Consider the following 71940-nt stretch of genomic DNA (forward strand, 5'->3'; position numbering starts at 1 on the left):
ATTGATGCAGGGTAAGCACAGGGATATGTAAGAAAAAAAAAAAAGTAGAACTGTCCGGTTTATGAGTTTTCTGGAATCTCTGTCTGGGCTAGATCCTTTGAAAAATAGAGTATATTATGCAGATGCGGGAATACAGAGTAGTTTGGGGCAAGTGGAGAAAGAGTAGGAGAGGATACTGCAAATGGAGGAAACAGTAAGTTTGCTTTCTTAGAAGAACAAATGATTTAGTGTGATTAGAGAAGAGAAGTGGAAAAGATGAGGCTGGAGTAGAAGGCAGGGCTCAAGCAAGCAGAACTTTTAAAAATATAATATATGCAAAGGGAGTTGGGTCTCTTCCTGGGTACAAGTATGGTGCTGCTTCCAATGGGTCATGCTCCACTCTAAAGAGCAAATGGGATTTTGAAGTGAGATCTTAAAGGGATCTTTGTACATTTATACAACACTTACTATCTTCTACTTTATATTCTAGTGATAATGAAATTACAGTGACTCCCATATCAAGGATTTTTTTTTTTTCTTATTTGTCTCCCAGAAGTAAAGGCCCAGCAGAGAATTTGTGCTTGGTGATGATTTGCCAAAGTGAATTTTCCAAAGACTGAAAGGGCAGAACCACACCCAGAAGAGAACTCAGTGTTCTAGGTCTGCTGAAACTTTAGAGTTTTTTATTAAGTTGAAATAGGCTGTGAAAAGATGGAAAGAATATTAGACTAGACATCAGAAGACTTAGATTCTAGTACCAACCTTGATATTATTTTCTTCCCTGTGTTCTTTTGAAAAATACTTTCTCAAGTCAGAGTATTAGTTTCTGCATTTGAAATATAGGGATAATAATACTTCCTTCATTCCACCACAAGAGGGATAAGATAATAAAATGAGGAAAAGAAATAACAAGGTTCTTGAAATCCAAAATAAAGTACATTTCTTTAAGCAAATATAGTTCCTAAAATTTCATTTCTTCCCTTATTTTTTATAGTTTGTGATGAAATTCAAAGAAAATATCCCCATGACCATAGGTCAAAGTTTGGGGGACTACTCTTAGAGGAAATCAAGGTGGATATAAGAAGAGGACAATTGAGAAGTTAAATGGCACATTTTGGAAAATGTCTTCCTCCTAAAGTCTAAAACTCTGAGGACTGTATGTAAGACTCTTAGGTTGATTTCTCCCAGATGCAAATTTTGAGACAAGACTTAGTTACAAGTAGTTTATTCGAGAGGTTTTTCCAGGAAGTATTGTTAAAATAGAGAGAGAGAGAGAAGTAAGAAAACCAGTAAGGGTGAGTGATTGAACGTGTCACCCGTGTGAATAAATGGGGTGAAAACTCAAGGAGTAATTTGGAAACACAGTGTAGAATATGCTTCAGAATTATCACCACTGTGGAGCCGGGAAGGTGAGATATTTACCCTCCAGTTTGTCATTGTCTGAGAGCTGCTCCCTAGCACTTCATGTCTGCCCCTGTGTGATGGAAAGAAACCCTCCAAATAGGGACTCACCATTGGGATGGATGGAGGAGGAGGAGGAGGATGCTGTCGGGATAGAAAAGTGAGTGCTGAGGGTTATGGGAGGGGTACTCGGTGTGTACCACACTCTTCACTTGGCATCACTCTGATCACAGGTTTACACTAAGTTAACTGCATCCATCACTCATCCTTCATGGTGGTGGCAACTTCAGAAAGAGAAAGAAAGGAAAAAGATTTATAACTAAATGTATAGAGGAACAATCTAGAGGTCCCACTACTCTGACTGGTCCCAAGGTAAAATTAATATTCATAATTTCCCTCCTTTACCACCCATTCTAGATTCCACCCTTTCATGGTCAGGCTTCTGCAGGTTCAGGCTACTTACCCAACAGCAAGCAAAACAGACCTTTTCCTTAAGGAAGGTGCCACCTTTATAAGCAATTTATTTGTGTTGGTCTCTAATGTTAACAAGTCAGACATTCAGCAGTGGCAGTAACTAGATTTGCCTTGGGGAAAGGGAGTTTATTTCATTGGACTGTTGCTTACCTCCATCTCTGTCACCCTGGTCACTCAGTACAAGGGCCCATCATGCAGGCACTGGGGTGAGGAGGGACAGAAGCTTGTTGGGCGCTGGATGTGTCATCCTGTCATCCTGTTTACCCGGTTGTTCAGCGCTTCCTTTAGGATGGAGACTCTCTGGTGAGCATTAATGTGAGACATAGATTTTCACATTTTAGTTACATTCTCATATAGCCATTCACATATCTTCCCCAGACTTTTTTGTTTTCAATCTTCCAATATTTCTTCTTCCAGGCCTCCTCACTATTCTTCAGGACCACCTCTGAATAAAACTGTAGTGAGGCAGCTCTATTTGTTTTACTTCTACCTATGTATTAAGCCACTCCAACCGTGAATCAGGCCCAGCTTACTTCCTCCTCCATCCGTTAGACATGGGGAAATCCCCATGAGACTGTAGGTACAGCTGAGGAAGAGGCATTGATGCAAAAGAGACAGGTGACAGGAAGTCTAGGCCACCTGTTTATGTAACTCACTTGTGCCTGCTAAACTTGTACCAGTATAATTCATAGTACTGTCTATACTCACCCTTATGACATGGGTAGGCCTGACAATAGCCATATAAAATAGGCAATTTTAGTCACATAGTCACTTGATGTCCCATGATCAAGTGTTTAATTCCTATTAGGGTCCAGTAACATTCCTATACCTGTCTTTTGAACAGAGAGCACTCTGCTGGAGACAGCACGGCCTTTCTCCAGAATCCTAGGAGTCCGTGCTGCACCTCTCCTATTAGGGCTTTATGGAGACTTCACACATATTTATCTACCACAGATATAACAGGCATCATGGTTTTACCAAGTTATATGGCCCAAGTGACATAGATTCTTGCATCACAGACTAAACCTGCTGCAAAGCCCTCTCTTGTTCTAGGCCCTCTCAAAACTGACAGCCTGCTACACACCTGTTGAATTATTCCTAAGTGTATATGTGCTCTCTCTAAAATCCAAGGAAGACTAACAGGTACTGTGCTTCTTTGCTGACAGCAGGAAGGACAAGGTGCAATAACATGTCCTTTACCTTGGAGAAGGTATGCTGACAGGACACAGAACACTAAACCTATAAGAACTTTACTGATGTGTCAGGCGGCCTAATATTTGAGGACTTTATCTCCTACTCTGTGATGTGTATATGTCTTACCAGGGTATTCAGAGTACTTACCACTTCCTGGTTTCCAAAACCTTGGTTTAGTTATCTCAGTATCCATGTCCAAACATCATGTTCCTTCAGTTCTTGAAAGCCCTTTTGGTGAAAAGCATCTTTCCTTCTGTGACATAGGCACTGCTTCTTTTCTCATGACCTACTGCGTGTTCCATCTACTTATTAGTCACAAGTAGTCTCACCCCCATGTTGGCTAACTCCGCCTCTCTCCAGCAAATAGAAAGATACTCTTTTTAAAAATGAGGTGAACAGTATAGATGGGTCACTGAAGCATGTCCGTGAACCTTTTGGAAGCATGTCTTAAGAGGACTGGGCTAGATAACTAAAGAGTCTCTATATTCCAGAGAGTTCTGATGGCTCATGTCTCTAATCTCCCTGGGTTTTCCTTTCTCCTGAGAGTTCCCTTCAGCCTCCTCCATCTTCCTTACCCTCTCATCACATGTTCCCATCCCAGGGGTGAAGCTCAGCAGAGAGTAATTTCTCTGTGACACAGAGCCTGATGTCCCTGGAGATGGGCTGCATTTCCCTGCAGCAGCATAAAAGGGGAGTGTCTTGGCTGCAGGGTCTTCCTGGGCTTCTATAGGATATGGTACAACAAAACCGCCTGGGGAAGCAGCCAGGGTGAGTAGCCAGGGCTGAGACTCAGACCCTTTTCTATGCCCAGAGTCCTGGAGGGCACCTCTTTTACCTCCTTCTCTCCTCCCCCCAAATAAGAGTCAAATAGAAATAAGTGACAGAAGGCAGAGGTAGCAGAGAAATATGGAGACATGGGGTATTGAGTATCCTCAGTGGTAGTTTCATATTCTGCATATGGGAGAGATCAAGGAGAAACTCTTGCTGAGGCTTCTGATTAGCTCAGAGAAGGGCTCAGAGTCCCAGACTCTATTTCTAAGAATGATGCCTATATTGATGATCTGAATTGGTAATGGTTAAGGATACAAAATATCTTCTGGGCTGCCATTCTAGAAAAATAGAAATGTACATGCTTGGCAACACACAAGCATAGTCTGCAAATCTCTCTAGTAAAATTTTCATTCATTCATTCATCAAAACAACCAAATTGGGCTTCCCTGGTGGCGCAGTGGTTGAGAGTCCGCCTGCCGATGCAGGGGACACGGGTTCGTGCCCTGGTCCGGGAAGGTCCCGCATGCCGCGGAGCAGCTAAGCCCGTGAGCCATGGCTGCTGGGCCTGCGCGTCCGGAGCCTGTGCTCCGCAACGGGAGAGGCCACGGCAGTGAGAGGCCCGCATACCGCAAAAAAAAAAAAAAACAAACAAATTCCCAAGATATACCATACATTGTACTGAATGGAACCTTATCAATATAAATCAGAATTACTGTTCTTGGGAAGCTCAAGCTAGCTGAGAGGAGAGAGAAATCAGAAAGTACCATGTAAATGACTGAATGATTGAATGGGGTTTCTAAGAGACATGAATGAACAAACAGCAGGGAAGAAAAAAATGGTTGGGCGTGGGGGAAGGTTGTTTAGCAAAAACAAAGGTTAGGAGCAAGAAAACCTTAGGTGAAGGGTATTTAGAGGAGGGAAAAAAAAAAAAACAGAATAAAGTAAAGAGGTGGGAAATTAAAAAATAACTCTATTTCAGGAACACTGGATCTTGCAATCGTAGAATGCCAGAATTAGAAAGACAGATAATCTAGTCCAGTTCCCTTTTACAGATGAGGAAATTGAGCACCATAAGGAGAAACTGACAAATTTTTAGTAAGCCTGGCACCAGGGTGCAATCTGTGACAAACAGATTTGGAAGAACAAGGTATTTTGTGGCAAACAGAACCACTATTAGATCATTCTACGTTCTCTCCTCACTAGACACTTGACCTCTCCAAGCCTCAGTGTCTTCACTGATATACATGGAGAAAGATCTATCTCATGATGTTGTTTCGGAGTTGAGGGAATTCATTGTTCATCAAAACTTGACTAATTTCTAATATGTGTCTTATATAACCAGCCCAACTCAATGATATAGTGGCATAGCTGGGTCCAGAAATCTCTTCTCTAATTCTCTACGTTAAAATAAGTTGAAATGCATCATATCTGTTTAATGCTGTATGATAGTTTTACTCCAGCAATTACAAACCATGGAGAGAAAACCAAGGGTCTCTGCCCTTGCAGTTGCCCCAGAGATGCTAGAGCCTTGAAGGAATGTACATCCAAGTGACAGTACAGAGCTCCAGCTGAGTGTGCTGATGGACTGGCCTAGAGAATGATTAAGAAGTTCAGTGGAGCAGGGATATGCCAGTTTCAATGTGGTGCCTTAGGAAAATTGGGCTGATTAAAGCAGTTCGAGAAATTTGCAAGAGGAGGGAAGTGGTGGAGAGAAATGATACCAGCCAAGCAGCCACCCTAAGAAACCGTAAGAGAAATGATGAGCTTATGAGCAATTGAATTAGAGGCTGAAAAATGGGAAGGAGAGCACAGATGTAAGGCATATTGGACAGATAGAATGAGTTGATGAAAAGACATCCTTTATCTTTAATTCTATGCAGATCATCCAATGGTAAGATTGTAAGTACACATATGTCTGTGAGAGCCCCTATCACACTTCTCAAAGCAGAGTATGGATAGACCCAAATATTTGAGATTCATTGTTGACCTGTTATAAATTCATTTTTTCAGACATTTAACCAAACACTTCATTGAAAATTTCTTCTATACCCGGTCATCCATAAATCAAATATGTTTCTGATTCTATGATACATTGTTGCCTGGGATAAGACCTCAACCACACTCTTCTTCAAAATCAACCACTGATCCTAGTATCTGGAGGATAAGGAAATAGAAATTTTCTTTACTTCCTCTCTTTCATGAGTCTGTAGATTTGATTATTGATTCTGTCATTTATTCAAACAAGCAAATATTTGAGAATCTGCTCTGTTCCAGGCACTGCACTATGCAAGAGCTATGTGTCAGCAAATAAAACCATATGGCTGCTGTATTCATGGCTCATACAGTCTAGCAAGAGAGAACAAAAGATTTCAAGGAAAGAAGCAACCATAAAATTATAAAATGTGTAGAATGGCATAAAGGAAACTAAGAACGTGTGGGGTGAGGATAATGGGCTCTGGGCACCTACTTAGTGAGAGTCATCCCAAATGGTCTCTAAGAAAATGATATTTAAGATCTAAAGACTGAGGAACCAGCCATGAGAAAAACAAAGAGAGGGATATTGGATGAACAGGAAAGCCCCAAAGTGAAGAAGTAACTTGGCTTTTTTAATAAACTGAAATAAGGTCAGTGTGGTTAAAGAATACTGAGCAAGCCTTAGTCCGTTATGCGATAAGGGTGGAGAGTTAGGCAGATAAAAGATGATAGGGGTTGGGGGGGATAAACTGGGAGATTGACACTAACATATACATACTACTGTATATAAAATAGATAACTAATTAGAACACTAATAGCACAGGGAACTCTATACAATACTCTGTAATAGCCTATATGGGAAAGGAATCCAAGAAAAAAAAAGAGTGGATATATGTATATGTATAACTGATTCACTTTGCTGTACACCTGAAACTAACACAACATTGTAAATCAACTATACTCCAATAAATTTTTTTTTTAAATGATGGGTCAATACCATCATATGTCATCATATCACAAGCATTTTATCAGAGTTCACTGGGGAATGATTGAAGGGTTTTAAGCAGGGAAGTAACATAAACCAGTCTCTTCCCTGAACCTCAGTTACATCATCCCTAAAGTAGGGAGAGTAATCCCTTCGGGGTCTACATCACAGGATAATCGTGAAGATTAAAGGAATAATATACAGTGAAAGATTTAGAGAAATACAACATGTTAGACAATAACAACAAAAATCATGCCTGTGGTGCTTTGCACTTAAGACAATTTTTCACATACTTTGTCTCATTTAAAGAAGAGGTCACAGAAAAGAATATTGGATTTGGAATGAGAGAGACTCAGATTCAATATCCAGGACTACAATATATGAGGCATTCATTCAGAAGTCAGCCACTAGAGTTGAGTCTCAGTTTCCTCATCTGTATAACAGGAGGGGGAAGATGGCCTTGTCCAAAGTCTCTGTTGATTCTGAGATGGAGAAATTCAGTCAAAAATGCTTAAGTGCAAATCAATCAATTTATTATACTCAAAAATGTATCATACAAAAGTCAAGAGCAAGAAAAACATGTGACCTTAGGAAGACCTGGTTTCAGGAAGTGCAAAAGCCATCTCCGTGGGGGAAGAAAAGCAGCTTCTCACTCTTTCAGACACTCTCTCTATGGGACTACAGGAACTCTCAGCTTTGCCTCTTTCTGCATATCTGATTCAATTATCCTTATCTCTCTCCAAACAGGTATTCTTCTTTTCTCCCTATGCACATGGAAATAACACATCCTCAATTTGGCCAACAAGTAGACAATGACCAGTTTCTCTGAACTCTAACTCTGAACTCTACAGGAAACAGTGGTTTCCTGCAGAGAAATTTCATTTCATCAGCTCATACCAGAGCTCAATGTTAAGGATGATGAACTTTTGCAGGATAGATAAAATTATGTAATAGTGACATGACTCTTAGGGCCCAATACCACGGATGAGAGGGAACGGCCTTAAAAAGAAATGTATGATTTTTATAATAAAATGAGAAAATCTAGGCAAATGCATTAGCATAGTATATGGAATATAATATAGGGAGTCAGTGAAGATTTAAATTGTTATCATTATTAGGTTTTAAGCATATTGGTGAATAGTACAACCAGTTATGGAATTGATTTTTAGAATTTGGATTCAATACTAGATTTTTCTTTCCTATCATCCTGGATCTTCCAAGTGTATACCCAGATTGAAGAGGTCACATCTTCTGGAGACCTCATCTATCCCACAAGGATGCTCCCTTCCTGGTCCTTTGGCAACATCTCCTTCTTCCAACCACCTGCTTTCCTGATGATTGGCATCCCAGGGCTGGAGGCTGTTCATGGCTGGATCTCCATCCCCTTCTCCTCCATGTACACAGCAGCCCAGCCCTCACTGGAAACTGCCTGATCCTCTTGGCTGTGAGGAGGACACCCAACCCACACCAGCCCATGTACTAATTCCTGTCCATACTGGTGGTCACCGTTGTGGGCCTCAACTTGTCCACAATGCCCACCATGCTGGCTGTGCTCTCGTTTGACCATTAGCTCATTGACTTCAATGCCTGCTTGGTCCACATATTCTTCCTCCACTCTTTCTCCATGGTAGAGTCCTCAGTGCTCCTGGCCATGTCTTTTGACCACTTTGTGGCCATCTCCAACCCCCTGCGCTATGCAGCTGTCCTCACAAACAATGTCATCATGAAGATGGGGCTGGCCATTGTGACCCGTGCTAGCCTGTGCAAAACTTCTGCCCTGGCAATAACGTCCTGTCTCACTCATTCTTTTTCCAGCCTGATGTGATGAGAAGAGCCTGCGATGAGATCACCATCAATATATGCTATGGGTTCTATGTGGTACTGTCCCCTGGGGGCATAGATTCCCTGCTCATTGTCCTGTCCTACACTCTCATCCTGCCCATGGCCCTGGGGCTGGCCTCTCCCAGGGAGCTCATTGGGCCCTCAACACCTGTGTCTCCCATATCCTGGCCATCTTTGTCTTCTTTATTCCAGGTATCACCATGTCCATGATCCACCATTTTGGGAGGCACCTGCCCCCCATTGTACATGCCCTTGTTGCCTATGTGTACCCGCTGGTGCCCCCTGTGCTCAACCCCATCATCTACAGTGTCAAGACCAAGCCCAACAGGGAGGCCATGCTCAGGGTCCTGAGGGGGAAAGACCAAGGCTGATGTAATTATGAAATATCGCAGGGTGTGGGTACCATAAAGGACACTTTCTATAGCCTTATAGGAACCTGCTACCCTCAGCAAACACTGAAAATTTCTAGTCTAGGCTAATACAGTGGGAAGACCATCAGGCTTCTTCACGATACAAATGGATGTTCACCATTTACTTTGTAGTAGAAGCAGTGCTGAGGATTAAAGACAGAGAAATATATTAAATATTGTCATTTCTTTATAGAAACTCACAATCTTGTGCCAGGATAAAGGCATGTAAATACACAATTAGACTGTAGACTTATACGTACCATAATAAAGTTCAGTGCAAGAGATTACTAGGGACTGCAAATCCTTTCTTGCCAGAACTGTCCTGGGAAGATTGGACAAACCTCTATAAAGGGGAGAATGTTTTTATTTCATCTTGAAAAAATATATAGAGTTTTTCTAGGCAAATTATGAATTAAGAAAGAGGAAAATCTAGGGAAAAAACACAAGGAAAAGGCATTGTTAATTTTTTCATAAAGTTTTATTGAACAAGTGAATAAATAAATGTGTTGATCATGTGATATGGTACCACCCACCTCAGCACTAACTCTTTTTGCAATCTCTCTCAGGAAAGTCCTTTTCTCCAAGAGACACTCTTGCTTGACAGATTCCATAATGAAGTCTGACACTGACAATTGCATCCTCTTCTATAACCCCATTTCAGATCTGCTCCAGACTATCCATATCCTCATTCTTCAACTTTGTTAGAGTTAAAAGCCCTACATCCTTGTTGGCTCCCTTAGGAAGGGAAATGGCAAGTTCTGCATCAGCTTCATTCCCTTTGGATCAAATCTAAGATGCAAAGCTGAGTTGCCAGGGGAGTGGACAAGAAGTTTGAAAGTACTTTGTTTAAGAGATGAACAATGAGTATCAACTCTGAAAGGCTAAACCAATGTTATAATATAATCCTTTCCCAAGTTCAGATCTGCCTATGTCAAGAAGGCCAAAAAAAAAAGAAGAAGAAGAAGAAGAAGAAGGCCAGACATAGCAGAAGGCAATGACTCTTCACATGTATGTCTATTGCATCCAAGGGAGTCTTATCTCAATGTAATTAAAGGAGTGATATAAGATACCTGATTATCTTAAATAGATACAACTCAGAGGTCTCACTCAAACCTTTCTGAACTGGAAATGGTCCAGTTCTAAAGGTCTTTCAGGAAGTCTGGGAACATTGAAGAAGGAATACTTCCTTTGGCCTGACAAATCATAAACAGCTTCATTTAATAATGTGTTACTAAGGGCTTCCCTGGTGGCGCAGTGGTTGAGAGTCCGCCTGCCGATGCGGGGGACACGGGTTCGTGCCCCGGTCCGGGAAGATCCCACATGCCACAGAGAGGCTGGACCCGTGAGCCATGGCCGCTGAGCCTGCGCGTCCGGAGCCTGTGCTCCGCAACGGGAGAGGCCACGGCGGTGAGAGGCCCGCGTACCGCAAAAAAAAAAAAAAAAAAAAAAAAAAGTGTTACTAAAAAGAAAAATGGCAAAAATCAAATCAGACAACAGAAATAGAGCGAAACAGAGGCTTTAAAAGTACATAAAATCAATGAGAGACACCAAGTAAAGTAGCTGAATAATATGGTATGTGGAAAAATTAGAGATATTATACTGGAAAATAAGATGCGAACAGGTATAAAAGGGGAAAGGAGGCTACTGTCATTCTGAGAAGTGCGAATTTTTATGGGAAGTAATAAAAGATCTCTGATGATTTTTAAGCAGGGAAGTTAATCAGAGTTGTGCTTGGAAAAACTCCTATCAGCTATGTAGGATTTAGGACTGATGCAAAAGATGTTTAAAGCAAGGAGACCAGTGTGGAGGTTTTGACAATTGTCTAAGCAACAAAGGAGTATTTTTTTTTTTTTTTTGCGGTACGCGGGCCTCTCACTGCTGTGGTCTCTCCCATTGCGGGGCACAGGCTCCGGACGCGCTGGCTCAGCGGCCATGGCTCACCGGCCCAGCCGCTCCGCGGCATGTGGGATCTTCCCGGATCGGGGCACGAACCCGTGTCCCCTGCATCGCAGGCGGATTCTCAACCACTGCACCACCAGGGAAGCCCCAGAGGAGTATCTTGACTAGAAAATAGTTAGTCAGAATTGAGAACACAAGACATGTTTACAAATCATTTCTAGGTAAAATCTTAAAAAAAATGAGTAAGGGACTTACAGACTGAAATTTCATATTATGCAGACTTCTCTAGGGCCCAACAAAGGTCCAAATAGCTGAGATGGTGGGGCCAGAGATGAGAATATCCAAATAAAGGAAATGGGGAAGGTAAAATGATGCTCAGGTAAAATGTATATGATGAAGGTCTTTAAACATACCCTAACTTCCAGCCAAATCTCCTACAAGGGGCAGCCTTTTCCTCTTATGCTAGTTCTTAACTCCAGGCTCTTCTGGATGACCCAGTAAGTATTTATGAAGTAAATGACCAGATATAGCTTTGTCTCTGTATCTGGCATTTAGTACTTATTGAGAAACACAAGAAGGTGGTGGTGGTCGTGATGTGTATGTGTGTGTGTGTATGTGTGTTTGTATTTACATTCACCAAATGGTTAATCCATTTAGGATCAAAACCATGAAACTTTATCCTGAGCATATAAACTATCATAAACTTGGAATTCTTTTTGAAATCTAAGATAGTGGCAACATCCCCAGGAAAAGAAAAATATATGTATCTGTCTGATTTATCTCTTTATTATCCACCTATCTATGTCTCCAATGGGATTTCAGACAATATAATACAGATACACACATTCATCATATGTGCATACAGAAGCATGTACACAAACACTTATTAAAAATCCTGAAGAATAAACACCAAAATGCTAACAATATTTTTTTAAGGTGACAAGTTTATTGGAGTTTTTATTATATTTTTATTTCTTTTATATTTTCAGAGTGTCTAAGATTTTTGTTTACAGTGATCATCTACTGGTTTCCTAATATGAAAAAAATCTGTCTCTTTCTCTCTCTTTTCTCTCTTTCATTCTGTTTCTTTCTTTCGATTTCAATGTCAGGGCACTATCAGGAACTGGGATGACCCTCCAAACAGTTCAAAGTGACCAAAGCCAGCACTGACTCTAGTTTATGCCCCATGCTCTGCTGGCCACCACTCACCTGGGCATAGCAGATTCCATGCTGCTCACAATTCTCATCTTCTGGATTCCAGTCCAAGAAATTAGATATGCTCTTTCCATATCCTCTGTACCAAGTAGTCCTGTGCTACTAGCTATAGCTGGAAAAGTCTGGCCGGCCATGTGCCATGCTCTCTACTATACTACCTGCTTCTCACACTTACGTACCTCTCTTTTGGATGGAGATCTCATTCCTCTCCCATTCATTCCTACTGTATTCCTATAGTGCCCACACCCCTCCTTCCCATTCTGCTTCTTCTGGGAGTGCAGTGCTTGTCTTGTAGGGCTCCTGGGTGAGCCTCTGGAACCATACTCATGCTAAGTACAGCTATCAGGGATGCAGTCTTTATTGGGCTCTCCTATGGTCTTGTTCTCTGAGCTTTGATGCTGTGGGCATTTCCTGAAGGGTAGCTCCGAGCCCTGGGACTACATGGTGTTCACTTATATACTCTATTCACTTTCTGTGGACCTATGTTTGACTTAGCCTTGCCTCCTGGCTAGCCACTCAGGCCACTGGCCCTACTCAGTCTCACAATGCTTCCTGCTCTTGACTCCCTGGCCCATAACCAACCCTGCTCTTTCTGCCATGAGCTTCTAGGTTTTCTCAGCTGCATGTCTCCATGTAGTGTCTCTCCAGATATCCAGTGAATGTCCCTACTGCTAATTATACTATTTCCCAAACTAGCCACTGTTTGGGAATTACCCAAACATATTCCTGTTGCTTCTACAGAAGTACAATGGCAAATAGGCCAGGAACTATTGAGATTAAAGCCATCAGCAACATTAACAGGAAATTCCTAAATACAATACTGGATGAGTGAGAAAGGAACTTAAATACCTCCCCTAGAAAATGCAAGACTCCGGAATGTCTAACTCACTATCCCACTAGTCTAACATTCCCTCCTCACAATATGGGATTGGGCATCAAAAGACAATTTTTTTTTTGAGCCTGCATGATCTCATTGAACATCAGTTCCCCCACTGGTACAATGTGGGTAACTAATCATATTCCTGCCTAAATCAAAAAGTTGACAAGAAAATTGGAAATTAAGGAAAAATTTTCACAGTCTATGAAAATGCTCAGAATACAGTATATCATCTTTCATTAATGTAGATAAATATAATCTATTTGTGAATTTACTTTCAATTTTTTCTTAAGGATTGCTACTCAGAAGAAAATAAATTATTTTTTCTCTGTGGTCATTTTGAAGAGGGAAATCCAGGTAAGTCTCTTTTCCTAAGATCCAAAACGGTAGAGGATTCTGAAGAGGGAATCATGGTTTTAAGACAGATTATCTAACTGTATTATATTCTTGTATTTATTTTATTTTTGCCTTGCTTAAGCCTTTGGTAAATGTCTTTTAGAAATATCACCCTTATCTCAGAATGCTATAAACTATCAGCGCAAGCGCCCATACGAATTTTTTGGACTTGAGAATTGGACTGAATGGTTAAGTGGGAAGTAATAATCCTTCAACCACAACTACCTCAAAGAACTAAAGGGTAAAATAATATTGAAAAATAAGGACTGGGAGTATACAGTTCTGCTGCCCCTACTCACATGGAGATTCTCCAATCAGTTTCATCTTTGAAGGATCAGCTGTGCTTTCATTAAGAATTTTTTTCCTAATACTGTCTTCCAAAATGTTGATATTAAAATCTGAATTGAAGGACTTCTCGTGAAAAAGAAGTTTGATTCCTGACACCTAGGGATCAGAAGTGTGGGTGGTCACATGGAAAAGACGAAGGATACGCTGCCGGATCTCCTTTGTCCTCACTCCGTAGACAATCGGGTTGAGCACGGGAGGAACAAGCAGATAGGTGTTGGCCATGATGACAGGCAGGAGGGAGTCATGCCGCTTGTCAAACCGGTGCACCATAGACAACCCAATGAAAGGTACATAGAATATGAAAACAGCACACACATGAGAGACACAAGTACCAAATGCCTTTGCCTGGGTTTCATGTGTCAAGCCCAACACAGTCTTGAGGATAAGCAGATATGACAAGGAGATGAGAAGTGAGTCCAGGCCAATGGCAGAGATGATGACAATGAGGCCATAGATGATATTGACGCGGATGTCAGCACAGGCCAGCTTCATGACATCTTGGTGTAGGCAGTAGGAATGGGAAAGGATATTGGAGCGGCAGAAGGGCAGATGTTTGATGAAGAAAGGCAGGGGTGCCATAAGTGCAACACCCCGTACCACAGCAGCCATGCCGATCTTGGTAACACGAGGCAATGTTAGCACGGTGGCATGGCGTAGTGGGTGGCAGATTGCCACATAGCGGTCAAAGGCCATGGCCAACAGCACCGTGGACTCCATGCCAGATAAGGAGTGGATGGCAAACATCTGTAGCAGACAAGCATCAAACTGTATGGTAGTGGAATTGAACCAGAAGATGGCCATCATTTTGGGCATGGATGAGGTGGAGATGAGGACATCAAGGCCAGAAAGCATGCAAAGAAAGATATACATGGGTTCGTGTAGGCTATGCTCCGTCCACACAATGTAGATGATTGTCAAGTTACCTAGCACGGCGATAAAGTAGAGGGAGCACAACGGAAAGGCCAACCAGAACTGAGCTTCTTCCAATCCTGGCAGGCCTATTAGAATGAAATATGTGGCACTGGATTCGTTGCCACTGGGATCCACCATAGTGAAGAATCTGAGCTGTGACCACTGCCAGACAGGTAGAGGCTGGAATATAAAGATAAGCCATTGTCAGATCCTCCAGAATTCCACTGCCATTTTTCTTTTCCTCCACCCTGATGTCCTATTCTCTGACCAGAGCTCTAACTTCATTGCCTGTCCAAACTCTGATTCTATTCTAAACTCAACCTAACTATCCTTCATAACTCAAGGCCCAAATGAGCATTCATCCAGTCTTTCTTACTAACCCCACCTCTAAAGTTAATTCTGAAAACAAATGAAATACTAAAGTAAAAATTCTAAGCATTTTAAATCTTTTAGTTCACCAACGATAGGTTATTGACTAAGTACACATCAGACATAGATGATGAAAATTCCCATTGCTTCTATCTTATCCTACCTTATGCTCTCATATGCTTAATACCCACTGTAATTCTAATTATATCATTAGACTATCTTTAAGACTAATCCCAGTCCAATGTAGTAATACTCTAGTAACATAGATTAATGCTGAAATCGAACCTTATCACTAACCCTAATGACCTCGCCAATTCTAGCCTTAACCCTAACTTTAACAATAACCTAAGTTATTAACAACTCAAGTTGTTATTTAAAACTTCATAACACCTATTTTATTATGATAACCCTTAATTTAATTTTTTAAAAAAGACACTAACTTCATCCTGAACTCTAACTCTACATTTCACTCTTGGCCAAATGTCCACCCAAAGTCTTACACTTGTTCAGACTGCCCAGTTTATATCATAAAAGGAACAATGACTGCAATGAATTCCAATGGTGTCCCACTCAGATTCCCTTCACCAAGCCAATGCATCTATCTCCCATTTGCAGTGGGTGTTGAGTACTAAAGGCTCAGAGTTCTCCCTTTCCGCAGAAAATTTTCCTTGATCAAATGAGAAGCACTTCACCCAGGGAGTTATGTTATCCCCACCAGAGCACTTCTAGAAGTCAATGAGTGCCTAACACAAAGATACAAAAGGCCAGCCTCCTTGTCTTCAGGTGGGACCAAAGCTGTGATATAATGTTTGCTTCAGAGCTTCTTGAGGAACCAAAGCTGAAGCTGGTCTCCAACTAAGACCACAGTCTCACATAATTTTCTTTCCCTGCTCTATCCTACTTCCCTCACTCATCTTCTCATGACAATATATCCTTTAAACAAGAATTTCTACCTCAAGCTCTGTTTCTAGAGGACCCACCAGGCTTAAGAGAGTGGGACTGACACAGAGGACTAAACCTGAAAGATGATGGCATTAAAAGCACTGGAGGAACAATCAATCCTATACCAGGGTCCCAATATCCTTGAATCTGGCTATTAAAGTGATGGATATAAGTAGAGATTGCTGAGGTGGAAAATGTCAGACTTGAGTTTCCTCAGATCATATCTCTCTGTTGAAACAATTACAGAGTTAACTAACTTCCTCCCTTTTTTCCTTTCCTCCATTCACAAATATTCACATGCTCCTACTATTTATTAGATTATATAATTGTGTTTATACACACTATATATGTGTATGTATTTTCTCTTTCTCTCTCTCTCTCTCTCTCTCTCTCTCCATATATATATATATATATATATATATATATCTGTCTCCTCTTCCCATTATGAAAATAGTGACACTTATTGCTAGGGTATATTTAAGATAATTTTATCTTGGTAAGAAAAAAAGAAGGGTTAGGTTCTTAAGATCTGGCACTTGACAACTTGGGTAGGGGCTTCTGCACAGGCTACCAGACAACAGCTGAATGCACAGAAGAGCTCATGGGCAGCATCAGGAGAGGCTTACACCATTCACTGGGCTCAGGATGTGTTGATGGTCTTTGTTCCACTGTTGAGCTGTCACCCAGAGGTTCCCTCAGATCAGACACAAAGGAGAAAACACTGGGAGCGTGAGTTTTAGAACAGAGAGTGACAGAGTTTAATTTAAACAACTGGAGGGAGAAGATATAAGGAGCCATGCTTAACCAAGAACTTCAGGCTAAGAGGCCAAATTCTTCAGTGTCACTTAAATCTTCTGTACTGACCTCTCTGTAACATATGACACTGTGATCTGTTCCCTCCTTCTTAGAACTTCTCCTTGTTCCTCTGCTTCTCCTCATCTCTCTCTGATCACTAGTTCTTGGTTCTTTCTGGGTCTTCAGCCTCCTCCACTTGACCCTTAAGCATACTTTTAAATGATAATGCTCTCAGAATTTTATCCTCAAATCTCTTGTCTTTACATATACTCTCCCCGGGGCATCTCATCTCCTTCAGTAAAACCCATTATTTACGTATAAACTATTGATTCCCAAATCTACTTGGGAAGGCCTGAATTATCTTTTGTGATCAGATTCATAGTTCTAGTCACTAAAAGAGTCCACTGAGTTGTCTCTCAAGCACATCAAACTCTCCATGTCTGAAGATCAAAGTCTTCCAGAGGCAGTATTGTAGAGCTTAATGTTAAGAGTATGAGCTCTGAAATTGATCCTGGATTCAAATCCCAGTCAACAACTTTGTTAGCTGTGTGATCTAGGGCAAATCATTTAATCTTTCTAAGCCTCAGTTTCTTTATTGGTAAAATGAGGATAACAGTCACTGCCTAATATAAGTCGTTGTGAGGATTAAATGAGATGAGTGTAATGCTTTTAACGCAATGCCTGGAACAATTTAAATATGCAAAAAATTATATCTGTTGTTGTTAACTGTGTTCCTGTAGTGTTTCTTTTTTTCTATTAAGGTGGCCTAAACAGACACATGAGCTAAATACCCTGATTCTCATGGCCATGACCCTAGTGTTAACTTTGTTATCAGCATAATTCCAATAATCTTCTACCCACATGAAATCAGGTCACCATTTATTGTTTAAAAAATACCTTTGTAAGTTCCAAATTAATTCTGGAATAAAGGCTAAACTACTAGGATGGGACAAAGCTCTGTCTTTCAGCATTCAGCCCTAGTTTCTCTCTCACCACCCCTCACCATTGTCCCTATGCTCCAGGCACACTGGAATACATGCCATTTCATAAATGTAGCATTGATCCCATGCCTCTGTGTCTACTTGTCTTTTTTACTTCTCTTCCCTTTGTCATGGTCCTCCCAGATTTCCCTCTTTAAGTTCCCACTGGGCAAAATCTTATCTTCCACATCCTGGTTTACTCTCTCTTTCCTATGCACTTTCCTAAGCCTCTTTCCCTTGGGCATGATTAAATGTTTCCTGCTCTGTACTCCCAAAGAACTTTGTTTAGGTCTCTTTTTATGCATTTACCATCCTGAACTGGAATTATTGCTATGTTTATTTTCCACTAAATTATTAATTCCTTAATGTCAGGGACCCTACCATATTGATGAATTAGTGTTTAGTTAACGTTTGTTGAAAATTAAAAGGAGTTTTATCAAAAGAAGAATTCCTCAATCAGTGTCTAACAAGGGTAGCACAGCCAAGGGGGTAAGAAAGACTACCATTTGTCTGAACTATAGAGATTTTTGAGAAGAAATGAAGACTGTTTGGAAGGTTAGGGCAGGGTGGTCATAAGTTCAGAACAAGAAACTTTAGAGTCAAACAGAAAAGACCTTTCTTACCCAGGGAGCCAGAGGGCATGAGAATAGGCACATGGAGAACAGGGCAAGTGCAAAGCCTTGGCTCTAAATGAATGTAAAGTGGGCATGCGGCATAGTCTGTGCCCAAGGGAGGGGGTGACCTAGGATCCCTGACTGGAGACATTAGCAAAAAGGCTCTAGTGCTCCAGAGGGTCAGATATCAATACCATCCAGAAATTTTACATAGACAGACAAGGTAAAGCTGGGCAATTCCCAGGATAAAAGTGTGCTGCCTTAGGAAGCATACTGCAGAAGAATCATGTGTTGGCATATTCAACCCTATTACCTGGGAGGGTAAAGTGATGTGCTGAGCAGAACCCTGGGACTAGAAATGAGAGTCTCGGGTCTAAGTAAACGCAGAGGACTTTAATAACCTCATTGTGTTGCTGCAAAAATAATGAGGTCAGGAATGTCAAAAGATGTCATAAAACAGCATCACAGTGTACAAAGCAATTTTTTTCATGTTTCCATAAAAATGGGGAATAAGGTCTCTGAAAATGTCTGAAGTTTCCAAAAACTTTTTATCCCCCTTCCATCTGTCACCTTAACTGTTTGCTTCGCCTCAAGCACACACTTATCCACACGCACATACTAACTAGCAGCCAGTCTCTCACAATGGCAAAGACTAAGCACTGAGATGAAGATACTGAAACACTGAAGCACAAAGCTGAAGCACTGAGATTCAGCTGGCCTGGAAGGGAGGCACCTCCACAGCATGAAGTGGGCAGTTCTCACTGGAGGTCAAATCAGGATGGACCTCAGAAGGCGGCAGCAGGAGAGAAATGAAGGAATAGAGAGGGAAGTCAACTGGAGGACCCAAGCATCACCCTTCAGACTGTCCAGCCCTGAAGCACCCTAGTCTCCCACAGTCCTGCCAGCTGACTGCCAGCCTGAGCAACTGTTAGCAATGAGAACCATAGCGCACACTCAGATAACATTTGGAAGCTCTGAAGGAAACTGGAGCTAGAGCACTCTATTTTGAAAACAAAACATAATCAAGGAAAAATAAACAAAGAAGGGGGTCTTTTTCTTTTTTAGAAAGCCTGCACTGCCTTAACCCCCAGGGAGTAGCCCTGTGCTTGAGATTTTCTCTGAAAAGGCACACTATTTTAGCAAGTCTCGGGAAGTTTCTTGGAGAACTGTGAAGAGCATCTTAGCCCTTTCTTGAGGATGGGGGACCAGGAGCCTCCAGTGATACCGAGTAGAAATCTACATTGAGGCCTTCAATCCTCCCCATTCCTTTCCCCTAGCCTCTAGGACTCTGTCCCCCAGTGCCCGCACAGCCCCCATACCAGCCCAGCCTCACATTCTTTCCCAGAGCTCTCTGAATGCCTTCCATCTCAGACACGTGTGGAAAAGCAGTCAGGGATACAGACCCATAAGAACAATGAGATCACTGCCAGCATTGATTCTATTGTTTTTATGATTATAACAGAAATCACTGAATGCCTACAAAATGCCAGACACTATATAAATATTATCTAATCCAGGAGCAATTCTGTATAATAGGACTTCTATGTATCATTTCTACATTATAGGTGCAAAAACTGAGTCCCCAAGAAGTGAGATAATATTCCCAGGGTTTAGTAGCCGACTGGTAAAAGAGATATTTGACCTAGATTGTTCAATTCCAACACCTGTACATTTTCCCCTTTAACCGGCCTTAATTGTGTTGCACCTTCTGAAAACAAACAAAATCTGCCCAAGAGGCAGGGTAGAAGAAGGGCTTGGTAAGTAGAACATCTGGCCCAGCTAGACTCTTGGAAGGGAAACCAAGAGGGCAGTGAAGAGGACCCTCCTGGACTGGGACTTGGGCGCTCTTCCCTTTTCAGCCCCAACTCCTCTGGCTGTGACTTGGGAAGGGCCCACAGTGGAAAGTAAAAAGGTTTATCCCCTACTGAGTACTTTCTTCTCAAACAATACAGGCCTCTCATCAACCTGTCAGGCAGGTAACATTAATCCCATTTGACAGATGAGGATGTTGAGGGTTAGTTAGAGCTCTCAGCATCAAATCCATGTGCTTTCCAATAGGCCAAGCTACTGCCCTGCCCCTTTCCCAGTTTCCTTTTGAAAAAAGCAATGGTTTTTAAGGATTATTTCAATGTTAATCTCCAAAGAATCCAAAATTTGGTCCAGAAGGCCTCTCTAAGACTCAGGACACCTGACCAGCTCTCCCCACTCAGGTTCAGTGGCTAAACACACAGAATGTTCCATGCCTAGAGCAGTGGGGTAGGGGCCTCTGCTGCCCCTGCCAGCCTCTATGGGAATACCTGGAAGAAAATGTCCTTGGAGGGAAGCCCAGGAATACCTGGGAACCTCTGGCTCTTACTCCCAGGCCCAGAGAGGGAAGGCAGACCTCAGGGGTGATGCTGTGGCTGGCAAGGATGATCAGAGCTCATCACTCAATTTGTGGAGAGGGAGCCCTTCTCTTAACACTCCACGAAGGTGCTGGCCCCAGAATCATATCCACCCCAAATCATCTGCATCTTTTGTCCCTCATACCTTGTTTGGATTTGATAATGCAGATGAACCCTTATAGGGCCTTGGCCATTCTTTTTAGAATGGCCACAAGGAGATTTTTTTTTTTTTTTTTTTGCGTTACGCGGGCCTCTCACTGTCGTGGCCTCTCCCGTTGCGGAGCACAGGCTCCGGACGCGCAGGCTCAGCGGCCATGGCTCACAGGCCCAGCCGCTCCGCGGCATGTGGGATCTTCCCAGACCAGGGCATGAACCCGCGTCCCCTGCATCGGCAGGCGGACTTGCAACCACTGCGCCACCAGGGAAGCCCTGGCCACAAGGAGATTGGAAAGATGAGAGATTGCAATTTCTGACTCACAAAAAGCAGTGTGAGGTTCCCATTCCCACTCTCCTCACTCAAGTCATCCTGGCCCTCCAAAATCACCCCCAGGCAAGCTCCAGGGGTCCAGGGCCCTGCTGATCCATTTCCCAGGTAGAACCAGAGCCAATAAGATTCCCACACACCTTCAAAGTTTGACCTAGTTATCAGGGCCCTTCTGAGCTTCTCTGAGTGTTGCCTACCTGCAGTGGAAAAGCCTGATCTGGGACTTTGATTGATACACTGATTTCTTTTTTTTTTTCCAAAAATTATTGACTGAATGCCTATGCCAGACTCCGTGCTAAGCGCTGGAGATACTGAAATACAGAGTAAACAAGTCATGGTTCAGCCCTCCAGTGGTAGGGAGACATTAAGATAAATATGCAGCTATCGTAACATGTTGTGATAAATGCTAGGACAGGGGTAAGCACAAGAGCCTCGGGAACAAAGCAGACGATAGCTCAACAAGTTATCAGGCTCAGAGGGCTTCCCTGAGGAGGTGACATCTGAGCCAAGACTTACAGGGCCAGTCAGAGTTAAGCAGGCAGGATTGGGGGCATGGGAACAGCAGCATTCAGTGAGATGATAAAACACATTGAGCACCTACTATGTGCCCCAAACTGGACATAAAACAGTGGATAAAACAGAAAAGATCACTGCTCTCATGGAGCTCAAGCACAGAAGGTAAACAAATAAGCAAGAACATTTCAGGTAAAGATAAGTGCACTGAAGATAAGACAGAGTGATGGATAGAAAAGGACAGAGGCGGGGCACCCTTATTTGAGACAGCGGGTCAGTGAAGGCCTCTCTGCAGCAGTGATATATGAGCTGAGAGCTGGGTGATGAGAAAACACCAGCCATTCTAAGATCGAGGCAAAGAGTGTTTCAGGCAGAGGAGGCAAGAGAAAAAGGTCTTCTGCTTTGGGGGTTCCCAGAAGGAAGAAGGTCATGGTGGTCCAAGTATCAAGAGCACAGGAGAGTTGTAAGAGATGAGGTCAGAGAGGAGGGCAGGGGCCAGATCGTGTAGGGGCTTGCAGGACATGGCAAGGAACTTTGATTTAATTCCGAGTGACTTGGGGGAATTTAAGCAATAGACCTGATCTAATTTGTTTTCAAAAGTGCATTCTGGCGAACGCAAAGACCCAGAAAGAGAACACACCCTGTTTGAAAAGCTGCAAGTGGTTCAGCGGGAGGAGGTGGGTGGGAGGTTAAGCGAGTGCAAGGCGGGGGAAGTCGCAGTGTGGACACAGAATCCACTTTTTAAATGGGCTGAAGACTGAACCCTGATCCTAGACACAGACTGGGTCAGGATCAGAGGCCCGGGAAGATTGCTAAGTCTCAATCTCAGCCACAGCCTGACTCCTGATGCAAAGTACAATATGAGCCTGGACCCCATTCAGAGCCCACAACCCAAACAGAGCTATAGTCTGACCCCTGATCACAAAGTGAGCTTTGACCACACTAATGACCTGAGTGGGACTGGCTGTGTTCTCACACTGAACCCCAATCAAACTCTAGCTCAGTCCCAGCCCCATCTGTTCTCTGCCCCCATCACTTTCATTTAGGCCAATTCCTGCCAGGCTCTAGATGGGCATCCCAGTAAACCGATCAATAGAAAGTTTCCTGAAAACTGCAAAGGAAGCATCCAACACCACCCATGCTTCCCTTCACCACACGAACATAGAAATTGCTAAGTCTGTCTGTCCTTTGAGTCAAGGGCCTCCTTTACATCCCCAGTCCTACCCCTGGACTTCTGGTTCTTCCGGGCCTGGTTTCTCATTCACTCAGCAGGTCTAATGAGGGACTCCTAGCTGCAAGAAACCCACACACCCGGACTCACCCCCAGTCTCCTGCACTCACCTCAACTGCGTTGGAGGAATGTGTGCCCTTTTCTCCAGGACTCTTCCAGAAACAGTCTGGCAGCCTGCACTGAAGAGCAGCCCTCTCTGTCTCCGCCCCCTCCTTAGCCTCCCACATCAGGCTTATTGATTCTGTCATACCTCCTCCCTCCTTTGGCTTCTCCCTGCTGGGGGGCAGGGTGCTGCCAGAGGGTCTATCAGCAGGTACCCCTTGCAGCCAACTGTGGGACTGGTGTCCTTCTTGGCTTCTTGTGTTCTGGGAAGGTATGCTTCGAGTATGGGGAAGGAGGGGCAGTGGGTAGAGGGGTCTCTAGGATCCTCCCCAGATAGGCCCTGTACCAGCTGGGATATTTCTGCCAGCTCCCATGTGAAGTTAGACAAGGTGAATGAGTGAGGAAAGGCTAGAAGAGACTCATGTGTGTGGCCATGGCCTTTGTGAGGAGCTTTCTCCAAGTTTCTTACCAGGCTTATCAAACTCAGCCAGAGGAAAAGCAGGATATACTTTCAGGGGGACCCCAAGATTAAGTGCCAACTCATCGCCTTCCTGAAGCTTTCTCTGATCTTCTTTCCATTGGTGGTGCCTACTTGGATCCTTGCTGGGCCTAGATCCCAATAGACCCACCTGCTTTTCCCCAGAGCTCTAGGGCTGCATCTTCTTTGTCCCCCAGGCTCTGGGGACTGTCTCTAGCTAACGCATAACAGGGATCCCTGGGGATCATGCCTCTGTCTTCCACTCCCTGGCCTTGTGTTCCTGAACTTCTTGTTGAGGAAGGAGGATGTGGTTCCCTTAACCCTCCCCTACCTCCAGCCCCAACCATATAAGACTAATGCCATCTGTTTTTCTCTTAAGGGCAAAAATAGTGAGAGGACATTTTAGAGAGTTAGAGAACAGTTTGAATGTGAAACGAAATACCTCACATATTTAAATGTTTTTCAAAAAGTCTATTAATAAAGCAAAGTAAATTTTAGTTGGTCTCTCCTTATGTTTTACTCATCAGCTTCACAACTACAGGTTTAAATGCACAACATAGGGTATGCTGATTTAAACTATGCAAAATTAGAAAATGTCAAATCAGGCCATTCCAACTCAGACCGCATCAAAACTAGTGATTAAAAAACAACTAGTGATCACATGATCTCCAAGTACCTGTCAACCTGCAGCCTGACACTCACTGCCATCACCCTGGAGCCATCTCTGCTGCCTCCTTCAGCCTCCCGTAGACTTAGACAGTGTGAAGACTTAAAAAGTGATACCCTAAGGACTTCTGCTTCTGGCCAAGACAGAAGAACAGGAAGTAACATCCACCTGAAGGAACCTAAAATGGACAATATACATAAAACAATAGTTTGCAAGATACTGGCTATCAGGCAATGAAGGGCAATGAGCCCTGCAGCATGGGAAACAAATAAGGTGAACCTGGGGTTTCCCCAACTTACTGCCTTGAGAGAGGTTCCCTACTGCAGCCGAGGGAAGGAGAACCCAGGCAGAATCCAGAGGACACCTGAAGTTAGGGACGTGGAGCTGAGAGTCCAGGAAGCTCCAGCTAGCTAGAATTTGAAGACCAGGTATTGGAGGTGAGAGATCTACACAGAGAGAGAACTCCAGAGACATGTAGAGGGCCCTCTGCAAGATTCCAGCTGAGTACTGAGCCCACATGCACGTGAACAAGCTATCTAAAGCTGGGACAGAGCCACCTGGAAAGATTAGAGGTAGCACCACCACCCAGTGTTCACATAGGGCCAAGGAGAGTGACTGTTTCCACCAGCCAGACTGGAAAACTTCAAGATTCACAGGGCGTTGAGTAGAGAATACAGAAGGATCCTGCCTCCATAGTGGGGAATAATTAACCAAATATTATCTACAGTATAATGTTGGTTTTAGATCATAATTGATCATTAATGGGTGGGGAAAGAACTTTGTTGATTTTATAAAGTAGCACAGGTCAAACTAAGGACTATAATTTATAGAGACAGGAAAAAGAGATAAGCGTGGATGGGGCGGGGAAGGGGAGGGCTGGGGAGGGATAAGTGAATTTATTTTTCGTAGGTAAACCAGAACTCACTCACCCTCTCCTTCTCTCCAAGGGGTCCCAGCCAAACAGCCATTGAGCACATTATATGTCAGGCCCCAGAGACAAAGAAAACTAACTAGTCCTTGTCCTCAAGGGAGACAAACAACTATGTATATGGATATTTCAGTTCTATGATGGAAGATAAACAGACAGCTATCATAAAACTATTTAAGCTCTATGACAGAGGGATAAACATCCAGTTGGAACACAAAGCTTTAAGTTTTATGACAGAGGGAAACACAGATTCTGTGGGAGCCTAGGGGAAGCCCTTAATTTAGTCTGGCAATTAGCCGACTTTTCCAACAAGCAACAGTTACCCCAGTCACCCCCAGTTATCCAAGTAAAGAGATTCTGGAGGAACAGAGATTTCCCAAGATCTCCTGAGAAAGAAGGCCATGAGTTAATCTAAAGCCAGTGATACTGCAACCTGGATGAGGGACTAGCTCCTGGCCTTGAAACAACAGGTCGTTATGAAAGGTGAAGTCTGCTGTACTTTGAAAATTCCCTGTAATGGAATAAACATATCTCATTTTAACAGTTTTATTATTAAAACCGTTGCCAACAATGTGTATTGATTACTTTCTATTTTCCATGTGTTTTCACACCTATTATGCTATTTAATCCCCACAACCACCCAACAGGAGCTACATTATATCTCCTTTTTACAGCACTTAGAGTTTCCAAAAATTACTGAGGTGCAATAGGCTAAGTAACTTGCCCAAATAGTAAAGCTAGTGACCCTAACGTCTATTGCATCTAATTCCAGCCCCACAATGTCTCTTTTCCTAATACAGTTATCTACCATGTCTAAAGGAATTTCTTGGCAAGGTTGTGCTGTCTTTGAATTTCATTTGTAAATTTGAACATCGTTTGTAAATCAGACACCAGCACAGGAAAATAAATGTCAACTTGTTTGAAACTTTGTGAAAACACTTTATTAGGAGACAAAGAGGGCTTCCCTGGTGGCGTAGTGTGGTTGAGAGTCCGCCTGCCGATGCGGGGGACACGGGTTCGTGCCCCGGTCTGGGAGGATCCCACATGCGGCAGAGCGGCTGGGCCCGTGAGCCATGGCCGCTGAGCCTGCGCGTCTGGAGCCTGTGCTCCGCAACGGGAGACGCCACGACGGTGAGAGGCCCGCGTACCGCAAAAAAAAAAAAAAAAAAAAAAGAGACAAAGAGTTGTTTTAATCAGGACAGCCACATGTGGCAAAACTTGTGGTGCACTGCACAATACGGGAGCACCATTCACGTGGACCATGGTGTGGACAATGTTTCCTAAAGCTTTACAGTGAGACAACCATGAATATGATCATTTCTTGCATATTTACAACACTTTGAAGTTTACAAAGGACGTTCATAGGGTTTAAGCTTTACAACATCACTGCTATTGTAGCTTCTCATTATATAGAAGAGGAAACAAAATCCAGAGAGGTTATACAGTATGTCACTTTATGATATTTCCAGCATTTTAACCTTATAAGTCATACTTCAGTATTCTTTCTTCTGCCTCAAATGAGCGTACATTGTTTTCTACCTATAATTCTTCAATGTGAATGTTTTTGACCTAACAAATTTCAAGAGCTGGAAGTTAAGTGAGTCTACCTGGAGGGAGAGACCCCTGGGGGTGGTGACAGAGTCTTCACAATGTCTCCTATTGCTCTCCTTCACACCCAACCCCCATCCTTGTTCACTGATTCCCCAAAGGGATTAAAAGAAACTCCCTACAATCAAGGACACTTAAAACATGTTTAGTAGATTAGCAAGAAAGCCAAGGGAGAGGGGAAGATATGTGATTTGCTACTGAAGGCCAGCAATTTAGGGAGGTCAGTACCTCCAGAAGGGTGGGAGGAAAGAAGGGAAGAAGTCACAGAAGCACCCGAAATCCTTGTGGTCAGGATGAAGAAGGCATGGTCGGCCTATTGAGAAGATAACCACTGTGCTTTCCTATCAGTCCCAGAGACTGAAACATAATCCCAGGCTGAGCCCAAGCCAAGAAACTGGGCCTCTTTGAGTCATGGCTCCCAAATATGGAAATTACTTCAATTTCCTACCTCCACCCTGATATATACACACATTCTTCAATCAGTGCCCAGGAACACAGAAGTTATACCCACTCTTGTGTCATATAATCCATAGCCAGTGCACAAAGGAAATACTCCCTAAAACACAATAATCACAAACAATGCTTACACACACACACCCCCTTGTACACATATCTTTTTTTTCACATATCCTTCAGACATTATATTCCACCTACATATGACTAAAGACATATATATTACACAAATGGATTTCATATCACAAATACGATGCACAACAGATATACACCCAAAGATAAACACCACACATGCCAAAAGGCACAGCATCCCAACATTACACATTCCACACACTCATGCATATTATATATTCCACATTGTTACAAATATGTAACATTTTACATTGTACATTTACATATTACAGATATGAAGGAAAAAAGAGGCAGCATTGTCATCAGATACACATAAAGATATTGTTCATCATTCTCACATAGATACACGTCACATACCAACTAACAGAGGCCACATAAACATAATAAATGTACAGAGACATTATTTATGAAGTGTATACACACTAGGACACAACTATCACACAGACCAAAACACAACTGGCACATGTTCTATGTACACACTAAAAATACATATAGTCACATAAACACACACACTCACAGCCAGGATAAACATCGCCCTTAAAGAAAAACAGTCTCCAATAGAACCACATAGATGACATTGACATTGGCAGATTCCACATAAATACACTCACATGCATACAGAAAAGTAACATTTCATGTGAGCTGTTTCTTTGCTTGCTACCGTCTCCCTCCCTCCAATTACTATCACCCAAATACCTTCATTAACCCCTAAAAATGGCTGTGTAACCATTTTGGAGTCCAAGAAAGAAGCTTTATAGGTAACACAGATTCACTGACATAGACACATGGAAGCAAAATAATTAAAATCATGTATCAAGACTGGAATGAATCATAAGGTATGTCATTTACAGCCTTCTCATGTCAGTATTGGGTGTATTTTCTAGTTGGGAGAGAGGAATACAGCAAGGCCACCATAGCAGAGAGACTAGGGTGGTCATTCACCAGGATATCCTGTCCAAACTGTCATAAGTCCTTCTGTATTGACACATTCCTGGAGACAGAAATTCAAGGTCTATTTAAGTAACTGGGAGCAGACATCCCAATGGGTTGGATGTTCCACCAATCACCAAGATGTTCAACAGGACCCCAATCCTGCCATCTTTGGTAGAGACTGAGGACACTGAAGAGGTTATCCTGCTCCCCTGCCATCCTGTAAGAATATATGGAGGACCCATGAATGAATCTCCTTGGTTTTGACTCCATAGACTATAGGGTTAATCATGGGTGGTAGTAGTAGATAGATAGATATTAGTCGTAATCACACGGAGAAGGGAAGTGGGGCCACCCAGCCTGTGTACCACCAAGAGCCTGATGAGGGGCACATAGAAGACCAGCACAGCACAGAGATGGGAGATGCAGGTGTTGAAAGCCTTGAGTGCTGCCCCCCGAGAGGACAGCTCCAACACAGCCCTCAGAACGAGGATACAGGAGAAGCCAGGGAAGAGAGAGTCGACGTCCATGACCGCGAGGATGATGGAGAGCCTATACACCACATTGACCATGGTGTCAGTACAGGACAGCTTCATAATATCTTGGGGCAGACAGAAGGAATGTGTGACAGTGTGTATCTGGCAGTACGACACCTGCTTCAGGATGAAGGGCAGGGAGAAGAAGAATACAAATCCTCTGGTCAGAGCAGCTAGTCAGATCTTGGTGACCGTAGGCCCTGTGAGCACAGAAGCATGCCGCAGTGGGTGGCAGATGGTCACAACGTGGTCGAACGCCATGGCCAGCAGGACAGCTGACTCCATGGCTGACAGAGCATGGATAAGGAACAGCTGGGCCACACGGACGTTGAACTCGACCTCCCGGACGCCCTTCAGGAAGAGGCTGGCCATCTTGGGCATAGTAACGGAGGAGAGGACTAGGTCAATGCTAGAAAGCACGGCCAGGAAGAGGTACATGGGCTCATGCAGGCACCTTTCCACACGGATGATGAGGACAATGGCCAGGTTGCCCAGGGTGGCCAAGGCCTACATACAACACAGTGGGAAAACCAGCCAAAAGTGGACATTAGGTCCCAGGCCAGGGAGGCCCACCAGCAGGAAGCATGCTGGGTAGACCAGAGTTCCATTTGGTGTGGCCATGGCAGGAACCAAGAATCAAGGTTTCTGCATCCCAACTCCAGGTTCTATGAAAGGGAAAAGGAGCAACATCACTCAGTCATGGCTCAGAGGAGAAAAAGGACTTATTAGGAAAGGACACTGAAACAGTGAGGGCAGCAAACAAAGACTAAGTACTTCTGGTAATTCTGAACTCCAGCCTGCTTCTGCTCTAGTTCTTCACAGACATACCTCCCTGGGGGCCCCATTAATCTCAGTGCATGAAGCCCACTCAGAACACATGTGCAACAGTTCTTCATTCCCAGAGCTGATGTTTCTGACCACAGACACTGCTCTTGGCCACTTCCACAACAGAACTGCCAGGCTCGCACAGATCCTTCCAGATCCCAGCTTTTCTAGTGCGTGTTAGGGTTAGGGTCTGTCTGAGTTCAGAGTTGGTGATTCAGTCTGTGGTTGCCTTTAAGACTCACTGGAATCTGATTTCAGGATGGGAAGCAGGGGGTCAGTCTGAGCCTAGATTTCAAGAGATAGGTTTGTGTTTCAGCCTGAGTACCATTTCTCAAAATTCTTTGATAGAATCACCTGAAGTGGTTATTGAAAACACTACCTCTCCAGGTCCTACTCCAGGCCCAGAGAATAAGATTTTCCTGGGGAAGGGTCCAGAAATCTGGTTAAAAAACAATAAATCCTTTCTCTCCAGATGATTTTTTTTTAATCAGAAAAATTTGGGAAAAGCTTTCTGGTCTTCTGGGAGGTAGGGAGATAGGAGTGAAGAAAGACTATCATTTCCAGCCCCCAACAAAGAATGGAATATAGTCTTTCATTGGGATCTCTCAAGGCCCACATGAGAGTCAGTCCCAGATTGTGCTTGGCTGGGCTGTGACATGGAAACCAGATACAGCTGAGACATGAAAAGAAAATCAGTCTGTGTTGTCACCAGTGCTCTGTGGTATCCACAAGCACATCCTCCTTCCTCCACTACCCTCCCTGGGGAGCACAGAACACCCCAAGCTCAATTTCCTTTCTCTACACAGATCACTCTGTTCTAAGTCTCTGTCCTGAGATCCAAACCCGTATAACCTGCCGCCTCTTCATAGCTCTACTTGGATAGTCTAAGGGCCTCACACTCATCTTGCCCCAAACAGGACCTCTCTGAATGGTACCAATGGGCACCCGAGTCATCCTGGTCAGGGAAGCTAGCCCCATCTTGATTTCTCTGCTCTTCCTCATCCACTGTGATTTTGTTTTTCCAAGTAATCAATTGTGCCTTTCCTTTTATTTAACACATCCTCCCTCCCTACCAACCTCATTCATTATATCACCCACTCTGCTCTGATTATGAAAAGAACTTCCTAACTCACCTCCCTGCTTCCAAACCCAGACACTTCAATCTACCTTCTACATGGCTGCTATCTAAATGGCAAAACTGGACATGTCAGGCTCCTGTTTAGCAAGTTCCAGGTGACTCCCATAGCCTTCAAGATCGAGGTGGAATTCCACAGTCTACATTCAAAGCCCTTCCCAATGTGGCTCCCACGTAACTTTCCAGCCCAGCTTCTCAGTTTGTTTCTTCATTACCAGTCGCCACCACACACACACACCCAAGTATTTTTCCCCGGCTAAATTAATCCTCCTTGCCTTGTTTTTTCAGTGAAGCGTGGGCAGCTGGAAATGGGGAGTCCTTCCTGGCACAAGGGATAGACAAAGTTTGGAATGAGCCGCACAGTGGTTTGAAGAAACTCCTCTTTGGGAAGGTCACTGAACCAGCTCTGGGATCCAGACGTAATCAGGAAGAGTGCCCGCTGGCAGACGTCTCCAAGCAACAAGGCTGTCTGAGCGAAGGCCAGGCTTCCTCAGGTAATGCACCCTCTCTGCCTGGGTCTCCCCGAACTTCCCAGGGCCCAGGCAAGGCTCCCCTCCCCTTTCCTCCCCACCCTGGGCTAAGCCTGGCACACTCCCCAACAATGCTTCCGCCCCAGGCAGCTGCCCTTATATAGCTTCCCTGGGGGCCCTAGGGAGCGTGAGGGATGATGAACAGTGAACTACGCCAGGCTCCCTGGGAGCACCGCTCCGCTCAGGCGCTCAAGTAAATCTGAACCCAGACTCCTACCCCGGGGGGCTGCACTCTGTTACTAGTCTAAGGCCACCTTAGGAGACTAGAGGTAAGGGTAATGCAGTGGAGGTGAGGGATGACCTGCACTGGAAGAAAGGAGCTACTGGAATGGAGTCGTGGGCGCACAGCTAAAAGCACACAGAGGTGAATACGCCGGCTCACTCTCAGACGCACTATCCAAGGGGATCCAGCGCTGTGCTCAGACACTGCCTGTCGCTTCTTGATGCTGCCCCCTTATGGTAATGTAGGCGAATTGCAGCCTCGTGGCTACTTGGGCACTGACTGAGGATGATGAACCAAGGACCTAACTTACCTTCAATGTGAGCTCCTGCCACTGCACTACGGCTGCTCCTTAGCTCACACTCCTCTCCCTAATAAGCCAACTCTTTATCCCTCCGGCTGCTAATAATAGCTCTCTTGCCCCCTGCCCCCAAATGAGACAGTGTAGAATGGTTGTTTAAATGTGGGGCTCTATCAGGAAACAGACTTATGTCCAAATCTGGGCTCAATCACATACCATCCTTAGCCTCAGTTTGATGTGAAAAATAAAATGAGATACTAGCAATTCTCCAGTAGATGATTGTGTTCATTGTTATTGCTCAAAACAACTGGAAGAGCCAATGAAATAGAAGGAAATCCAGTTGAGATAGTGCTACAACAGCCAAAGGAAGAAAATACGTTGAGGGGGAAGAGTGGACAGCAGTGCAGAAGGCTGCTTAGAGATCAAATAGTATGAGGACTGAAAATAAAAAGCCACTGGTTACCTTGGGAAGAACTGTTGAGGTGCGTTGGTAGGAATGGAGTCCTGAATGCAGCAGAGTGAGGAGTGAGTGAGTTGGGAAGAAATGGAGAAAGGGATGTAGACCGCTATTTTGAAAAGTTTGTACGTGAAGAGAAGGAGTGAAATGGGCAATACATGAAGAATTGATAGCTCTAAGGAGAGTTGTTAAATTTGTATTTTGGAGCTTAAGGAGATTAAACATAAGTAAGTGTCAACAGGATGGAGTTAGTAGAGAGGCTCCCTGTCCTTTATTTCTCAAATTCCTAGTGGAGTTCATCAATGCTGTGACCCAGGTAGACCCTCTGTCCTTCCCCCTCTATATAGTGACCATGAGAAATCTTAATTGCTACCATAGCATCACCCAAACAGGCAAAACCAATATCCTGAACTCCAGACATGGTAATGTCTATTGGACATCACTATTTAGGCATTCTTCAGGCACCTCAAACTCAGTGCCTCCAACTAAGTTCATTATCTCTGATCTGCAGTCTATACCCCCAATCTGTGTTTTCTGTTCCCTGTCACAGAAATGACTCTGTTGCCCCAGGCAGGAACCTAGAAGCTTTCATCTCTGCCTTCTCCCTCTCTCTTACCTCTCTCTGATCCCATCCAATCAGTCACCAAGTTCTCTTTAATTTACATCCTGGATATCTCATGAATCAGATTATTTTTCTCCATCCCCTTTGCCTCCTAACCAAGATAATCTCTTGCCTAGACCATCAGAATAACTTGTTCACTGGTCAGCCTCATTGAAGATCTTTCCTACCAATTCACTGTCCACACCGTAGCCAGTGTGATCTTCCAAACACAAATCAGTTCATAGCATTTCCCCATTGACTTTAGAATGAAAAGTTGAAGTTCACACTCTATAACCCAATTCTTCAACCTTCTTGTGCCATCTCAGTGCACATTTCCATCCTATCTTCAACCATTCTACCTCCCTTTTTGCATGCCAAGTAGCAGGCACACTGAAATTATCCCCCTGCTTCAACGTGCCATGCTTTCTATCACCCTTCAGCTTTCGCATATGTTTTTCCCCATGGTAAAAATACTCATCTTACTTCCTGTTTTTATTAATTCTTAGCTTTCAGATATCTGTTTAAACAACCTTCCTTAGGAAGATCTATTCTGGGCCCTAATGTTGATGTAATCACTTTACTTTTTTTCCCTTTGTTTCACTTAAAGACTTTAACGTTATGAGATTAATTAATTATTCTTCATAGTTCCAAACAGATCATATCCTCCTATTTTTGTAGGGGGGGATGGACACTGATGTGTACATTTAAAAGGGGAGGTTTACAGAGCCTTCTTTCATTCACTCTTAATATAGAAATTATTGGTCCTCTTATTGATGTTCACTCATAACTCACAGTTCAGTTACTTCAACTGAGTCATGTTTAATGGGCTAGTCCCCTTAAATTTTTATTAGTAACATCAAGCACCAAGTTGGCACAATTTTTGAATGAAGATTTTTCATGGGAATTTTTCAAGCATTTTTTCACTTGTTACAGTCACAAGAATAGTATCTTACTGCATAAGGTGAACTTCTAAAATAATAGTATATCCCTATATTTTTGTTTCAATATTTTTCACAAGAAATAAGGAAAAAATCATTCAACATAAACAGAGTGTTAAAAGGTCCAGCCAATAATGGAGACTTCTGGCCAGGGATATACTCAAATTCTTGGCTTAGGAGATGCTCAGTTATATGAACTTGCTGATAATGATTCCCTAGCCCCATCTCATGACCCACCAACTGTCCCTCAATATGATCCTACACTGGCATTCTTTCAGTTCCTCAAATGAAAGTTCTCTTTTCTTACACCCACTTCCAAGCACTTGCTTTGTCTGGAATAGTCAACCTCTTTGTTTCCCTCCTCTACATATTAACCATTCTTAGATTCCACTGTAGGTACTGTTTCTACAAGGAAATCTTTCCTGTAAGAAAATGTTCTCTTGTTTCCAAGGGTATCCAAATTCCTTTTCCAGATGAATAATTCCATTGCTTTTTGTCAGGAAACACTGATGGACATGGCCATACAAAGCCACAGACAGCCCTCATGAAAGAGAATATGGCTTTAGAAATGATTCTTTACGTTAATAACTTGTATTAAGGCAAGAAAAAGAAATATATAGCATGAAAGTTAGAAAAAAATTATATTGGGTTGGCCAAAAAGTTCGTTTGGGTTTTTCCATAAGCTGTTACGGAAAACCCAAACGAATTTTTTGGCCAACTGAATATAATCATTATTTGTGAATTAGTGACTGAATATGTATACAAATCCAGAAGAATCCATCAATAAATAATTAGAATTAATAAGTAAAAAGAGATTGCAAATTACAAAGTCAATATACAAAATTCCAGTATATTTCTTTATAAAATAGACATGGTTTTATTAAAACAGCATTTACAATAAGAGAGAAAAATCACATATCTAAGAATAAATCCAGTAAAGGATATAGAGAAACTTCTACACAGGAAGCCAGAAGGAATCCCTAAGAGAAACTGAAGAAGATCTAAATAATGGAAGAATAAACTATGTTCTTTTATTGGAAAACTCAATAATATTAAGTATTTAATTGAAGAATTTAATTAACTCCCCTAATTTTTCTACAGATTCAATGTAATCTCATAAATATCCTAACAGGCCATTTTGTAGAACTTGATAAGTTTAATTAAAAATTTATAGTGAAATGTAAATTGCTGAAAATAACCACAACACTCTTAAAGAACTGGACCAATGTGGGAAGACTTGCTATATCAAATATCAAGACTTATTATAAAGCTATAGTAATTATGATATTGGTGTAAGGTAGAAAATTGGGCCAATGAATAGAAATGAAAGCCTATTTGCTTTATTCATTAGTCAGTGGACATTTAGGTGGTTTTCATTTCTTGGCTATTGTAAATAATGCTGCTATGAATGTGGCAGTGCAGATATCTTTTTGAGATAGTATTTTATTTTCTTCAGATATATACCCAGAAGTGGTACTTCTGGATCATATGGTAATTCTATTCCTTTTTTAATCTTTGAGGAACCTCCATGCTGTTTTCCATCGTGGCTGTACTAATGTACATTCCCACTAACAGTACACAAGTGTTTCTTTTCTTCACATCCTGTCAACACTGATCTCTTGTCTTTTTGATAATAGCCAACCCAATGGATGTAAGGTATTATCTCATTACATCTCCTTATGATTAGTGATGTTGAGCATCTTTTCATTACCTCTTGTCCATTTGTATATTTTCTTGGGAAAAATGTCTTTTAAGTCCTTTGCCCAAGTCCTTTTTAATGGGATTGTTTTTGTTTTTGTTTTTTGCTATTGAGTTGTATGAGTTCCTTATATATTTTGGATATTACTCTTTATCAGATAGATGATTTGCAAATATTTTTTCCTGTTCCATAAGTTGTCTTTTTATTTTACTGACTGTTTCTTTTGTATTATGCCTGTTCAACTCAAACTCAAGTGACAGCAAGGAGGATCTTGATCATCACTGTATCTTCAGTGCTAGGATTGCACCTGATATTTCTATCTATCTATCTTGGGACCATACAAGGCTATGTAGCAAAAAGAAGTCCATTATAAAATAATAACAAGAGGACTTCCCTGGTGGCACAGTGGTTTAGAATTCTGCCTGCCAATGCAGGGGACACAGGTTTGAGCCCTGGTCTGGGAAGATCCCACATGCTGTGGAGCAACTAAGCCCGTGTGCCATGACTACTGAGCTTGTGCTCTAAAGCTCACAAGCCACAACAACTGAGCCTGTGTGCCACAACTACTAAAGCCCGTGTGCCTAGAGCCTGTGCTCCATAACAAGAGAAGCCACTGCAGTGAGAAAAGACAAACCTGCACAGCGCAAAGAAGAGTAGCCCCGGCTCAGTACAACTAGAGAAAGCCTGTGCGCAGCAACAAAGACCCAACGCAGCCAAAGAAAGAAAGAAAGAAGAAGAAGAAAGGATTCAACATTGCATTCAGGAGTGTTCTGGGAATATGGCAACACATCTTCAATTCTAATTTTGTGTGTCAAAAAATTCAAATAAAATAAAATTCAGTAAGAATCTACAATCCTGTCACACAAAAGAGAGCAAAAGTTCTTTCTAAAATTTGGGATTCCTGTGAGTCTGTACAGAGTAAGGTGGAAGGCAACTAACCTACCATGAAGGAAAGCTTTCATGAAACCATGCTGAGAGGCCCTCACTTTGGAGCCTCCAGTATTTGGCACCTGTGGAAAGAGCTCTGCCTCATGTCTCCATGGGTCTTACCTTACTTAAGAGTACGGGCTGGCCAGCTGACCTGTGCCATTCCTTATAACCTTCCTAAGATGACGCCCAATCTACTGTTCACTGAGAAGGAGGCAGAACTCCATGAGAACCTACATCAGCTAAGAACAGTGACTTATCAAATCATCTCTCATAACCATGAGCAAACAAAGGAAGCAAGTAATGTGGAAAATATCAGAGCTTGAAGAAAGGGAATAAATATGAGAAATCAGATCAAATGCCCAGTAGGAAACAGGGCAGAAATGGGAGAACTTAGAAAAAAAAATCCATAGCATCAGTGAGAGCTGAGAAAATCATGTTGTGTTAAAACAGGAACAGATTGCTACTGAATAAAAGCAATGTGCAAGAAAATACGAATTATTTGAAATAATAACAATAAAACAGAGTGTACAAATTTTATGGGGAAATCTTGGTTGGTTCTTAACCAAGAGTGGGAAGAGATAGGAGTATTTTCTTGAATCACTTAATCCCTAAGGTGTAAAACACAACAACAATAGCAACAACAAAACCAAATCACTGAATAGAAACAGGGTATCCGTTGTCTCTCTGCACAACATTCTAGGAGAATCTCTCGAGGTGGCCATGCACAGTTCTTTGCTTTTTCAGCAAATATACAGACTCTTAGGCAAGAAAATGTAAGAGACATGGAGGGGAAAATACAGGCATTCCAGGAGGAAAGGAAGGAGGGGATGGAGCAATGGAGTAAAATCAACAATCAAGGAAATAACTAGGAGAAAATTTCCAAAAGCCCAAAATCTGTCTTAAGATATAACATGCTCACTCATTCATAAAATAAAAGATGTATACTTAATTTCAGATGAAATTTCTGAATTCCAATAAAAAATAAACTATCCTGTATGCATCTAGACAGATATGCCTACAAAGTAATGCCAAAATATACCAGCTAGCATGTAAGCTCCACAAAAGCATTTTTCTGTTTTGTTCACTGATATATTTCGATCACTTGAAAGAGTGCCTGTTACATAGCAGGCACTCAATAATTATTCATGGATTAATTTGCTGGCATTAAGGAATCAATATCTACGTGAGGTCATGAAAATATTCTTTTAAATTACTCTGGGAAGTTTAATTGCTTTGACTTTTATAGTTATATCTACAATCCATATGTGAGTGATATGAGGTTAGGGTTCATTTTTAGGGTGTTTCACTTTTTTCCATATGGATATTTGGTGTCTCCAGTACCATTTATTAAAAATATCCTTCTTGGGCTTCCCTGGTGGCACAGTGGTTGAGTCCGTCTGCCGATGCAGGGGACACGGGTTCATGCCCTGGTCTGGGAAGATCCCACATGCCGCGGAGCGGCTAGGCCCGTGTGCCATGGCTGCTGAGCCTGCGCGTCCAGAGTCTGCTCTGCAACGGGAGAGGCCACAACAGTGAGAGGCCCGCGTACCGCAAAAAAAAAAAAAAAAAAAAAAAAAAAAAATCCTTCTTTCCTCATTGCTCTATAGTGCTGCCTTTGTCATATAACAACTGGTCATATATGAATGGGTGTGCTTCTGAGCTTTTTTTCTATTCATTGGCCCAGTGGTACCCTGCACCAATATCACATTTTCATAATTACTATGATAACATGGAGAAATTATTTAAGAATTGTCTTAGCAAATAATCTGACTTGTCTTAGTGTGGGTGTCCCAGAAACAAACTGGAAAAATGGATCTGAGTTCAAGCAGCTTATCTGGGAGGTGATCCCAGGATGAAATATTAGGAGTGTTGACAAGTGAGAAATGGAAGAAAAGGAAGTCAATAAAGTGTGTCTTATCAAGCAGGTTATCACCACGGGAAGCTGGGACTCCATTCCGTGCCACTCCTCTCCCTTAGCACAGATAGAGCTCATCCCACAGTTAGCCACTCAACTTATTGTCCTGGTCCCTCTTGGATTCAGGTAGAGGGCTGGAATCTGTAGTTACAGTCATGGGCTATATTCAAGACAGAGCCTCACCTGGACACAGCTGTCTGCCTCTCACAGCAAACAAAGCACCCTGATGGAGGCCAGGAAGAAGAGCCATTGTGCTTGTGCACTGGACTGATTTGTCTTCAAGAGTGATCTGTCCAGCTTTCTCCTCAGGAACACAAACCCCCTCTCCCAGGAATACTAAGGTGCCCTTTTGCCAAGGCCCTTGAGAGTTAATCATAGTTATGGACAAATTGCCAAGTTACAAATGAAAGAGATCTCCCCTTTAACTGCTTTAACTTCACAGAAGCTCCAGAGAAGTGCAATCGACCCTTGAACAACACAGGTTTGAATTGTGTGGGTCCACTTATATGCAGATGTTTTTCAATAAATATATCAGAAAATGTTTTGGAGATTTGCAACAATTTGAAAAATCTCACAGATGAACCATGTAGCCTGGAAATATTGAAAAAATAAGAAAAAGTTAGGTATATCATGAATGCATAAATTCTATGTAGATACTAGTCTATCCTTATATAGGCATAAGGTGAGTGATATTTAATATAAAATTAATGTGTTCATTTTCTTACTGTTTTACAACTTTACTTTCAAAGAATTACATTATCATATAATATACCTGTCTCTCTCATAAATGGAGAAATTGTATATCAGCCTATCACATTTAAGTTGTTTTTTAAAAAATGAAAGTGTTTCCAATACTATATTATTAATACGACTATAATACTATATGCCATAAATATTTTATAATGATTCATTCATTAGTGTATAGGCTAGGCTATGGTAAAGCAATCATATTAATTATACTAGGCTACCACAAAGCAATCATATTGCTGCTTCTTTGTTATCAATGTATGAATTATTATAACTACAAATATTAATTTCTTTTTCACATTATCTTTTCATTTTTTATTTCTAGTGTTAATAATATCTATAACATCTACAGTGTTTTGTATCATATAAGACAATATTGATGCATGTACTGATAGACTGATTCATCTTATAAACAGAAGATGTAAAGTTATGATGTTGATATAGTATAGTAAATGCATTTTCTCTTCCTTATAATTTTCTTACTAACATTTTTTTCTCTAGTTTACTTTTTTATAAGCGTATAATACAAACAAAATATGTATTAATCGACTGTTTTATGTTATTGGTAAGACTTAAGGACAACTGTAGGCTACTAGCAGTTAAGGTTTGGGGGAGTCAAAAGTTATACACATATTTTTGACTGTACAGTTGGTCCCTGCAATATTTAAGGGCCCACTGTACAACTAACTTGATTTTGACTTCCTTAAACAGTCTGTGGCCTATGGTTGTAATTCCAGCAGCCAGCACAAAGTGCAAAAAGTGAATGCTCAATAAATGTTTAAAGTGGCTTGTTTCAATTAATCCATTTACTACTCTGTTAGGCAGCCATGCCTACAGATCCTGGTGAGACACGGGGTACAGCTCAGACCTCAGCTGCCTCTTTTCTTCTTTTTTTGCTCATGGTCCCATTTGTTTCAGGAATTTTCTGGGCCTCACCCTTCAGAATTTCAACCATGGCCTGAGCCCTGACATTGGTATGAAGAGCCAAAGAGTATCAGTCCCAACAAGAAAATCATTTGGAACTGGGCTTCAGTTGGAGGATTTCCTGGTTATTTTCCACACAGGCAGGATGTGCATTTATTTGCTTATTCAGTAAACATTGAAGTATCAGGAAAAGTACAAGGTGCAGAGACTACAAAGAAAAACCGAAATCACTGCCTTAAGTAGCACTTTGTGTGTGCACATGTCTGTGTGTTTAGGCGAGAGACAGAACACCGCTCGTTTAAAAAATTTTTCCGACTTGTATAGCAGTTTCAGACGAGGAATTCCACTTCTCCTCCACCAGTTCCCACCATCTGCTTCTAACTCTAAATGGGGTGTGTGGAAATAGTGATGAGAGACTGCCTGCTGAAGTACTGAAGGATAAGAGCTTGCCAAGAAAACCCAGGGTTTTTTATGAGAAACCACCATCTGCAGCCTGGAGCCAGGAGAGGTCGCTCATCTTGCAGGAAAGTGCAGAGCCCACTGCATTATCAGTGCCCAGCCCTGCACTAAATTGGGTCTCAGAATCAACCATGGCTGATCTCATAGGCTGCTGAGTTTGACGCGGAAAATTGGCAAAGGAACAGCATTAGGTCCGGGTCTACCACCCGGAAGGAACAAGGTTCTCCCTGAAGAGCCACTAGTCATCCAGAGCGGAAGCGTGAGACGCAAGGGGTTCTTTGAGCCGAGGGCCAACTAGGCCTCTGCTACTGCATGGCCCGAACGGCCTCATCCTAAGGGCCTCACCCCTTGGACCCGTCCTCGACTGACTCCTGGCCCCTTTTACAGTTTAAAGGGCTCTGAGTGGGGGAAGAGGCCAGAAAAACCGAAAAAAAGAGAAAATACGCCTTCAGGCCAAGAGGTGTGCGGGGCCCTGCCCTCTCCTCCGATTGGCTACGGTTGTCCTGTTCCCTGTCTGTGATTGGCTGCTCCCACAAAGATGCCGCCGGCGAGCTCATTGGCTCCAGCCCTGTGGGCGGGGCCTCGGAATCCTGCAGGAGAAACCAAGGAGCTGGGCGCTGCTGGGGCCTTGGTCTCCACGCCGGCGGTAAGTGCCGGGCTGGCTGGGCCAGCCGCTTCGGATGCTGCGGACACTCGGCCGTGGAAACCAAGCGGGCGTCTCCACTTTCGGTTTCCGCCTCGGGGCGCTACTCCCGACTGAGAAGGGAGGTGGGTAGACAGCTGTGCCTCTTCAGAGGTCTTGCAGGCCGTCAGCTTTACTCTGCCCCCACCCGCCCGGGACCCTCGGGCCCTGCCCGGCGTCCTGTGGCCCGGAGGTTACCCTCCCCCTCTCTCCTCCCGGACCCCGGAGGTCACTGCCTCCTCACTTCCCACTTTGGCCCCTCCTCTCGAGTCTCTTCCCGGCTTCGCCCTCCCCCCCCACCCCCGCAAATGTCTTTCCTAGAAGGCTTCCCACTCTGCCAAATGCACGGCTGAAGCAATTAAATGTTTAATAATTAAAGTTTTGTCAAAGTAATCTGTGTATCATGAAAACAAAACAATGAGGCAATAGGTGCCCACCCCTAAATCCTTTTTTGCAGAGGCCACCACATTTAACTTTTTCATGTTTAGAGCTTTTATGACCCTAATAAATATAAATAATGTGCTTCCATCGCATTTCTTGATTCATCATTTTGATGTTTCTTTACCCCACTTCCCTTCTCCACCATCTTCTCAATTTTCAGTAGCTATTTTCAATTCTTTGTTGATCTCTGTAGCTTTAAATCATAGATATCAGCCTCTGTTGTGTCAGCCTTAGGTAGTAGTTCTTGGGGCCCCTCCGTGGTAGATGAGGATATTGACATTTCTTCCACATCCAACCTACCATCAGCTAGACCTTAACATTTACATTTAATACTCATGTATTCAAAAATATTTGGGCACTTTCTGGCCTTAGGGATATGGTCGTGAACAAAATAGAGTATGTCAGTATCCTCATGAAACTTCTACTGTGGGAAGTAAGACAATAAACACATACGAGTCAAATGACATTAAGAGCAGGAATTTGGAGAAGCCATTTCAAGCTGGGAGGACAGCAGGAATCCAAGTGGGTGGAATGAATGGACATGTGGTCTGTGAGAAAGTGTGGAAGTTCCTCCTTTTGCTTGACTGGGCTGTTTCAGGGTGAAGAGAGAGCTTCTTGTTGGACTGAGGGCTGGAGAACCAGGATAGGCTCTTAAGTAGGTTAGTGATTTAGTAAAACAAGCTTTTAGGATATTGGTCCTACAGTTTGGTAGTGACAGTGGGAGGAGGAAAAGCAAGAGGCGGGGCGGCCAGTGAGAAGGCAGGACCTGCTGATGGCCTGTAACAGACAGTTCTGCAAAATCTACTTACTGCCCCACTTCCTTCAGGAAACCTCACTGGACTACCATTAAACCACAGTGATTTCTCTCTCCTCTTGAATTTTTATTATACTTTGAAGCTGGAGAGGTTAAGTACTTTGCCCAAGATAGAATGGCAGAGCCCAGGACCAAGCATCTGTTAAATGAGGGGAGAGTAGAATAATGGTTTCTACTTAGGGTTTTGAAATACATTGAGCCAATCCATGTAAAATGCTCAGAAGAGTGCCTGGCATATAGTGTACTCAAGGAGTGCTAGCTTTTATTATTAATGTATAATATGCTCTCAGCTCCCTAACTTAATTATAAAAGCATTTTGGGTTTAAGAACTGTTTTCTGTGTCTAGCTCATTTATTCCTTCAGCAAATATTTATTCAGCAATAACTGCATGACAGGCACTTTTTAGGTCCTAAGGATACAATGATGACTAAGACCATCAGGGCTTTTCCCTTTATAGACTAACTGGTAACACAAACTTGCACGGTGAACAAATAAACATTGTCAGCTGTACCAAGAGCCTGCCATTGGTCATTCAAGTTCTCTACCCACATATGGCCCTAGCAGAAATCTCAGGTTTCTTGCTGGAGTAGTGAATTCATCAGTATGGGTTTAATTATCATCAGATGACCTTTGTTTTTATCTTCCAAGGACTGTTTGTTCATATCTGCTTCTAATGTATCACTGAGGAGAGTGTCTTGGCATCTTAGCGGATGTTAGTGCTGGAGAAGTGGGCAGAGGTTTACAGGAGGTGGGGAAAGTGTTGCTGGTTCCCTTATACCTTACACTTCAGCGTGCAACACAAGAACACAAATTGAGCATATAGGCAATGGGCTTCTGGCATGTTACCTTTTCTGCACCTTGACGTACATAAATATACATAGAAACATCCTAGAGAGTGAGGAAGGTGGGTATTTCTGGCCTTATTTTGGATAGTGAAACCACATGAAGTTCAAGAGAAACAGTGCTGATTTGGAGAGCATGATGGAGGTGGAGTGAGAATGGGCTGGCGAGAGAACCCAGAGGAGGGTCAGAGATGACCAGGTGAATGGAAACTGAGAATTCCCAGCATCCCAACACTCATGCATCCCCAGATGTCCCTTCTGTGGGGTGAGAAACGTGACCCAGTGGATTCAGTTGGGAAGGCCAGAGCTTATTAAACAGGGTTCATAAAGGATCCAAAAGAGGAAGTTATTTTTTTCGGTCACCACTTATCCCTTTTACCTAGCCCTCTGCTCTTCTGCTCTTTTTTCCCTTATTTGTGTTTCTTTCCTTCTCAGCCTTCAGTGGCTCCGCCTGGTTTTATTCATGTTCTGAGGAGGGTGTGACAGGAGCCATGGATCCCGCAGCATTGGTGGAAGCCGTTGTGGAAGAAGTGGCCTGTCCCATCTGCATGACCTTCCTGAAAGAGCCCGTGAGCATCGACTGTGGCCACAGCTTCTGCCACAACTGTCTCTCTGGACTCTGGGAGGTCCCGGGAGAATCCCAGAACTGGGGTTACTCGTGTCCCCTCTGCCGGGCTCCCGTCCAGCCAAGGAACCTGCGGCCTAATTGGCAGCTGGCCAATGTTGTAGAAAAAGTCCGACGGCTAGGGCTGCATCCAGGAATGGGGCTGAAGGGCGACGTGTGCGAGACCCACGAGGAGCAGCTAAAGATGTTCTGCAAAGAGGATGGCCTGATCGTGTGCGAGGCCTGTGGCCGGTCCCCTGAGCACGAGGCCCACAGTGTCGTGCCCATGGAGGATGTCGCCTGGGATTATAAGGTGGGAGATGAAGGCCAGCTTCCCCCAGTCTCTCCCCTGCCCTTCACTTGGCTACCTCTAGATCAAGAACTTGACCGGGGGCCCCAGAGACAAAATGAGAGCTGATTCCTTTGTCTTCTCGCACCCCCAGATCCCAGGGACCTGATACAGTGAGCCATACCTCTCCTTACGTTTATGACCTCCTTTGACTTCCTTCTTTCCCACTTCCACACCTCACCCCAATCCCAACAGGTTTAATGCCTAACCCAAACTTGCTTTCCTTACTAAGAATTTGAGGGAGACCATTTTGGTCTAGCTGGAGTTCTGGGTGCCTTGGATGAGGTGGTCAAGGCTGTACCTATCAGAACGTGCAAACTCCTCCTAGCAATGCCACAGATAATCATTGAACATTAGGTGAGTCACTTTAAACTCCTCATTTTATAGACAAAAGAAAGGCTTAGAAATTTGAGATCATGATCATTGGTTTTAGAGCTAGAAGGGACCATGGCTGAGTCATTTGGGATTGAGTGAGATTGTCTAATCTAATGTTGTAGGGTCCCTTCTGACTTAAGTTAGTTAAAGGAAGATCAAAGGCCTTCTTACTCTTCATCCACTGTTCTTTCTCTTCTCCTTACCTTCTATTTATTGGGGGCCATCGGGGGAGCCATCTCTGACACCCACTGCTCCTTTTTTATAGCTATCCTATCAACTTCTAACTTCTTATATTTTCCTTAGATGTCCATGCTGACATATCTTTATTGGAATCATTATCCCAATGATTCTGTGATCCATTGATCCTGTACTGGTCTTAATTCTCTTTCTTGAAGTTGAGATTAGAAGGTAAAATTGTAAGATGAATCCCCTGAATTAGCTGTTTTCCTATGCAAAAAGAATTTCTGAAAAATTAAAAGTATTTATTTATTTTGTTTTGCAAGTATTAGAATAGGGAGGCAGTATACCATAGGCATAAGAGTTAAAGAGCTGGGTTAAATCCCAGCCCAACCATTTACTAGCTGAATGACTTTGGGTAGGTCACTCTCTAAGCCTCAGTTTTGTTGGTACATCTTTAATAAAATGGTCAATATTATTATGAGATTACTTTATGCTTCCCAGTAGTCATCTCTTGCATTAGCGTCTAGGATGGTACTTCTTACCTTTAGGGTGCATATGAACCACACAAGGGTCTTGCTAAAATTCAGGAGGTCTGGGGTGAAGCCCAAGATCCTGCATTGCTAACAAGCTCCCAGGTGATGTTGATGCTGCTGACACACGTGGACCACACTTTGAATAACAAGGTTTAGGAGGCTGAAGGATAACAAAGCAGATAAGGATAAAAAGAGGCATGGATAGGAAAGTCCAAGATAGTTTTCTGGCCAGGTTGGAAATGGACCTTTTCTTCTGCTTTACAGAAACTTAGAGACTGTGGGAGTTGAAATGATTCTCAGTTAGAGAGACCTTGTATGTAATCTGGGCAGGAATCTGCTCCCTCTGTGGTGTTCCCTTTTCTCCCAGCATGCATTCTGGCCCACCCCCTGAGGGATGCTTGTTTTCCCATCACCTACCAATGCTAGGAAGCCTGGCTATCCACCCAGGCTGCCCAAGGTGTCCTCATGAGGTTTTTGTCTCTTTCAGTGGAAACTCCATGAGGCTTTGGAACATCTGAGGAAAGAGCAAGAAGAGGCCTGGAAGCTGGAAGTTGGTGAGAGGAAACGAACTGCCAACTGGAAGGCAAGTTGCCCCCTGGGGAAAGGAGTCTGTGTGGTCCCTGTGTTGTCCCGAAGCTGGCCCATGGTACCTTCCTCATCTCTGTGAGGCAGAATGTGAGGTTTGAGGTCAGAGAGCCTGGGGTCCTCATGCCAGCTTTCTCTACGAGGCGTACGGCCTTCAGCTGGCCTTGGGGACTACTCACTTCCAGTTTCTTGAATGTGATGTAGAGATAACTTCTGGGCTCTCCTCATATGTGAGAAAGGAAAAGTACACACCTCACTTATGCTTTAGCTCACAGAGGTATGACTTGTACAATGCTTAGTAAAGCAGTTTCTGTTTCTCTTTCCTCAGCTGAAGCATATTTACTAAAAGTTAAGTTATTAAAATATTGGAAAATCACTTCAGAAATAAACTCAAGGCCCATAACTATCAAACTATCAGAACTTGTGATCGACGGAAGGTAACAGTGAATCAGTCTAAAACAGCATATTGAATTGATACAATACCAGTAAGAAGCAAAATCATCTAACAGTGTAGTTCTTACACTGCCTGGTCATTATTCTGAAAATGGAAAATAGTCTGGAATATATAGTACAAAGGTAATATCCTGGGCCCTACTGGGGTCAACAAGAGTTAGTAATAGGGACTGAGGAGCATGTACTGGAGCTGTGGGAACAGGAACTTAGGGAAAATCGTACCCTTTATCTTTGCCTCTACAGTGCCTGGCACACAGTTGGTACCAGAACATTCCAGAGTGCATGTGTGTGTGCACATACCAGCGTCCTCAATCCTGGTGGGTGGCCCTTACACGAGCAGTATCCGTGCTGATTTCTGATCTTGGCTCTACAGATACAGGTGGAAACCCGAAAGCAGAGCATCATATGGGAGTTTGAGAAATACCGGCGATTACTAAAGAAAAAACAGCCACCAGGTCGGCGGCTGGAAGTAGAGGCCGCCGCCGCTCTGGCCAGCCTGGAGCAGGAGGAAGGGGAGACCACGCAGAAACTGGGGGTGAGTCACAATGCACTCATCCAGCAGAGCCGGGTCCTGTGGAGGATGATCGCAGAGCTGGAAGAAAGGTCTCAGAGGCCTGTCCGCTGGATGCTGCAGGTGAGGAGCAGGTTTTCCTGGAAAGTCTGAACAGGAGCTGAGGATAGCCTGGGACTATAGGAGAGGGGGGTACCTAGTCTTCAGTGGGACCTGTCAGCGCTCGGCCTACCAGACATGGGTTCCATATACCCGCTGCTAATGCCGGCTGTTCCCCTACCCCTGGTTGGGTGGATGACCTCGGGCCTCCTAGATGGACATTGTCTAGGCGGCCCTCATATCATACCTGTCCCTCCCTCTGGCCAGAGAGTTGAGATGGAGCCCGCAGTTGGCCAGTGCAGCCAGGGCTCAGCATGCGCTGCCTGCCTCCTGTAGGCTTCTCCCCCTCTCCCTCTGCATGCCTTCTCTTCAGCTTTGCTCTCTGCCTTCCCTTTCCCTCCGAGAAACTCCCTCCTGGAGCTCTGTGTCTGTCTGGTCCCTCCAAGGAACGGGGCATACTCATGTGCTGCATATCTTTTTCTCTTTCTAGGGTATTCAGGAAGTCTTAAACAGGTATGTTTCCATCTCTGGAGCCCCTCGACAGCCCTGTAAGAGAAAGTGGGGCCTGGCCAGAGCCAGAAGTGGGGAAGGAACATAGACCAAGTACCTACAGAAAAGTGGGTGCTGGTCTGTAATCTTCTGCCCCTTCCATTGTATTGGCTAAGAAAGCTTTCAACATCTTTCTTTTTTCTTCTTTGTGCTTGGCCAAATTCATTTCAAGCATTACCAATAAGAGTTTCAGGTAAAGCTATAAAATGTATGGTTTCAAGTAGATGGCCCAAGGAGGGGAGAAGACTGCAGCTGTCTCCAGTAGCATCGGTGCTCTGAGTCTGCATATGGGCCCTTCTCCTCTGCAGTACACCTCTTCCTCTCCCAATGTCAGATTCACACCTAACCCTTCCCATGGCCTAGGTATGTGAATATTCTCTCTGTGTCACAAGCTGTTCAGCTCAGTCAAATAATCATCACATCTCTGCTCCGCCTGGTATTGCTGGGGAGGGGCACCTCGCTGACTCCGTCCCTGGCCAAGCCCCCTTCCCTGTACTAAGGGAAGGCCTATGTGGCAGAGCCAGGACTTCTGGCCCCAAGGCCTACCCCTCTCTACCAGGAGCAAGTCTTGGAGCCTGCAGAGACCAGAACCAGTCTCACTGGAGCTGAAGACAGACTGCCGTGTGCTGGGGCTCAGAGAGATCCTGAAGACGTATGCAGGTAATGAATGCTCGGCGGGATTGTGATGAGCGGGGGGCGGGACCCCTCCCAGAGGAATGAAATGGCTCAGTGCCCTCTGGATACCCATCGCCCACCCGTCATTGAGGAAATCGCTGGCTGTATCTATCACAGAGACCTCGCCCAGGCCCCCTCGCTCTGTGTCAGGGTACCAACCAGGATCTTTTTCCTTAGCGGATGTGCGGCTGGATCCAGACACTGCTTATTCTCGCCTCATCGTGTCTGAGGACAGAAAATGCGTGCGCTATGGAGACACCAAGCAGAAGCTGCCCGACAATCCTGAGAGATTTTACCGCTACAATATCGTCCTGGGCAGTCAGTGCATCTCCTCGGGTCGGCACTACTGGGAGGTGGAGGTGGGAGACAGGTCTGAATGGGGCCTGGGAGTGTGTAAGGAAAATGTAGACCGGAAGGAGGTGGTCTATTTATCCCCCCACTATGGATTCTGGGTGATAAGGCTGAGGAAGGGCAATGAGTACCGGGCAGGCACCGACGAATACCCACTCCTGTCCTTGCCCGTCCCTCCCCGCCGGGTGGGAGTCTTCCTGGATTACGAGGCCCATGATATCTCCTTCTACAACGTGACTGACAGCGGCTCCCACATTTTCACTTTCCCCCACTATCCCTTCCCTGGGCGTCTCCTGCCCTATTTCAGTCCTTGCTACAGCATCGGAGCCAACAACACCGCTCCCCTGGCCATCTGCTCCCTGGACGGGGAGGACTAAGAGAGCCACCATTTTAGCCAGAGGCCTTGGAATTTCGCCTGGCCCGCAGGGGTCTTGGAGGACCCTGCCCCTGACGAGGGTCCCCTGGAACTGAGCTGAGCCTGGAACCCAGGGATTCCTCTTCCTGACCCAGTGGTCTGTCGCTACTGGGCCAGTCTCCCACTAAACCACTCATGTTAAAAAGCTGAGGCTTGGCAGAAGGAACATCGCACCCCTGCGGGAAGTATGACAAGGCTTTTGGTGAGGAACGCGGTGGTTCTAAGAATCAGGATAGTCCTTTCTGCAGGTCACGCCCCTCTTCCCCATCCCTGTCAGTGCCATAATTCAGTGAGGATGATGAATTAGATCCGATCTTCAGGAAACCCATTGAGTCAGGTTCACCAACAAGCCAGAAGAATACTGTCCGTGTCCAGAGCCGGTTGCTGTGCTGATAGCAGCAGGAGGATGCTTCAGCTGAGGTGTACTGCCTCTGAGCACCCGTATTTCACCCCAGCTCTCTGACCTCCCGGCTAGAGAAATGCATCACCAATGGCCCAGTGGCCATCCTCTCTCTGAGCACAAGCTGGGCAAGTCACTAATCTCAGACTCTAAGGAGACCTGTGTCCTGGTCCTGCCCTTTTCTCTAAATGTCAGAATCAGAAAACCTGTGAGCCTTGTTTCTGTTTTCACTTCATGGCTGAAGAGACTGAAATGGCCTTAGTGCAGCCAGTTATTTCTCACAAAGCTGATGGAGAGAAGAGTGTATAGATTATAAAGTATTTCTCACATTCAAATGAAACCAAACTGACAAACTCACTTCTCAGGTCACATGTCTGCATATCATTTGTTACATTCAGGTCTGAAACATCCCAATGTTTGAAAGATTTTAAGTGTCCTCAGTGGGAAAATGGGTATAGTAACTGCATACTCTCCTACCTCACAGGATTGTTGTGAAGATCTCAGATCCATCCCGTACTTCTGTTCCTTTCTCAGGGACAGGGAAGGCAAGCCATGGATTTTGCCTGTGGTGGCAACCTTCCCATCTCACCTTTTTACAGCATCTTTGCAGCACTGCCTTAGTTTCTTAGGGCCTTTCCTGACAGTCCTGTCCTTTTAGACCAAAAGATACCCATGCCCTGGCAAACTCCGGGCCACAGTAATATATTGAGCGTCTGTTATATGTGTTTGTCTTTGGGTTAGAACAGGGACTGTGACATTAAGGTAGAGAATGGAAATAATACAAAGAAAAATGTAAAACAAATGCGCTGAAAGGAAGGCTCACCCACAAGCTCGTTGGGCTAAAGTTTGCATCTTTGTCACCAAGGGAATCTTCATGGTTGTGGTAAATATTCTGCCTTTCTCTTCCCTAAATCTGTGACAGAAGGAGTAAAGCAGGAGGGAAATATGGGGAGGAAAAATAGGACTAGACACAAAAAGCCATATATGATAATGAAAGGGAATTAAAACTGTATATCTGGGCTATTGGCCCTTTAGAGTGATTGTTGTGTGTGGCAAAAATAATTCATTACAGGTCTTAAAAGTGTGATGTGGGAATGATTGTGCTGGAAACAAACTGTAAAGCAAGCATACGAGAACTATGGGTTTTGCCTGTTGTGAGGGGCTACAATATATACATTATGTATTGTCACCGTGACGCTGTGTAACACAACCTCTGATGTAGTTTAAGCTTGAAAGTAGTGACTGCTGAGTTAGGATTGGGCAGCAAAGTAGATACTAGGTTAGGTACAGGCAGAAGCAAAATCATTCCTATAATAAAGAATAGCAAAAATTGTCTTTCTACCTTAATTGTATTGGTTGTTCACGTATGAAGGAGGTGAAACAGGCCAAAATGGAGAAATAAACTCATTCCTCCCACCATGCTTCCAAGTTGCTCCTTGAGCATTAGCAGTAAAAGGGGAGAACTTGCTATCATCCGCCTGGAGGGTAATGAACTGGTAAGTCACGGACCTGGTCTTGGCATAGGGTTGAACAGACCTACATTAGAGGGATCATATATCTTTGTGTGTGTCGGGGGGCGGGGCAGGGGGGACTCCCTGGGGAAGTGTGTATAGACTTGAGAAATAGATCTTTAGGAAGTGCTTCCAGCTATGTCCATGGAAACGTAACAGAGAGTCTAGGGACTGAATCAGTGTTGTTCTTTTCTGTGGTTTTATTACGCCAAATCTTGGAAGGTTCCTAGAAAAAGAGAATTATTAGGTGATAAATTCATTCAAACCTACAATGAATTAAGGAGTGGAATGGCATAATTTTTTAAAAAAAACATCTTTATTGGAGTATAACTGTTTTACAATAGTGTGTTAGTTTTTCCTTTACAACAAAGTGAATCAGTTATACATATACATATGTTCCCATATCTCTTCCCTCTTGCATCACCCTCTCTCCCACCCTCCCTATCCCACCCCTCTAGGTGGTCACAAAGCACAGAGGTGAACTTGCTGTGCTATGTGGCAGCTTCCCACTAGCTATCTAATTTACATTTGATAGTGTATATATGTCCATGCCACTATCTCACTTCGTCACAGCTTACCCTTCCCCCTCCCCATATCCTCAAGTTCGTGGTCTAGTAAGTCTGTGTTTCATTCCCGTCCTACCACTGATCTCTTCATGACATTTTTTTTTCTTTAGAGTCCATATATATGTGTTAGCCTACAGTATTTGTTTTTCTCCTTCTGACTTACTTCACTCTGTATGACAGACTCCAGGTCCATCCACCTCATTGTAAATAACTCAGTTTCATTTTTATGGCTGAGTTATATTCCATTGTATATATGTGCCACATCTTCTTTATCCATTCATCTGTTGATGGACACTTAGGTTGCTTCCATGTCCTGGCTATCGTAAATAGAGCTGCAATGAATATTTTGGTACATGACTCTTTGAATTATGGTTTTCTCAGGGTATATGCCCAGTAGTGGGATTGCTGGGTCGTATGGTAGTTCTATTTGTAGTTTTTTAAGGAACCTCCATACTGTTCTCCATAGTGGCTGTATCAATTTACATTCCCACCAGCAGTGCAAGAGGGTTCCCTTTTCTCCAAACCCTCTCCAGCATTTATTGTTTCTAGAGTTTTTGATGATGGCCAATCTGACCGGTGTGAGATGATATCTCATTGTAGTTTTGATTTGCATTTCTCTAATGATTAATGATGTTGAGCATTCTTTCATGTGTTTGTTGGCTATCTGTATATCTTCTTTGGAGAAATGTCTATTTAGTTCTTCTGCCCATTTTTGGATTGGGTTGTTTGTTTTTTTGTTATTGAGCTGCATGAGTTGCTTATAAATTTTGGATATTAATCCTTTGTCAGTTGCTTCATTTGCAAATATTTTCTCCCATTCTGAGGGTTGTCTTTTGGTCTTGTTTATGGTATCCTTTGCTGTGCAAAAGCTTTTAAGTTTCATTAGGTCCTATTTGTTTATTTTTGATTTTATTTCCATTTCTCTAGGAGATGGGTCAAAAAGGATCTTGCTGTGATTGATGTCATAGAGTGTTCTGCCTATGTTTTCCTCTAAGAGTTTGATAGTGTCTGGACTTACATTTAGGTCTTTAACCCATTTTGAGTTTATTTTTGTGTGTGGTGTTAGGGAGTGTTCTAATTTCATACTTTTACAGGTAGCTGTCCAGTTTTCCCAGCACCACTTATTGAAGAGGCTGTCTTTTCTCCACTGTATATCCTTCCCTCCTTTATCAAAGATAAGGTGACCATATGTGTGTGGGTTTATCTCTGGGCTTTCTATCCTGTTCCATTGATCTATATTTCTGTTTTTGTGCCAGTACCATACTGTCTTGATTACTGTAGCCTTGTAGTATAGTCTGAAGTCAGGGAGCCTGATTCCTCCAGCTCTATTTTTCGTTCTCAAGATTGCTTTGGCTATTCGGGGTCTTTTGTGTTTCCATACAAATTGTGAAATTTTTTGTTCTAGTTCTGTAAAAAATGCCAGTGGTAATTTGATAGGGATAGCATTGAATCTGTAGATTGTTTTGGGTAGTATAGTCATTTTCACAATGTTGATTCTTCCAATCCAAGAACATGGTATATTTCTCTACCTATTTGTATCATCTTTAATTTCTTTCATCAGTGTCTTATAGTTTTCTGCATACAAGCCTTTTGTCTCCTTAGGTAGGTTTATTCCTAGATATTTTATTCTTTTTGTTGCAATGGTAAATGGGAGTGTTTTCTTAATTTCACTCTCAGATTTTTCATCATTAGTGTATAAGAATGCCAGAGATTTCTGTGCATTAATTTTGTATCCTGCTACTTTACCAAATTCATTGATTAGCTCTAGTAGTTTTCTGGTAGCATCTTTAGGATTCTCTATGTATAGTATCATGTCATCTGCAAACAGTGACAGCTTTACTTCTTCTTTTCCTATTTGGATTCCTTTTCTTTCTTTATTTTCTCTAATTGCTGTGGCTAGAACTTCCAAAAGTAGGTTGAATAAGAGTGGTGAGAGTGGGCAACCTTGTCTTGTTCCTGATCTTAGTGGAAATGGTTTCAGTTTTTCACCATTGAGAACGATGCTAGCTGTGGGTTTGTCATATATGGCCTTTATTATGTTTTTTTTTTTTAAGTGCTTTATTTATTTTGTAAATGCTTAGTCACATGCCTATCTTCAACAGTATTAGATCTACTAGAGCTCTATCTTTTTTTTTTTTTTTTGCCGTACGCCGGCCTCTCACTGCTGTGGCCTCTCCCGTTGCGGAGCACAGGCTCCGGACGCGCAGGCTCAGCGGCCATGGCTCAGGGGCCCAGCTGCTTTGCGGCATGTGGGATCTTCCCGGACCGGGGCACGAACCCGTGTCCCCTGCATCGGCAGGCAGATTCTCAACCACTGCGCCACCAGGGAAGCCCTGGCCTTTATTATGTTGAGGAAAGTTCCCTGTATGCCTACTTTCTGCAGGGTTTTTATCATAAATGGGTGTTGAATTTTGTCAAAAGCTTTCTCTGCATCTATTGAGATGATCATATGGTTTTTCTCCTTCAGTTTGTTGATATGGTGTATCACGTTGATTTATTTGTGTATACTGAAGAATCCTTGCATTCCTGGGATAAACCCCACTTGATCATGGTGTATGATTCTTTTAATTTGCTGTTGGATTCTGTTTGCTAGTATTTTGTTGAGGATTTTTGCACTGATATTCATCAGTGATTTGGGCCTATAGTTTTCTTTCTTTGTGACATTTCTGTCTGGTTTTGATATCAGTGTGATGGTGGCCTCATAGAATGAGTTTGGGAGTGTTCCTCCCTCTGCTATCTTTTGGAAGAGTTTGAGAAGGATAGGTGTTAGCTCTTCTCTAAATGTTTGATAGAATTCGCCTGTGAAGCCATCTGGTCCTGGGCTTTTGTTTGTTGGAAGATTTTTAATCACAGTTTCAATTTTAGTGCTTGTGATTGGTCTGTTCATATTTTCTATTTCTTCCTGGTTCAGTCTCGGCAGGTTGTGCATTTCTAAGAATTTGTCCATTTCTTCCAGGTTGTCCATTTTATTGGCATACAGTTGCTTGTAGTGATCTCTAATAATCTTTTGTATTTCTGCAGTGTCAGTTGTTACATCTCCTTTTTCATTTCTAATTCTATTGATTTGAGTCTTCTCCCTTTTATTCTTGATGAGTCTGGCTAATGGTTTATCAATTCTGTTTATCTTCTCAAAGAACCAGCTTTCACTTTTATTGATCTTTGCTATTGTTTCCTTCATTTCTTTTTCATTTATTTCTGATCTGATCTTTATTATTTCTTTCCTTCTGCTAAATTTGGCGGTATTTTTTTTTCTTCTTTCTCTAATTGCTTTAAGTGCAAAGTTAGGTTGTTTATTCGAGATGTTTCCTGTTTCTTAAGGTAGGATTGTATTGCTATAAACTTCCCTCTTAGAACTGCTTTTGCTGTATCCCATAGGTTTTGGGTCGTCGTGTCTCCATTGTCATTTCTTTCTAAGTACTTTTTGCTTTCCTCCTTGATTTCTTCAGTGATCACTTCGTTATTAAGTAGTGTATTGTTTAGCCTCCATGTGTTTGTATTTTTTACAGATATTTTCCTGTAATTGATATCTAGTCTCATAGCGTTGTGGTCGGAAAAGATACTTGATATGATTTCAATTTTCTTAAATTTGCCAAGGCTAGACTTGTGACCCAATATATGATCAATCCTGGAGTATGTTCCATGAGCACTTGAGAAAAATGTGTATTCTGTTGTTTTTGGATGGAATGTCCTATAAATATCAATTAAGTCCATCTTGTGTAATGTATCATTTAAAGCTTGTGTTTCCTTATTTATTTTCATTTTGGATGATCTGTCCATTGGTGAAAGTGGGGTGTTAAAGTCCCCTACTATAATTGTGTTACTGTCGATTTCCCCCTTTAAGCCTGTTAGTATTTGCCTTATATATTGAGGTGCTCCTATGTTGGGTGCATAAATATTAACAATTGTTATATCTTCTTCATGGATCGATCTCTTGATCATTATGTAGTGTCCTTCTTTGTCTCTTGTAATAGTTTTTATTTTAAAGTCTATTTTGTCTGATATGAGAATTGCTACTCCAGCTTTCTTCTGATTTCCATTTGCATGGAATATCTTTTTCCATCCCTTTACTTTCAGTCTGTGTGTGTCCCTAGGTTTGAAGTGGGTCTCTTGTAAACAGCATATATATGGGTCTTGTTTTTCTATCTATTCAGCCAATCTGTGTCTTTTGGTGGGAGCATTTAATCCATTTACATTTAAGGTAATTACCGATATGTATGTTCCTATTATGGAATGGCATTATTTGTAATGTGCTCTTTGGGTTTTTTTTTTTGGTTTTACATTTATAAGCTGATTTGGGTGCTGTGATTACTTGTTAAAAGAATTACAAGTTTAAATATATTATGTGTTATCATAATGTCTGATTTTTAAGACCAGGCAAATAGATAAAAGGTCTTAAGTGTATGAAAATCCTTTTCTCTAGGGTAGTTGCTTACACTTCCTTTCTAAGAACAAGAACCTTGTCTGCTTCACCATTGTAGCCCCAGTCTAGCATTTTGTGTGTGTGTGTGTGTGTGTGTGTGTGTGTGTGTGTGTGTGTCTAAATATTTAAGTGAGGGAACTTTCATTCATATGCCTAGAATCAAAACGAAAATAAGATCTTCTTGCCTCATAGGGGCATGAAAGACTGGATGTTATTTAATTACAGTCCTGTTCAAAAACTGATTTGATGGCTAATTACAGAAGTGGTCCTGAAGGGGACAAGGCAGGTAGCCATGTGGAGGGCAGAGTGCCTGCACCGCTCCCTGGAATGCTAGGGTTGTACCTCCAAATTAGTGTGATAATTCACTACAAGGCAGGGGTGAACTTTGCCCATCCTTGTTTTGCTGGCAGAGAAACCAAAGGGTGCAATGTCTGAGCCTTGAGGGGAAAGGCTATTCAAAGGGTAAAATGCTTGGGTCCTGCGAAAGGTGGAGATAGCGGGCAAACCTTGGGGTAGCAACTCCCCACAGGAAATCCAATCTCTCTTTTTTTCCAAGCAAGATTGGCTGTAATCTCTTAAGAATCCTAACACTGAGAGTCTACTGTTGCTCCCAGGCTCTCGTTAAATGAGCACACGTTGCTTCACGTGCTACGGCAGGGGTCATATCTGAATATATTGGGAGAAGCACAGGTTTTTCTGTTTGGGGCAACCATGGCAGAGAACCAGTCCATTTGGGGAAGTATGAAGTTCAATATTTGAGTACCAACGGTGGGTCTCAGCTAGTTTCAGTGATTACTGGTGTGAATGAAACACAAAGTTGGCAGGGCAGGCTTCTGATTGAAATGCCGAAAAGAAATTTCTGTTTGGAATGCAGGCGGACTGTCCCTTTGTCACTTTCCATCAGATGCTTTAATGCGTCTAATAACTCGACTAAATGGGCATAGCCAAATCATTGGGTTGCTTGTAGAGAAAGAATAGTGTAACTAAATGGAAATCTTATCAAATATGCTTAACCATCTCACGATCTTGATTTGGTTTTATGTTATGGAGTTGCAAGGGAAGGAGAGTTTCTTTTTTCTGCTCTTTGGGAACTCAGTGCATCGTTATCTGATTTTGAGAGGTTGATTCCTACTTCTCTGATATTCAGAAATAGAATACATTCTAGGTAGGTAAATATCAATATTAGCAAAGAGTATGGATGCTAAGTTGTTAAGCATGAGATCGCTCTGGAACAGTTACTACATGAATGCTGATCTACTCAGGAATACAGTTTCAATAGTGCCTAGGGCTACCCTTTAAAATTATGGAATTAGAAATTTATTGGGTATATTTTAAAAGTATATACAGTAATTCAGGTATTGTTTTATGTGCTTTCCATTCATTATTTTATCTTCAATACCCTCTATGAATTAGTGTTGTTTCCTCATCAGTAGAAACGAGATATTAAGACACAAATACAATAACTTGCCATCAACACTTGCTGGGAAATTATCTTAGGATTTTCGAATATACCAGGGTCAAATATAGTATCTCTTACATATGAAATCTCTTTCTTTTAACATACACTGATTATTCAGTTTAAGAGTTTCCGAAAGGGGAAAAATAAATATAAAAACCAATGAATTATCTGATGACCTGGAAAGAGTGGTGACATTTCAACTTCATTATTATTACTGTTCTCTATTAACCTTTTTATCCCAGAGCATACCTCCTTAGAGATGTCCAAAAGAAGAAAGACCTGTGTTATATTTGATCCCTCTATTTTGTATCTTATAGTTAAGTTACACAAGCAGGACTAAGAAGCAAAGAGATAGATGTCAAAACCAAACTCACGTTGCTTTAACTTCTGTTGCTTAGAAACAAAAAGCTAGTGATTGGTATACTGATTACAGCTAGCTTAACAATAGTGGGAATATTAAAAGGCTATAGAGGTATATCTTATAGAACTTAATAACAGGGGTGTACCTAGGTCTTCAAAATTAATTGGAACCAGAGAACCAGAGACTCAGTTTCTTCATCCCATTTTGCTAATCTGTTTCTCTTGCTGTGGAACAGATTTCTCTTCCCAAGTTCGTGTGTTGGAAAATGGCCACCATCAGTGACCCCAAGTTTGTAGCTCCTCAGATAAACTGGGATCCATTTTGACTGGAGACAGACTCTGGTCCAGGTGTGAGCACATGACCCAAGTTGAGTGGATTCATCAATGGGCCAGAGGTCAGGGTCACATATATTAACAGTTGCTTCCATATAATAACATGAGATGAACAGTTGTGAGAAAATCAGTCAGGTATAGGGGTACCTAACAGTTGGTTTCTTCTGCAGAGGGACTGGTAGGATACTAAGTTGGAAATGTAGGTCAGGAAGGGAAAATCCCAAATCTATATTCTCTTCCCAAACTTACCTCTGATTCAGATACTAGTTAATTGAAACCATAAGACACATTGTCAGAAAATTATTTCATTTATATCCTTGCTAAAAATTGAAAAGTTAGGCAAAGTTACCCTTTACAGCTTCATCTTAGAACTTCTGTGGTACCAGGTGAACCAAACCAGCTCCACAGACCTCTAAGCCATCTTTGAACTTGGCTGGAATGCTCAAGGTCTGAACAGACTTTGTATTCATGAACCCAGGTTGGAATGGTTAAAGAGGCAGTGCGTCAGCAAGCTCCATGTTCACTCCCTTATTTGTTTGGTTCTCAAGCCATAGATGATGGGGTCTAAGGTTGGTGGGATGATCAGGTACGAGTCAGCTAACGGCACCTGGATGTGCAAAGGCATTATGTCCTTCCCTAGCCAGGCCACATAGATGGATGCCATCCCAGGTAGGTAGTACAGAGCCATACCCCGACGGGGGAGCCGCATGTACTTAATGCTTTCAACTGAGCATTCTTTGAAGAGAGACCAAATACTGCCTGAAGAATCAAGTTACAGGAGGCAGCAATAAAGGCCACATCAGAACCCACAGTAATGGAGGTTCTGTGGGTTTTCACAGTAATGGAGAAACCAATCAAACTCTAGAGACTACTGGGCATGGGGTCGGCATATGCTAACTTGGCCACAGCTATGTGCTCACAGTAGGAATGGAGAACCACACTAGAGCCACAGAAAGGCAGATGACTCACCATCCAACTCAGTGGAGTCATGAATATGATAGCTCTGACAGTGATGATCACACTCACTCCCAGTATCACTTGAGGTGTGAGAATTCTCTTGTAGTGTAGGGGCTTACAGACGGCCACATAGCAGTCAAAAGCCATGGCCAGTAGTAGCCCTGTCTCCACAGCTGTGGCTGCATGGACAGAATGCATCTGAGTGAAACAAGCATTAAAGCTGATGAGGCTGTCTCCTAAGGAGAAAATGCTCACCATCTTGGGCACTACCAAGGAGGCCATAACAATGTCCACAGCAGCCAGAATATACAGGGAGCAGTACATGGGCTCTTGTACAGTGGAATCCATCCAAATTACAGTCACTGTGAGGGTGTTTCCTAACAGGGCTATGGTATACGTGATGCTCAGTGAGATAACCAGCCAAAGATGTGAAGATTGCAAACCTGGAATACCCACCAGGACGAGGTGGCAGGGGGTTCCATTGTATGGTTGTAGGGTGGCCCCAGCATCACAGATGAGACTGCTTTCCTGTTACTATATAAAATGATCTAAAAGGATGCAATCCTGTAAGACTTGTTCCCAGCTATGGTGTTAGGAGAGCCTGATGGTATTCTCAATTCAGTGGACCACAGGATTAAGGAACTGACATCTGACAAAGTTTTCCTGCTCCACCTTCCATCCTCCTCAGTACTGTGCCTTACTAACTTCTGTTCATCGTTCAAATATCATGAGTTATGTCCTTCAGGAAGTCTTCTCTGCCTCCTGCCCCATCCCATGTGGAAACTAAATTAGGTACCTTCAGAGCTTTTATGGACTCTCATCCATGCTGACCTCTGAGGGACCTAAATTGACAATTCCAATACTCTAGCTGTGACTTTATTGTATTCAAACATATGTGTCTTGTTCATGGCCTTATACCTTAGACCAAGTGTGTGCACCCGTAGCTGTGGTGCACAAGTCCATTAAAAGAAGATATGTGTACTCATTATAGCAAACAGTTGAATGAATGAATGAGAAAACAGAGGAAACTTTTTCTTTTATTTTTGTATGTTCAGTTCCTAATATTTACTAATTGATGAATGAAACTTGGTGAGATTGAACATGTCACATTGTGCATCTTCTCCTTCCTCAATCTCTCACTTCCCTAATATTGCATCTCTCAAGGCCTCAGGCTAGTGGGTCACCACACCAGTTGTGTGACTATGTTGACTTTACAATAGTCATATATAGCCCAAGAACTGTTTCCCAGGTGTCCAGGCAATCTTAAATGAAGAGTGCTTATTTGCCAAGCCTGGAGACTAGCGTGCTATTAATTATCACCCCGTCCCTCCCCTCAGTCAGGAGTTTTTAAGGCTAAGAACTTTCCATATCCTTGGAGACTGCCTTCACTTGACCCTTTTTGGATTTCTCATCAGGCCTGGCTCCTCCCTAAAAAATTGAGTAGATCAGATTGATGGAGTACTGGCCACAGAATCCCATCAGCTGCAGTAACATTTTCTCTTTTAACCAAGGATGAGACAAACATTTACCTGGTTCTCAATGCTAATCAAGTGACATACATTTACCCCCTGGAGAGCCTACCACGAAGTGACTCCACACCCAGGTACCAAAACAGCCTTGGTGAGAGTCCTCAGAAGTTTTCTAAAAAGCCAAATTGCTGGGATATGATTACAATCTGTGGTCTTTATGGAAACAGGCAAACGAAATAAAACTCCTGAACATAAGAAATGCCTTATAACGGAACAGACTGAATAAAGTAACGAGCTCTGTTTCATGGTCAGAGGACCTTGCTGTGATGGGTGAAACATCTTCAGTGATAGATCATGAGAAGATGCGGGAAAACTTTTTAAAGTAGAATGATAGTGCAGAGTGAAAAGATATTCTTAAGACAGCTATGTTTCCTGAATGCCACAAACTCAAGGTTAAGCATCATCCCTTAAAAAGTCGAAGAAGAGTCTAAGGAACCAGAATGCCTCCTCCCTCCACTCACCTCTGATCCAAGCTCTTCCTCTCTGCATCTCTGCCCTGTATAAAATCACCTTTCTTCTGAGGGCAGTCTCAGCCGGTGCCTGCCCATCCCTCCTCTCTCTAGCCCTGGCAAGTTGGAACTAGTCATACCTTTCATTCTCTTGAGAGATTTTTTTCCCCCTCATTCCTTTTTCGTCTCGATTAGCACTGTTAGAGGTTTACATATCTTATTAGTGCTTTCAAATGACTGGACAGTTTGGTTGGTCTTTTTTTTTTTTTTCTTTTTCACTCTTCAGTCTTTTGCTACTAAAAATTTTCTTGCTAAGACCAACAATGATCTCCATTAATGACATGTTGCCAATCCAGTGTTTTCTTTTCATTCTTTATTTTACTTGACCTATCCAAAACATTTAACATTACTGCTTGGTCTCTCATTTTTTTGTTGTTAAATTTTTTTAACATCTTTATTGGAGTATAATTGCTTTACAATGGTGTACTAGTTTCTACTGTATCACAAAGTGAACCAGCTATACGTATACATATATCCCCATATCCCCTTCTTCTTCTGTCTCCCTCCCACCCTCCCTATCCCACCCCTCTATGTGGTCACAAAGCACAGAGCTGATCTCCCTGTACTATATGGCTGCTTCCCACTAGCTATGCATTTTATATATGATAGTGTTTATATGTCCATGCCACTCTCTCACCTCGTTGCAGATTACTCTTCCCCCTCCCCATGTCCTCAAGTCGACTCTCTACATCTGCGTCTTTATTCCTGTCCTGCCCCTAGGTTCTTCAGAACAGTTTTTTTTTTTTTTTTTTTTTTAGATTCCATATATATGTGTTAGCATACAGTATTTGCTTTTCTCTGTCTCACTTCACTCTGTATGACAGACTCTACGTCCATCCATCTCACTACAAATAACTCAATTTTGTTTCCTTTTATGGCTGAGTAATATTCCATTGTATATATGTGCTACGTCTTCTTTATCCATTCATCTGTCAATGGATACTTAGGTTGCTTCCATGTCCTAGCTATTGTAAATAGAGCTGCAATGAACATTGTGATACATGACTCTTTTTTGAATTATGGTTTTCTCCAGGTATATGCCCAGTAGTGAGATTGCTGGGTCATATGGTAGTTTTATTTTTAGTATTTTAAGGAACCTTCATACTGTTCTCCATAGTGGCTGTATCAATTTACATTCCCACCAGCAGTGCAAGAGGGTTCCCTTTTCTCCACACCCTCTCCAGCATTTATTGTTTCTAGACTTTTTGATGATGGCCATTCTGACTGGTGTGTGGTGATACCTCATTGTGGTTTTGATTTGCATTTCTCTAATGGTTAGTGATGTTGAGCATCTTTCATGTGTTTGTTGGCATTCTTTATATCTTCTTTGGAGAAATGCCTATTTAAGTCTTCTGCCCATTTTTGGATTGGGTTGTTTGTTTTTTAAATATTGAGCTGCATGAGCTGTTTATATATTTTGGAGATTAATCCTTTGTCCATTGATTCATTTGCAAATATTTTCTCCCATTCTGAGGGTTGTCTTTTGGTCTTGTTTATGGTTTCCTTTGCTGTGCAAAAGCTTTTAAGTTTCGTGAGGTCCCATTTGTTTATTTTTGTTGTTATTTCCATTACTCTAGGAGGTGGATCAAAAAAGATCTTGCTGTGATTTATGTCAAAGAGTGTTCTTCCTATGTTTTCCTCTAAGAGTTTTATAGTGTCCGGTCTTACATTTAGGTCTCTAATCCATGTTGAATTTATTTTTGTGTATGGTGTTAGGGAGTGTTCTAATTTCATTCTTGTACATGTAGCTGTCCAGTCTTCCCAGCACCACTTATTGAAGAGACTGTCCTTTCTCCATTATCCTTGCCTCCTTTGTCATAGATTAATTGACCATAGGTGCGTGGGTTTATCTCTGGGCTTTCTATCCTGTTCCATTGATCTATATTTCTGTTTTTCTGCCAGTACCACACTGTCTTGATTACTGTAGCTTTGTAGTATAGTCTGAGGTCAGGGAGCCTGATTCTGCCAGCTGTTTTTCTTTCTCAAGATTGCTTTGGCTATTCGGGGTCTTTTGTGTTTCCAAACAAATTGTGAAAATTTTTGTTCTAGTTCTGTGAAAAATGCCATTGGTAGTTTAATAGGGATTTCATTGAAACTGTAGATTGCTTTATGTAATATAGTCATTTTCACAATGTTGATTCTTCCAATCCAAGAACATGGTATATCTCTCCATCTGTTTGTATCATCTTTAATTTCTTTCATAACCGTCTTATAGCTTTCTGCATACTGGTCTTTTGTCTCCTTAGGTAGGCTTATTTCTCGGTATTTTATTTTTTGTTGCAGTGGTAAATGGGAGTGTTTCCTTAATTTCTCTTTCAGATTTTTCATCCTTAGTGTATAGGAATGCCAGAGATTTCTGTGCATTAATTTTGTATCCTGCTACTTTACCAAATTCATTGATTAGCTCTAGTAGTTTTCTGGTAGCATCTTTAAGATTCTCTATGTATAGTATCATGTCATCTGCAAACAGTGACAGTTTACTTCTTCCTTTCCAAATTGGATTCCTTTTATTTCTTTTTCTTCTCTGATTGCTGTGGCTAAAACTTCCAAAACTATGTTGAATAATAGTGGTGAGAGTGGGCAACCTTGTCTTGTTCCTGATCTTAGTGGAAATGGTTTCAGTTTTTCACCATTGAGAACACTGTTGGCTGTGGGTTTGTCATACATGGCCTTTATTATGTTGAGGTAAGCCCCCTCTATGCCTACTTTCTGGAGGGTTTTTTTTATCATAAATCAGTGTCGAATTTTGTTGAAAGCTTTTTCTTCATCTATTGATATGATCATATAGTTTTTCTTCTTCAATTTGTTAATATGGTTTATCACATTGATTTGTGTATATTGAAGAATCCTTGCATTCCTGGGATAAACCCCACTTGATCATGGTGTATGATCCTTTTAATGTGCTGTTTGGATTCTGTTTGCTAGTATTTTAATGAGGATTTTTTTTTGGGGGGTAAATTTTATTTATTTATTTTTGGCTGCATTGGGTCTTTGTTGCTGCACATGGGCTTTCTCTAGTTGCGGCGAGCGGAGTTACTCTTCATTGCAGTGCACGGGCTTCTGATTATGGTGGCTTCTCTTGTTGTGGAGCATGGGCTCTAGGTGCATGGGCTTCAGTAGCTGTGGCACATGGGCTCAGTAGTTGTGGCTCCCGGGCTCTAGAGCACAGGCTCAGTAGTTGTGGTGCACGGGCTTAGTTGCTCTGTGACATGTGGGATCTTCCCAGACCCGGGCTCAAACCCATATCCCCTGCATTGGCAGGTGGATACTCAACCACTGCACCACCAGGTAAGTCCCTTTGTTGAGGATTTCTGCACCTATGTTCATCAGTGATATTGGCCTGTAGTTTTCTTTCTTCATGACATCTTTTTCTGGTTTTGGTATCAGGGTGATGGTGGGCTTGTAGAATGAGTTTGGAAGAGTTTGAGAAGGATAGGTGTTAGCTCTTCTCTAAATGTTTGATAGAATTTGCCTGTGAAGCCATCTGGTCCTGGGCTTTTGTTTGTTGGAAGATTTTTGGTCACAGTTTCAATTTCAGTGCTTGTGATTGGTCTGTTTATATTTTCTATTTCTTCCTGGTTCAGTCTCGGTAGGTTGTGCTTTTCTAACAAAATGTCCATTTCTTCCAGGTTGTCCATTTTATTGACATATAGTTGCTTGTAGTAATCTCTCATGATCCTTTGTATTTCTGCAGTGTCAGTTGTTACTTTTCCTTTTTCATTTCTAATTCAACTGATTTGAGTCTTCTCCCTTTTTTTCTTGATGAGTCTGCCTAATGGCTTATCAATTTTGTTTATCTTCTCAAAGAACCAGCTTTTAGTTTTATTGATCTTTTCTATCATTTCCTTCAATTCTTTTTCATTTATTTCTGATCTGATCTTTATGATTTCTTTCCTTCTGCCAACTTTGGGGGATTTTTTTTGTTCTTTTTTCTCTAATTGTTTTAGATGTAAGGTTAGTTTGTTTATTTGAGTTGTTTCTTGAGGTAAGATTGTATTGCTATTAACTTCCCTCTTAGACCTGCTTTTGCTGCATCCCATAGGTTTTGGATCATCGTGTTTTCATTGTCATTTGTTTCTAGGTATTTTTTGATTTCCTCTTTGATTTCTTCAGTGATCTCTTAGTTATTTAGTAGTGTATTGTTTAGCCTCCATGTGTTTGTATTTTTTACAGTTTTTTTCTGTAGTTGATATCTAGTCTCATAGCATTGTGGTTGGAAAAGATACTTGATACAATTTCAATTTTCTTACATTTACAAAAGCTTGATTTGTGACCCAAGATATGCTCTATCCTGGAGAATATTCCATGAGCACTTAAGAAGAAAGTGTATTCTGTTGTTTTTGGATGGAATGTCCTATAAATATCAATTAAGTCCATCTTGTTTAATGTGTCATTTAAAGCTTGTGTTTCCTTATTTATTTTCATTTTGGATGATCTGTCATTGGTGAAAGTGGGGTGTTATAGTCCCCTACTATTATTGTGTTACTGTCAATTTCCCCTTTTACAGCTGTTAGAATTTGCCTTATGTACTGAGGTGCTCCTATGATGGGTGCATAAATATTTACAATTGTTATATCTTCTTCTCAGATTGATGCCTTGATCATTGTATAGTGTCATGCTTTGTCTCTTGTAATGGTGTTTATTTTAAAGTATTTTGTCTGGTATGAGAATTGCTACTCCAACTTTCTTTTGATTTCCATTTGCATGGAATATCTTTTTCCATCCCCTCACTTTCAGTCTGTATGTGTCTCTAGGTCTGAAGTGGTTCTCTTGTGGACAGCATATATATGGGTATTGTTTTTGTATCCATTCAGCCAGTCTGTGTCTTTTGGTTGGAGTATTTAATCCATTCACATTTAAGGTAATTATCTATATGTATGTTCCTATTACCATTTTCTTAATTGTTTTGGGTTTGTTATTGTAGGTCTTGTCCTTCCCCTGTGTTTCCTGCCTAGAGAAGTTCCTTTATCATTTGTTGTAAAGCTGGTTTGGTGGTGCTGAGTTCTTTTAGCTTTTGCTTGTCTGTAAAGGTTTTAATTTCTGAATGAGATCCTTGCTAGGTAGAGTAATCTTCATTGTAGGTTTTTCCCTTTCATCACTTTAAATGTGTCCTGCCACACCCTTCTGGCTTATAGAGTTTCTGCTGAAAGATCAGCTGTTCACCTTATGGGAATTCCCTTGTATGTTATTTGTTGCATTTTCCCTTGCTGCTTTTAATATTTTTTCTTTGTATTTAATTTTTCATAATTTGATTAATACGTGTCTTGGCGTGTTTCTCCTTGAATTTATCCTGTATGGGACTCTCTGCACTTCCTGGATTTGATTGACTATTTCCTTTCCCATATTAGGGAAGTTTTCAACTATAATCTCTTCAAATATTTTCTCATTCCCTTTCTCTTTCTCTTCTTCTTCTGGGACCCCTATAATTTGAATGCTGGTGAGTTTAATATTGTCCCAGAGGTCTCTGAGACTGTCCTCAATTTTTTTCATTCTTTTTTCTTTTTTCTGCTCTGTGGTAGTTATTTCCACTATTTTATCTTCCAGGTCACTTATCCGTTCTTCTGCCTGTGTTATTCTGCTATTGATTCCTTCTAGAGAATTTTTAATTTCATTTATTGTATTGTTCATCATTGTTTCTTTGCTCTTTAGTTCTTCTAGATCCTTGTTAAATGTTTCTTGTATTTTCTCCATTCTATTTCCAAGATTTTGGATCATCTTGGTATCATACTCTGAATTCTTTTTCAGGTAGACTGCCTATTTCCTCTTCATTGTTTTGTCTCTTGGGCTTTTACCTCACTCCTTCATCTGCTGCATATTTCTCTGTCTTCTCATTTTGCTTAACTTACTGTGTTTGGGGTCTCCTTTTCCCAGGCTGCAGGTTCATAGTTCCCATTGTTTTTGGTGTCTGCCCCCTTTGGGTAAGGTTGGTTCCATGGGTTGTGTAGGCTTCCTGGTGGAGGGGACTGGTGCATGTGTTCTGATGGATGAGGCTGAATCTTGTCTTTCTGGTGGGTAGGACTGCATCCAGTGGTGTGTTTTGAGGTGTCTGTGAACTTATTATGATTTTAGGCAGCCTGTCTGCTAATGGGTAGGGTTGTGTTCCTGTCTTGCTAGTTGTTTGGCATGGGGTGTCCAGCACTGTAGCTTGCTGTTCGTTGAGTGGAGCTGGGTCTTGTGTTGAGACTGAGATCTCTGGGAGAGCTCTCACCAATTGATATTATGAGGGGCCGCAAGGTCTCTGGTGGACCAATGTCCTGAACTTGGCTCTCCCACTTCAGAGGCTCAGATCTGACACCCAACTGGAGCACCAAGACCCTGTCAGCCACATGGCCAGGTATGTGGGGAGTTTCTTACCTTTTGGGAAGTCTGAGGTCTTCTCCCAGTGTTCAGTAGGTGTTCTGTAGTTGTTGCACATGTAGATTTATTTTTAATGTATTTGTGGGGAGGAAGGTAATCTCCACATCTTAGTCTTTCAGCATCTTGAAGCTTATTTTTTAGTTAACTTTTTGATTTAAGTATAGCATATCAATATATACTGTGTAAAATGCACAGAAGGTGTATAGTTGATAAAGTTTTATAAAGTGAGCACATGAACACACCCTCATGGCCACTACACAGATCAAGATACAAGCACAATTGCTTCCTGGTTGTTAAGGTGCACTGTTCTTCAGAAAGCTCTGTCCAAACTCTCCTAAGACATTTCCAGCCTAGAACCTGCCTCTGCCTTCAACCCTGCAGAGACATTCACATGAAGACCTGGAGAGCCAATCACTAAACAAAAGCTTAGACAAGTCACTTAACTAAATCATAAGATATGTGAGGATATTTTATTCCTATTTAAAGGGTGGGAAATACACAATTCAAGTTAAGATTGTCTTAAAGGTAAAAGCAGTAATGCATAATTCATTCAAATTAAGCTTTTGTGTTTATGATAACCCTATGCCTCCACTCTACAACACAAAGCACATAACCCCAACCGGCCCTACTGCCCAGTTTCTATTCTCATAACTCCCCCTGGTCCCTGAAAACTGTCTCTTCATCATCCCAAGGTGAGACATACCCTTCCTCTCACAGCTTTGAACCAAAGTATCATGTGTTCCCTGTTCCTTTTCTTTCCCCAATTGTCCCATCACTTCCAGAATGTGATCTTAATATCAGTAGTACTCACAAGACCTGACCAACCCTTTTTAGTGGGGTTAAGGGCTTATATCCTCCTTTCTAGGGTGACCCTGCCTTTGAGACGTCATCACGCCCAGCACCCAGTCCCCAGCTCAGTTACCCACCACTCTGGAGTTTTCTCTATTTGACTGCCTCTGGTAGTCCACATTTCTTTCACTCAAAGGAGGGGGATTTATACAGGAACCTTCAGGAGGAGCAAGAAGAGTGACACAAGATCAAATATTAACAACATAGAGTCATGGTGAGGTGTATTGTCATTTTCAAAGACTTCCCATGGGGAGCCCTCTTCCCCTATAGATTCTCTATCACCCTGCTTTTTCCCTGGACCCTCCAGCTTCCCTTGGCCTCTTCCCAGTAGCCAAACACTGTAACTCCTCCAGAGACTGATTTGTTGTTTGTACTCTACCCACTGGAGTGTTCCAAATTGCAGGAACAGGAAGGCGCTTAGTGGATGAAAAGCTTTGTTTCTTCAAGTACTCAGGGGATACCTAAGAGTTAGAAGAATATAGCATGCATTCTGAAAAGAAAACAAAAGGCCCAAGATTAGTTAGATTTGTGAAACCCTGTTATATGCCAAGCACCCTGCTAAACACATTTCAAAGATGATCTCATTCAATTTTCACAATCCTTTGAGGTAAGCTACCATTATCACACCTACATTTTATAGATGAAATTGAGGTGCATAGAAGGTCACAAAGATAGTAAACCAGTCATGATTCAAATTCTAGCACTCACATTTCATTTCACTTTGTTGTCACACTGATAGCATACTTAATCTCCAAAGTCTGCTTCTCTGTTCATTTCCTCCATTCTGCCTGGGAACTCATGTAGAACTTCTCCTAGCAGTGTGTTATAAAGTTTTATTTGAACAGAGAAGGGAAATAGAGTATAAGGGAGGCCAAGGAAGATAAGCTTTTCAAACTGGGGGAAGAGCATGGACCTCAGCACAAAGATATGAAAAGACAAAATATTCTCCAAACAGAAGATAAACCAGAGAAGGTAGAATGCAGGGTACTTGAAAGAGAATGCAAATAAATGAGGCTAGAGAGGTGCATGGGCCATATTTTAGAGATCCTCACTTCTGCCTGGGTATCACCATGGGGCAGGAATAAAACTGAGAGGAAGAAACCAACATGTGCAAGATATAAAGGATTTTTAGTGGCAAAAGATGTAGAGATATATGGAAATATGAAAAATCAGGAGACAATGCTGCATGCTCCCAGTTCCCCGATTCCTCAGCAGGGACATAGTTATTAGTGATGTGAATGGTGAGAGGCATTCTGCTGCCTTTTGGAGGGGCATGGAGCTGCTTCATGCCTTCCTCAGCCAATACATTTCTAATGACCAGGAGGTAGTCTAGGTTCAATTTACTAGGCTTAGTCTCCATTAGAAGGTCCATTCTTCAAGCCTGAAAGACAACTAGTCCCCAAAACTGCTGTACAGTGCTCTGCCCCAAGGTAGACAAGGACACATTCAGAAATAGACCAAAGTTCTATCCTTAGGAACATGCCATCCAAGTTTATTAACTTGTTATTTACATTAGTTGATACAGAACCTCAGTTCCCAAGACCCCTGCCCAAAATATTACTGAGATTTCTCAGAAGTTACCTGTAGTAGGTATCTGATATTCATACCCATTTGTAATCCCCTCCTCCCCTTGAGTGTGGACTCAACTTAGTGACTTGCTTCTAATGAATAGAAAGCTGCAAAAGTGATGGGATTCACTTTGGAGAGTAAGTTACCAACAGACTCTGACTTCCAACTTGCTCACTCTGTTTTGCTGCCTTTCTCACTCTTTCTGAGGTTCTGAGGTAAGCCAGCTGCCATATTATGAGCTGCCCTGTGGAAAGATCCACATGGCAAGGAAATTATATCTCTGAGTGAGCCTGGAAGTTCGTCTTCTAAGGCTTGCCACCAGCCGTGTGAATGAGCTGGGAAACAAATCCTCCTCCAAGTGAGTCTTCAGATGACTACAGTTCTGGTCAACACCTTCATTGCAAGCTGTAAGGCAATCTGAGCCGGAGGCATCTAATTAAGCCACATCCAGATTTCTGAGCACCCCTCCCCCATCAGAAACTGATAGATAATCAATGTTGTTGTCTAAGCTGCTGAATTCGGGCTAATTTGTTACACAGGAATTATAACTAATACAGTAGATAACCACATATCTATAGTTTCACGTTTACTACAAGAGGAAAGTTAATGCCACCACCACTGGCCATTTTTCTCTTGAGGGTAGTTAATTGATCATGACCATCCTGGACCTCTGGGCCCCAAAATTGCATGATAATGTGTGGGGAAGATGACTTTTCCTGCAGTTAATGATCTGATAGTTCTGTTCCACTAAAAACTGAGAGGCAGATCTCAAGGCAGTGTTGCTTGTGACATGGTATGTCAGAGTTTATTTACAAACCTCTGTGCCTGGGACCCCAGAGGAACAGACAGGGGCCAGATGCAATTAACAGCCTTCAGGCTGTCTACCTAAATTACCTCTCACATTCAACATACCTGGCTTCTATTCCTCTTAGGAGATATTATATGTCTAGATGACCTTCAGTGACACTCTGCAGGCAACAACCAGACTACTTTTGGAATATTTGACCATTTAAATCTTTGACTCAGGATCTGCTTCTGAGAAAACATAGTCTAAGGAAGTGGATGCTCTTGCCTTATTCCTGATCTTCATGGTAATGGTTTACTCTTTCTCCCTTAAGTAAGATGCATTTAGGAATGAAGTACACATATCAATTACAATCAGTTCTTATTCGAGTGCTTTATGAACAGTAAGTGGCAAGAGTCTTTTTACCATCTCTGGAAAGAAGCCTGTTGTGTTGTGTTTTCCTTTGATCGATTGATGTGGTGATTTAAATTAAAGGATTTCCCATAATTGAACCACACTTACTTTCATTGAATAATCCCACTTGGTCATGGTGGATTACTTTCATAATGTGGTTGGATCTGTTTGCTGATATTTTAATTAGTATTTCTGTATCAATACTTATGAGGAAGTTCATCCCTAGTTTTCCTTTTCTGCACAGTCTTTCTCAGGTTCGACCATTGATGTAACTCTTCCTATGTAGGGGAAAAATGGATGTCTTTCTTCTTTTCTTGCAAATCTCTCTTTTGTTTTCTGACTCTCCTGTGAAATCATCTGAACCTATTGTTTTTTCAGAGTAGTTCTTAGCTTCATTTCTTCAGTGCAAATTTGTACTTTCTACCTCTACTGAGGTCAATTTTGACAAAAGGTATTGCATCCTATTTTACTGTATTGTACTGTATTATACTGTACCAATTTCACCCAGGTTTTCCAACTTATTTGCATAGAATTGTGTAATGTCTAATCATTTTTTATTTTATCAGTTTCAGTGATTACTTCTTCTTGTTCTTTTTTTCTCATACTTTAATGAAGTATAGTTGATTTACAGTGTTGTGTTAGTTTTACGTGTGCAGCAAAGCAGTTCAGTTATATACATATTTACATTCTTTTTCAGTCTTTTCCATTATAGATTTTTACAAGATATTGAATATACTTCCCTATATTATACAGTAGGTCCTTGTTATTTATCTATTTTATATACAGTAGTGTGTATCTGTTGACCCCAAACTCCTAATTTATCCCTCCGCACCCCTGTCCCCTTTGGTAACTGTAAGTTTGTTTTGTATGTCTTTGTAAATTAGTTCATTTGTATCATATTTTATATTCCACATATAAATGATATTATATGGTATCTGTTTTTGTCTTTCTCACTTACTTG

General features: G+C 42.3%; 2 protein-coding genes and 3 pseudogenes across 4 annotated transcripts; 2 read left to right on the forward strand and 3 right to left on the reverse strand.

The window, feature by feature from the left end:
* Nucleotides 1-8005: 8005 nt before the first annotated feature.
* On the forward strand, nt 8006-8991 carry LOC131759974 (olfactory receptor 51I2-like; annotated as a pseudogene).
* A 3033-nt stretch (nt 8992-12024) lies between these two features.
* On the reverse strand, nt 12025-23105 carry OR51E1 (olfactory receptor family 51 subfamily E member 1). Its single transcript, XM_067039476.1, has 2 exons — nt 23100-23105; nt 12025-14857 (listed from the first exon to the last, which is right to left on the reverse strand). The coding sequence occupies exon 2, from the start codon at nt 14813-14815 to the stop codon at nt 13862-13864; it is 954 nt and encodes a 317-aa protein (XP_066895577.1). The 5' UTR covers nt 14816-14857; nt 23100-23105; the 3' UTR covers nt 12025-13861.
* A 5381-nt stretch (nt 23106-28486) lies between these two features.
* LOC131760340 (olfactory receptor 51D1-like) lies at nt 28487-29474 on the reverse strand (annotated as a pseudogene).
* Nucleotides 29475-40687: 11213 nt separating this feature from the next.
* Nucleotides 40688-50781, forward strand: TRIM68 (tripartite motif containing 68). Of its 3 annotated transcripts, none has more exons than XM_059069548.2 (7): nt 40688-41150; nt 43719-44200; nt 45812-45907; nt 46736-46996; nt 47463-47485; nt 48081-48181; nt 48374-50781. In XM_059069548.2, exons 2-7 carry the CDS (start codon nt 43775-43777, stop codon nt 48922-48924), a joined length of 1458 nt encoding a protein of 485 aa, XP_058925531.1. In that variant the 5' UTR covers nt 40688-41150; nt 43719-43774; the 3' UTR covers nt 48925-50781. The 3 variants fall into 3 exon arrangements, with proteins under 3 accessions (XP_058925531.1, XP_066894897.1, XP_058925529.1); XM_059069546.2 differs by having other exon boundaries at nt 41092-41272; XM_067038796.1 differs by lacking the exon at nt 43719-44200 and having other exon boundaries at nt 40953-41150.
* Nucleotides 50782-58477: 7696 nt separating this feature from the next.
* Nucleotides 58478-59541, reverse strand: LOC131759970 (olfactory receptor 52I2-like; annotated as a pseudogene).
* Nucleotides 59542-71940: the final 12399 nt, after the last annotated feature.

This window comes from Kogia breviceps, chromosome 7 (assembly GCF_026419965.1).
Source record: "Kogia breviceps isolate mKogBre1 chromosome 7, mKogBre1 haplotype 1, whole genome shotgun sequence".
Classification (NCBI taxonomy): domain Eukaryota; kingdom Metazoa; phylum Chordata; class Mammalia; order Artiodactyla; family Physeteridae; genus Kogia; species Kogia breviceps.

Bases quoted from the DNA above. Each gene is read 5' to 3' on its own strand.
- TRIM68 (XM_059069546.2), top strand. From the start codon at position 41,185: ATGCTGCGGACACTCGGCCGTGGAAACCAAGCGGGCGTCTCCACTTTC. The intron at 45,908-46,735 runs GCAAGTTGCCCC...TTGGCTCTACAG, and splicing joins AACGAACTGCCAACTGGAAG to ATACAGGTGGAAACCCGAAA. The intron at 46,997-47,462 runs GTGAGGAGCAGG...TTCTCTTTCTAG, and splicing joins CTGTCCGCTGGATGCTGCAG to GGTATTCAGGAAGTCTTAAA.
- OR51E1 (XM_067039476.1), bottom strand. From the start codon at position 14,815: ATGGTGGATCCCAGTGGCAACGAATCCAGTGCCACATATTTCATTCTA.